We start from the raw sequence: 72089 nt of genomic DNA, 5'->3' as shown, positions 1-72089 counted from the left end.
CCTATAAGAAAATACTTGCAACCAAGCACTTCAGAATTCTTTAGATTAAGATCCATCAGTACAAGTTACAATTTAAAAATATAACACACACACACACACACAAATTCAACATGAACACAAATCAGCAAGAAAAAATAGTAAAGGACTTCAGATGTTTGAATATTCATATACTTAATATAAAGTGGTTATTTTAAAAATTTTTGGAGAAATAATCCCTCTTTAAGAGGAATTAAAAACAAGAATATATTTGGAAAAGGATTTAAAAAAACTAAAAATAATACTACCATTGAAGTGAAAAAAAAATTTTGTGGATGCTCAGAAAATTAGACAGAGCTGAAGGTAAGATAGGCACCTAGAAAGCAGCTGGGGAAGACATTGCCTAGAATGCAGCCAAGAGAGAAAGTTACAAGAAACCCAACAGAAGACATGAAAGTGACGTGAGTGTGTCTAACACATTTGATGAGACTTCTAGAAAATGACAGAACACAGGGCAGAATGGTATTGAGAAAAAGACAAAAAGTGTCACAGAGTTGATAAGTATTCACTCAGATTTATAGCAAAATCCAAGCAGGATCAATAAAACAGAATTCTACCCCCAGAGATGTGCTGGTAACACTGTAGAATCCTGAAGACAAATAATAGATGTTAAAAAAAATCCAAAGGCAAAAGAAAATGTTGAATCCAATGTTTGGCTTTCTAACAGATCAACTAAGTTCGTAAAAGTTTAGCTGGATGAAGCAAGAAAAGACAGAAATTACTGCAATCAGCAACAAAGAGGAGAAATTGCTACTGACATTTTAGAATCTTTTAAAAAAGATTTTATTTATTTATTCATGAGAGAGAGAGAGAGTGAGAGAGAGAGAGAGAGAGGCAGAGATATAGGCAGAGGGAGAAGCAGGCTCCATGCAAGGAGCCTGATGTGGGACTCGATCCCGGATCCTGGGATCAGGACTTGAGCCAAAGACAGACGCTCAACCCCTGAGCCATCTGGGCTGCCCAACCTTTTAGAATTTAATAGGGGACACCTGGGGTGGCTCAGCTGGTTAGGCATCTGACTCTTGATTTCAGCTCAAGTCAAGATCTCGGGGTCATGAGATCAAGTCCTGCATCGAGGTGTGTTCAGAGGGGAGTCTGCTTGTCCCTCTCCCTCTGCTCCTCTCCCAGCCCCCTTTTCTTTCTTTTCTTTCTTTCTTTCTTTCTTTCTTTCTTTCTTTCTTTCTTTCTTTCTTTCTTTCTTTCTTTCTTTCTTTCTTTCTTTCTTTCTTTCTTTCTTTCTTTCATAAATAAATAAATAAATAAATAAATAAATAAAATCTTTTAAAAATAATTTAAAAGTATATAGGAAAATATTATGAACATTTTATCTTAACATTTTAGACAGCTTAGGTAAAGGTGGAAAATTCTCAGAAAGATATTAAAGTTGACTCAAAAAAATAGACAATTTGAACAGATATAGAACAACCCGAGAAGTTAATTCCATCATTAAAATACAATACCTTGATTAAAAAAATAAAAGCTCAAGTGAATTTACACATCAGTTTTATAAAATAATGAAAGAAGAAATGAATTCTGTTCAAATGCTTTCAGAAAAAGGATAGAACACTCACCCTTTTGAGTCAGTATTTACCACACACTGAAGTCATACAAACACATGACAAAAAACCAAAACAAACTATAAACCAATATCCCAAATGTCTACAGATTCAAAAATTGTTAACGTGGTATTATCAAGTTAAATCCAACAACATAGTCCAAGTGGGGATTATCCCAGGAATGCTCAGTTGGTTTAAATCCAAACATCATCTTAAGCGTTCTCAACACACACAAAAAGGTAATTATGTGAGGTGAGGGATACATTAGTGAGCTTGATTGAGTTAATCATTATACAAGATATACTTATATCAAAACACTTCATTGTACACCTTAAATTCAGACAATTTTATTTTGTTAATGATATCACCTTAAAGCTGAATTTTTAAATAAAATAATCAAATAATGTAACATACATTAATGGAGTAGAGGGCAAAGAGACATGATGTCTAACAGATGCAGGAAAAGTATTTCACAAAATCCAGCACCACCCATGGCAAGAGCTCCCAGCAAACTAGGAGTAGAAGGGACTACTTGATGAGAGGCAGTCACGGAAAACGTACGGCTAACATCATCCATGGTTGTCAATCAAAAGGTTTCCCACCAAATCAGAAAAAAACCAAAGATGTCCAGTGCCACCACTTCCACTCAATGTTGTGTAAGTGATTCTGATCACTCACCTTTATTAGTGCCTTTATTCACAGATAATGTGATGCTGTATGAAGACAATTCTAAGATATACACAATATAAGTAAACAGTTAGAAAAATGATGGATTAGAGGTTGCTTTACACAAGGGTAATATGTAGAAATCTGTTGTATTTCTATATCCCAATGGCAAACACTCCAAAAATGAGATGAAGAAAACAGTTCCATTCACAACAGTGACAAAAGGGTAAAACACACGGCAATAAATTTTAAAACCACAGCAATATAAAGTCCTGGACCTGCGTATTAAAAACGACAGCATTCTGCATAGAAAAATCAAAGAAATTCACCTAAATGGAGAGATATCCAGTTTTCACAGTTTTCATGGACTGGAAAAGTCAGTATTGCTGAGACTGCAGTTCTCCGGGAGGTGCCCTGTAGCATAAACGCGATTCCTGTTGAAATCTCAGCAGGACGCTTTGGTTGAAATTAAGGAGCTGATTCTAAAGTGTATTTGGAGTACAAAGGACTTCGGATATCCAGAATGACTTTGAAAAAGAAGCAATGGGAGGCCTGGGTGGCTCAACAGTTGAGCATCTGCCTTAGGCCCAGGGTGTGATCCTGGGGTCCTGGGATTGAGTCCCACGTCAGGCTCTTTGCATGGGGCCTGCTTCTCCCTCTGCCTGTGTCTCTGCCTCTCTCTGTGTGTCTTTCATGAATAAATAAATAAAATCTTTAAAAAAAAAAAAAAGTAGCAGCAAAGGTCAGGCTTATACCCTGCCTGGCTTCAGGACTCACAGTAACAGTAGGGCAGTCGGGGCAGTGGGATTGACAGAAGCCCAAATGTCAGATCCTAAATTACTCTACAGGAGAGGTCCTGTGACCTTGCAACTGGCAAATACTTCTTTGATACCACCCCAAAGGCGTGATGCGTAAATGGGAATTGGTCTTCATAAAAATGGAATGCCCCTGCTCCTCAGAATGCACCGTTAGGTATACAGAAAGACAAACCACAGGGGGGGAGGAAAGGTTTGCAGATCACATATCCAATAAGGTGTCTGATCCCAGAGTATTAAAAGGACGCTTAGACTCCAACAGTGAGAGAAACAACCCAGATAAAAAGGAGCAAAAGTAGGCGTTTCATGGAATCGATGTGTGGGTAGCTAGGAAGCACTTCAGCTGTTTTCACCCCACAGCTACAAGCCAGCGTGGCCCTCCTCAACACTTCGCATCTACACAGTGTGCATTCAGCATACACCTACTACACATGCTTGATTTTAAGTCTCTATGTGGTGGTTAGTTTTATGTATCAATGGGGCCATGGGATGCCCAGGTATTTAAACATTATTCTGGGTGTTTCTGGGTGAGATTAGCATTTGAATCTGGAGACTGAGTAAGGCAGATGGTGCTTGCCAGTGTGGGTGGGCCGCACCTGATCTGGTGACAGATGAACTGAAACAAAAAGGCTGAGAACAAGAGAATTCTCTCTCTCTCCCTCCCTGACTGCCACAGAGCTGGGACAGGGGTCTTTCCCTGCCTCTGAACGTGGGCTCAGACTAGAAATTCCATTATTGGGCCTGCAGGCTCTCAGGCCTTCAGACTCAGAGGAGGACTGCCCCCACAGCTCTGCTGGGTCTCCAGCCTGATCCAGAGTGTGACACATTCCTTGCCACAGAGGAATCCCTCCCTCCTACCCATCCTCTGGAGAACTCCTGAAATGCCATCCACCCCTTGAGCAAACCTTGAGGAAGAGCACTGACATGTGGTCCTTGAGTGTAGATGCAGCAGCCCTCCCTGGGTGATACAACCCTGAGCACGTGGCTCATTCTGCTGAGTCCACAGCAAGAACATATCCACACACGTCTGTCCATCTATACCCTGTGTCAGCCAACACTCGCTGGTGTTCATCCAACAGTCTGTTTGCAGATCCCATCTCCTCTCCAGCTCTGCGCTTTGGCACAAACAGGAGGCAAAGATGACAAAGCGCCTCAGGGGTGGGCAGTTGGCTTGCTATCCCGGGGAGCAGCCCGCCCCCAGAATTACAAAGACCGAGTGACTTCCCCCGCCTCTGGCTGGGGGACTTCTGTGCACAAGACTAAGTGCTGGGCAAGGGTGGTGATGCTGTCCTAACACAGGAGTGTGACGACAACTCTTTAGAAGCAAAAAATACTTCTTTGAGATGTTCAAGTGTACTTTGGAGTTAATTTCGCTCTTAAGACTCCCAGCCAGAAATCTGCCCCAGAAACACAGCGCTGGGTGGCTTGCTCCCCACTGCTAGTACAGCTGTTAATTATTTTCTCTTCCATTATTTTGAGAAGCCAACAGGGCAGTTGGGGGATTAAAATCAGCACAAACTCTTAAAGCCAAGCGGAGAGAAAAAGAAGCAGACCTTCCATTTGCACCTCTGAGACTCAACAACTGGGCTTTGTCTTGACCATTAAGCTGCTTGGTCCTCGGGCCCGTCGACAGGTCAGGCTCCCCACCTCTCCAGCACCTTGCTTCTTGAAATAAAATAAACTCTAAAACAAGCTGGTGGACAGGCAATGACCCTCCGGCCCCGGCAGGTCTGCAGCGCCCCTGAAGGGCCCTGCGTGGCAGGCAAGACGGATGCCAGGATTTCCCAGCTGGGTCCCGCTCGGGCCCACAGTGGTGTTGGTCACCGGCACCTGCTCTGGGCCGGGAAGGTGATGGGACAGCCTATTCGCTATGGTGGCAGTGCGACTTCAGATGTCCTCGCCCCACATGGCTGTGAGGCTCCTGGAGTAGCCATGGGCCCTAGTGTGAATTGGACGTCCTCCAACCCCAGTCCTGACCCCGTGACCTCCGGCCCAGGCCCTTCCCCGCTGGGACTCGCCTCCGTGTCATTGTGCAAGGGGCCAGGTGGGGCCAGGCAGGATGGGCTTCCTTGAGCCTGGCTGACCTGAGCTGTACCCCACCCCTCTTGGCTGCATCTGGTCACCTTTCCCGAGTCAGTGTGGCCAGGCCCTGGCGGGGTGATGGGGAGCCTGGGACTGCAGCACACCTCCTCCGACAGGCCTTCCCAGCCTCTGCCTCCAGCCCTCAGCCTGCGGTGGTGCTGCCCGTGGGCTCTGCTGACCTCTCCTCTGATCAGGAAACGCTGCCTCGGTTCAAACGTTCCCTTTCCCCTGCATCTTCTCAGCGGACGGCCCACCTGAGCTCAGCGCTCTTGTCAGCAGAGAGATGATCATTTCAAAGGCAGTTGTTTATCTCATCAAGTGCCCCCCTCAGTGCCCGTCACCCAGCTGGGTGCTACGCTATATGTTGGCAAATTGAACTCCAAAAAAAAAAAAAAAGGTTGTTTATAAGAACCCCCTGTAGCACGTGGGGTGATCATGCTGTCCCTCCCTCCTCCCGTCTGGACTCTGCTGTGCCGTCTGAACTCATCTGGCCGCTTCCAGGCTCACCATTTCCAGTGCAGCTCTGAGGATGGAATATCCTCCTGGGGAAACCCGGACTGCCCCTCAGTCCCTCCAGGAGGAAGACCTCCCGCCAGAGCTCCTGGGTTCTTCTCTCGGCTCCAGCTGCCAGCAGAGCTGACCTCCCGGGAGCTGCTGGAGCACGGCCCTCGCCTGGGTGACCTCCCAGGAATCCCCTGGATCCGGACTGTGCAGCGGCTTCCCAAGCCCTGACCTGCCAGTACACTGCCAATCCCTTGGGGCTGAGCTTGGTGGGTTGGCGGGGGGGGGGGTTCCCCACTCCTCCAAGGCTGCCACGCTGTGTACGCAACTGGCCACACTGTGCGGTGCTCTTCTGGAGCACTTTCCCTCTCCCCCCAACTAGATTATAAATACTCAAGGTTGACGTCTCCAGTTTATTCATCTTTATAATCCCACAGTGTCTCTCAACGGACTCTCAATAAATAACTGCTAAATGCAACTGAAACCCGGCTGCTGCACAAAGGCAAACGTCTCTCCTCTGGGGCAATGCATCCACACGGTCATTTACCCCAATTTAGTGGCCACTGTCACAGGTCACTGGTTCATCAGGAAGAGTAAGGGGCTTCTGTGGGACATGGGGATGTGTGAACTGACTCAAGTTCATGAATTCCTGGTTCCGTTTGTGTTCAGGCACAAGCTCCTTGAAGTTGGGGCTGAGGTAATGGAAGGATTATTTTCGGAGGCCTCTGGAAGGAGAGGGTTGAAAAGCTCACTTGCTGACGGTCTGTGCTAAATTATATTCCTCTCATGGCTCCCCGTCCACGCGCCATAATTGTATATTCAAAGCAAATGCATTATTTAAACAATAATATACTCTCTATTAGTTCCTTGCTTTGGGTTAATGGTTGGCTAAAGCAATTATAGGGCCCCAGGGAGGGACTTGCAGAAGAGCAACCAAGATGTACCGCCGATAATATGTGCCTCTTCTTTATTGCAGTAATTAAAGATTTTTATATAGTGTACTAAGGGATTGCAAGAACGTTAAGGATGCTGTAATGATGCACACATTTCTCCTGTGCTAGTGTAGGAAACAGCACAAGATGGACAGGGCTGAGCTGTGGGTACCTGACACCGCTTGCCCCTTTTGTGAGCATCCCCTAAAAGGACATGCAAGCAGTGCTGTGATCATTCATGAGAATTAGCTTCCAGGTAGGGTGCAAAAAGCAGGACTAGCGGGCTGGCATAGGATCCACTCCTGTGGCACTTACCTAAAATGCTGGTCCATATGCACAATCAAAATAGGATCTAGTGACAGTGATGTTGGGTGGTTGTTAATACGAAAGTAAAATCACCAAGGCCATGATAGTAGCCATAGGGAGCTTATTTCTAATGAGTCTGGTGCAAAGCGACCATGCCAGTCCTTGGGCACGGGTGTCTCTTTTCCCTGCTCAAACCCAGACCCTGACCCCTCATCCTGTCTCACCAGTCCCCTACCTTCCTTCCTGACCCCACCTGCACCTTCCTCTCTTCCACCTCCAATCGTCCAGTGTTCTCCATGTGAGCACACCTGTTTGTCTCACCTTGGTCCTTTTTGGCGCCTGCCCAGACCACCCCTGACCTGGAACTTCCTCCCAGTTCTCAGCCTGACCCCAACTCATGGACCCCACTGTGCTTCAGTTTCCCCTGGTACTGGTCTCTCTGTGCTCCCCAGGGGTGTTGGTGGCTGAGCCAGTGAGACAGCCCAGGTGTCCTGCCAGACAATAGTCTTTCCCAGAACACATCCCTTGATTCTCAAGTAAAGAAGTTGATATTTAATGGAGCTTGAATCCATCCTCATGCCCTCAAGTCTGTGAGATTCTGGCATTGATTCTGACATCATTTCCTTAATAATAATGTGGAAGATGCACCTTTGGCGGCCCCCATTGAGTAACGCCTTTGCACAATCGCTTTCCTTGACTATGGGTGAAATCTTCAACTTGCTTTTAACCAACCGCATGGGAGAAGAGTGGAAGGATGTCACTCCCATGAGTAGGCTACACTGCAGAAGACTCCCCCTTAGAGACCGTAGGACAGAGACCCACGTGGCTTCGAAGACACAGGCTGCCTTACAGCAAGACACTTCTCGTTCCCGGCCGACAACCAGCAGGAGGATGGGCATGTCAGCCCCACAAGTGCAAGAAGATGATTCCCTAGTGACTGGACTTGGAAGCATGTCCTCCAGGTGGGTCTCCGTCTCCTGTGAGCCTGTGGACTGGCCACCATCTGGATTGCAGCTTGGTGAGATCAGGAATGAGAGATTTTGGATAAACCACCCTCAAACTTACGATCCACGGAAGTTGTGAGACGCTCAATGGGCATTGTTTTGAGCCTCCAAGTTTGCAGTAACTCTTACACAGCAGAGAAAGGGAACATGGATCCATGGAGAAGGTCAGGGAGCAAGGCCTAGCACCGGCACCCAGGTTCAAGTCCCACTCCTCCACATATAGCTGCAGCGCATGCTTGGTGCTTTGGAGGATGTCCCTGGTCCGTCTGGCATAAGCAGTAACAGTACCCGCCCTGACTGTGCCATGAGGAACAAATGAATTTTTAAAAGGCACACATGTTATAAGCACTGAAGAAATGCTAGCTGCCAATACCTGCATGGACAAGAGATATATCCTAATAACCATTTTCAATGTTGACTTGGAAAAATGCACATGCTTGAACTCTCACAGATGACTTGATGTGACCTTGTTCATCGCGTTGAGATTTAGGCTAAGTATTGTGCAAACACTATTTAAAAATTCTTCCTTGCCTTCTAGTTTATAATTTAAAAGAGATAACACTGAAGCAAATACACAGATGAAAACATAAAACAAATGTGTAAACTTTGTGCAAACATAGGACATAATTAAAGATAACGCTTTTTGCTGTGTGTCTTGGGTAGTATTTCTTGAACTTGGAAGACGAAGAGTAAGTAGGTTTTCGTATTTGTTCAGGGATGACTTAGTGGTTCTGGCTGTAGCAGGCTGATGGGGGAAGGTGGTCCCAAGGGGAGGAGAGACATCCTGTGAGACCTCGGTGCTTCGCTGGACTCAGGGACAGAGGATGGGGACAGCAAGCAGCTGTGGGAATGGCTGTCCCCAGTGGGATGGTAGTGATAGAGTCCATGGTGTGTCACTGACGTTGCAAGTGATAAGTACATGATGGTGCTACTGACCAAAGAGAAGAAAACAGACCAAAGTCAAATCCTGAGCAGGACGTCAGGGGCTTACTTTCTTCTAGGAGAACCAGTAGGCAGAGTGGCCATGGCATGTTGGGAAGACATCTTCAACGTCTAGTCTGAGAACCCTGCTCAGCGTGCCCTGGGCTACGAGCAGCATCAAGCCGGGTGGGAAAACCATCTTCTCCTTTTATTGTTTTTGGTACATTTTTTAAAAAATTTCATTGTTACAATAAGACACATCCTTCATCTATTGCTCTGGGATGGAATTCATATCTGTGAAGGCATCACACTTTGCTTGCTCACCTGCATCCTCCCACTTGGCTTGTGTTCTTGTGGGAATAAGCTGACCCAGGCCAGCACCTGACTGCAACGACCTTCCCAGGAGGAGTCGGGAAACCGCATTCTCTGGTACTTCCCAGGCATACATGATGTGGAGAGAAACGTAAAAGCACAACAGAGGATTCTGTGGTAGCCATGATTCCAGACTCTGGATCCCATTCCAGACTCATGATCCCAGCCTTGCTGCTAACCAGTGAGGTGGGGGACTTTGGGTGGGGACCTGGAATTGGCATTTTTAGGAATTCCCCAAGTATTCTATCGAGCAGCAAATGCTAAGAGCCAGATTCGAATATTCTTATCAAAAGGGTGTCATCAGGGGCACCTGGGGGCTCAGTCCATTAGGTGTCCCACTCTTGATTTCGGCTCAGGCCATGACATCAGGATCATGGGATGCACTCATGCATTGGGCTCCATGCTGGGCGCAGAGCCTGCTTGAGATTCTCTCCCTCTCCCTCTGCCCCTCTGCTGCTCACACTCTCTCTTTCTTTCAAATAAATAACTCAATCTTTTTTAAAGAGATCTCATCCAAATCCATACAGTTCTAGTTATACAACCTTACCCTGAAAATTCCAACTTTTATCCACAAGGTATGCATGACGGTGAAGCGCACATAGGGGGCAGCTTTAAAGGACTTTAAATCGAAACTGTACCAACTTTATAAAGGAGGAGCAACCACATATAGAGATAACTCTCACACCTGATGCAATGATACTTGACAGTCTGTGATAGTTTTGTGAATGGAGAAATAAAATAACAGAGTGATGGCTTATTTTATTTTGTAATTAAGTGTTGTTTTTTTTTAATAAAGACTTTGGTAAAATTAATCTGATTATGTATAAACAGTAGAAATAAAACACCATAGTCTATTTCTTTAACATTTTAATATCAAATAATATGTTTTAGGTTGTCGAAAATTAATTTTAATTTATATATACCCTTGAAAACAAAATAGAAATTCAGGTTTATGAAATAAGTAATATTTTCCCCAATACCAAGATGTTAGTATGTATCTAGCACCACCTGATGATGGAGTAAAAAAACTCAACAGCATTCACGAGAGCTGATAGTTACCACCAACTGTCTGTCTGTGGGGCGTGATGTCAGGTGAGCCACAGGCGTCAACCAAGTCAGACACAGCGGGAAGAACCCTGACCACTGGGTCAAGGCTGGGCCTCTAACCTCTTCGACCTCAGCTCTGGCCCAAGATCAACAGCGCCAACAGCACGAGCCTCTCCTGAGAGCTGGTGAGACACATCCCGCGTGCACACACCGAAGCCACATCACCATCTCAGCTCACCTCCGTCTCCTGTCTGCACATCCGGGTGTCTGTGGACATGTTTGCTCTAAACCACTCCAGGGCTTCTCTTCTGCTTTATAATAAAAATATACAATTAAATACACAAAGCACATTTATGACAAGGCATCCCTCGCATTTGTGTAGGGCTTTGGAGTTCAAGCAATGTGCCCTTTATTAGCATGTATTTCAAGGAGGTTTGGGGAAACTGAGGCTCATCCTTGTGCCAGAGTCCATTCATAAGGGCAAATCCTTTGTGAAAGGTCTCTGTTCCCCATCTGTGTACAAACAGGGGTGACCGAGCCAAGCCCAAGTCAGTGACAGTGGATTAGGAGTCCTATCATACAGTCAGGGTGGGCGTCACCCCATTGACTGTCACCCAGAAACATGCACATTGTCAGTGCGCCACTGGACGTGACCGTACTGAAAGGACGACAGCTTCTTTCCAAATGGCTACTTGCTGGGAATGTCCTGTAATTCAGCATTTATTACCTACGGAAACCCTTAGTCTTTGCACGCTTTCCTCAAGAACTTCGAAAGTCAGGCTATCCTCAAAAGAGACGCTTCTGGACTGACTGTGTTTCGGATCGTCCTCCTGCTAGTCCAGCCTCCGCAGCGCAGCCACGCTGTGCCCTGATGATTTCCCGCCAGTGAGCCATTACCTCGTCGATCGGAGACCTTAACCTTCTGGGCAATTTGCTGACCACCGCAGGTTAATCGTGGTTCTCAATTACTTCTGCTGTTTGAACAAGATTACTTGGCATTTAGAAGATATTTTGTTTCCCCATTTCTGCCTCCCTCCTTCCAGGCCTCGGGTTATTCTTGATTGTATCCTTCCAGCATCCCAGGCACTTGGACCCTGTACGACGGCCTCCGAGATGCACCTGCAATTGCGCGCTGAATCCATCCACTCTGTCACCAGGCATTTACTTCCATCCCTGAGAGAGGGACGTGGCACAGAAGCTCCATGGAGATGCAGGTGCGTGCTCCTCCTTCCCAGCCTGGTGCAGAGGGACAGAGATGGGGGTGGTGGGCAGACAGCGTGAGAAACACCAGGCGGGGCTCCTGGTCCCCCACTCTGAGCACTTGTCCAACGAGGAAAAAAGGAAACAGGCTTGTAGAAGTCCAAGTGTCTAAGTCTGTCAGGTGAAAAGGGCTGCTGGCATCCTCTTGACCAAGTTGAGGAAACAGGGACGCTGGCTGCCCTGTCCCCACAATGACCGTGGTGGCCACTCCAGCCTCACAGGAGTGTGATGGGATCATCAGAATGTCATGGCCTCCTGTGACGAGTGCAGGTGCACACACACACACACACACACACACACAGGTGCCCATGCACTCTAGCACACGTGTGAGTGAGCCTGCACATGTGCAGGAGTGCCCACGAGAGCTCACAAACCCCCATATGAGCCCACAAGCCCCCACACACGTGTACAAGTCCCCACAGAAGGGCCCACGAGCCCCCACATGAGTGCTCACGTGTCCTCACATTCTCTCATGAGCCCCACATGCACCCATGAGCCCCAACAGGCATCCATGAGCTCCCACATGCAACCATGAGCCCCCATATGTGCTCACAAACTCTCACACAAATGCACGAGTGCCCACATGTGTGCACTTGCACCTACAAGCTCCCACTTGCGCCCATGAGCCCCCACAGGTGCCCACAAGCCCCCACATGTGCCCACGAGCCCCCACATGTGCCCATGAGCCCCCACATGTGCCCATGAGCCCCCACATGTGCCCATGAGCCCCCAAATGTGCCCATAAGCCTCCACATGTGTGCATGAGCTCCCACACGCACCCATGGGCTCCCACATGCACCCACGAGCCCCCACATGTGTGCATGAGCCCCCCCCCCACACCCACGAGCCCCCACATGTGCCCACGAGCCCCCACACACACCCACGAGCTCACACCTATGCCCACGAGCCCCCACCTGCGTCCAAGAGCCCCCACATGTGCCCATGAGCCCCCACACATGTGCACAAGCACACAAAGGCCGTCCTTGCCCCTGGAACGCTGGCCGAGCCGGCAGCAGCAGTGGCAGGCCGCCTCTGTGACCCGCGGTACTGCACACCCTCACGGGCTCCAGACCCAACTGTCAGTGTCTCCCCGCCAAGCGGGCCTGCCAGACGACGTGGCTGTAAATGAGCTGGCAACTCCCAATGTCATTAGGGGGCTCGGAGGCTGTGGCGGGGGAGCGCCAGGTGCCCAGAACAGACCGCCTCTCCCCTGCGCCGCGCTCGGCCTGGGCAGGGCCGCTCTCCTTTCACTGGTTCTCCCCCAAAGTGGTATTAGAAGTAGGCGCTTAATGATAATGAATTGAATTGTTCTTCTCAAAAGTGGACTGATTGGCAAAATTCCGGAAACCGAGAGATCCCTGATGCTGGGTAAGAAAACAGAAGTAATTGGATCACACAAAGAAAATAAGATAAACATTCATTAAAATTACAGTAACAGGCTGTGATGAACGAGCCAGAGGAGCGCAGCGCGCCGGCCCTGCTGGCCTGCCTGCCGGGGCGTCTGCGCTGTCTGCCCGCCGTGCCCGGGGAGCTGCTGGGACAGGCATCCAGTGGCCCGGAAGCTCTCCTCTCTGCCTTCCCTTCTTATTATTGGGTTTCCCAAGTGGTTTATGGAGTTGAGACCTTCCAGGTGGAGCACACCTTCCTTACTATTATTGTTCAGAATCGGCGTTTCTGGACATTTAAGGACGAGCCGACACTTTGGGCAAAGGCAAACCCAGCGTGCTGTCCTGCCTTGACTCAGGTGTCCCGGGCGTTCTCGGGAGGGACTCAACTCTTGTGGCGACTTCCACAGACCAGGAGATCACTGGAGGGGCCATGTCAGGAGGTCCTGAGTAGAAGTGACCCGGGTGGGGGTCCCTCGTGTCACCGCCCTCGGAAGGCCTCTGCTGGCTGTGCCTGCTGCCCCTCTCCCGAGCAAGCACACGGCGGTGACAGTGAGCGGCACAGGGGTCCGGCGAAACGGTGGCTCGCCAGGCTGGCCCGAGGCGCCGGGACATAAACCGCCAGTGTGTGACCTCTGAGTGCCCGCCGTCCGGGGGGTCGGAACTGGCTTCCCTCAGAACGCACCGGGGCGGTGTCTGCAGCTCTGGCACGAGCCCACCCTCCCGCATCCGCTGAGCCCTGCACAGGCAGGTCGGGGGACGCCGAGTTTGTGGTGGCCATGCAGGTCCGTGTGGGGCAAATGGGCTCTGCATCCCTCCTGGGGCCTGGGACACCGTGTGTATAGAACAGGCTGAGCAGGGTGCTATGGAGGGTGAAAGTGAGACCCAGGGTGGAGCAGCCCAGGGCCCTGCGTCTTGTCCCCCAAGCGCCTGCTGGCCCTCCATGCCATCCCCCAAGCAGCCTCTGACCTCCGTCTCATCCCCCGAGAAGCTCCTGACCCTCCCTCCTGTCTCCTGAGCAGCCTCTGACCCTCTGTCCCATCCCCCAAGCAGCCCTCGGCCCTCCATCCCATTCCCCAAGCCACTCTCAGCCTTCTGTTCCATCCCCCGAGTGGTCCCTGGCCCTCCATCTCATCCCCTGAGGGGCCCCCGACCCTCCATCTCATCCCCTGATTGGCTCCTGACCTCCTGTCTTGTCCCCTGAGCAGCCCCTGACCCTTCATCCTGTACCCTGAGCAGCCCTTGGCCCTCCATCCCATCCCCCGAATGGCCCTTGACCCTCCGTCTCATCCCTGGTGCAGCCTCTGGTGCTGTCTTGTCTCTTGTCCCCTGACCTTGAGTAAACAACTGCTCCCAGATGCAGAGCTCAGGTTTGGATCTATTCTATGGTCCTAACCACAGGCCCCTCCTCCAGGCTGCCGGGTTGATGAAGTGACACACGTAGAGTGTCCGGGACCCGGCGGTGCCCCTGAGAAGAGGGGTCAGCTTCCCTGGGAGATATGCTACAGCCACGTGAGGATAACAGCGAGGACTCTGGTGGCACCAGGATAGGCCTCTCAGTGGAGCTGCCCCGAGCCAGTGTGCTGGGGTCCCCAGGGCCGGTGCTGCGCACAGAGACACCTGGGCTGTCGGGCAGGCAGTGGCTTCCTCTCTGTGGGTTCCAGGGTCTGGGCAGCGTCACTTGGCTTCTTGGCTTCTCCCGGGACACTGTGGGGTAATAGTGTGCCGAGGGTCTGCTCCATCCCAGCAGGGCCGGGGGCCTCGCTCACCCTGAACCTTGCAGGCCGGCAACCCTGGCCACTGCTTGGGCCCCAGAGTGCCACGTGGTGACCGGAAGCCTGGCCCGGGGACCTCCTGTGTCACTGCCTTCCCTCTGGCCCACCACCTGGCGGGGCTGATGGTTCTCCTGCCCACATTGTCCTCCTTCCCACTGGACTCTGGCAGAGGAGGCGTCTGGCCCTCAGGGAGGAGTGAGAGTGTGGCCGGCCACCCAGGCAAGACAGCTGTGAGCGAGGGGACAGGGATGGTGCAGGCAGCAGGTGAGAGGGGAACTGTCGCTCTGCGACCCTGTCACCCACCGGGGAGCTTCCCCATGCCCCCGCAGACTGTCTCATCCACAGGGGCGGTCTCAGGCTGAGCCCCAAACTGTACCTGGCCCTGCTTTCCCTGAGGTTGGAGGCTCTGAGGCCCATGACCTTATAATGTCCCCCTGACCATCCCCTGGGACCCACATTTCTGTCTTCCTTCCTCTCTAGGATGGGATCCAATCAAAACCAGGTCCCGAGGTGTCACCTGTGAGTCATTTCTCCCTCCTCACTGCCTGACCCACCTGTCCCAGGGGCAGCAGCTTGCTCACAGGCCCCTCCTCCAGGCCGCCCTCCTGGACTGACCTGCAGATGCCAGGGACAGCATTCCACAGCCTGCCTCTCTGCTCCCAGAGGACATAGTTCTAATTAGACTCCCTGGTCTCCATGAAGTGCCAGTCTTTGTGTCCCTGCAAAGTCCCTGGTCTGTCCCAGAGCCACTTTCGAGATTCACGGCAAGCCCCTGCACGCTTCACCCTGTAGGCGTTCGCGTGAGAACATTTGTCCCCATCATGGGAGCCGGTCCTCCACGTCATGACCCCGTCATGTCACGCCGTGATCATCTGTGTACATGCCACGATCTTGGCAGTTGGAGATAGCCGATTTATGTGCACCTTGGGCCTCGAGTGGCCAGATCAGGGCCCAGCATGGACAGGGCACTGTCCGAAAGCGCAGGCAGGAAAGTCGATGAGCATGACCTACATCGGGCGCGGGCTCATGACGCTGACCACTTTGCCTTGTGAGATCCTGCCTAGGTTTTAAGTAACATATGCTGGGTGAGTGAGGTTGCAGACATGGAGGGGAGGAGGGACAGAGGGAGCTGGGAGGATGAGTGGGGTGACACCCCGGGGAGGGCCCTGGATGCTGTCCAGGGATTCTGGGGTGAAAAGCTCCATCTCACTGGAGGTGTTCAGATGGCTCCTTCTAGCACAAAAGAGTTCAACCCCCGCCCCTGGCTAACACCGCACAGGAAAGAGAGCACTTCTTTCTGGGTGACAAGTTCCAACCATCCTGTCTAGCAGGTTCCCTTCCCCGATGTCGCTCCACAGAGATACCCACAGTCTGACTGTCTCTGGGGTCACTCTCCCTCTCAGGACACTCACACAGCAGTTTCACTCTCACTGTTTCACAGGAACATGGGTCTGTGCTCAACCCGGCCCCCCCACAGGTGGAACCCAGTGCCCTGGGGACGTCTCCCCACATGCCTTGTCACGGGAGGGTGATGGGAGCCCAAAACCTTGTGGGGACAAGCAGAGTCCCTGGCTCAGTGGCCCAGACGGTGCACAAAGGGATCCCTGCTACCATCAGGTTGCAGTTGGACTTGTGTTTTTGTGTCCCAAGGCACCTGTGTGTCCCCTTCGTGCTCCTCAGCCTCCGGGATTTGGAGAAGAGCTGGGGCTGTGGCAATGCAAACCCCGGTACTTAACTGCTTATGGATATTTTATTTCAAGCTGTAGGTAAGAGGAGAGCTTTCCATTGCTGAGCACGCAGAGGACACGGTGTCCAGTCCCAGCCGTCGCTGCTTGCCCATAGCCAGCGTCTTGCAGGCACTGGTCCCACCTGCTCCCCACGCTGGCCGGTGAACATGGAGAGTGGTGGGGCTTCCTTTTGGTCACCAGGACCTCACGGAAGGCACGGCTTTCAGAGCAGACCCTCCGCTAATCTCTGCTGAGTGGCCCAAGCTCTTGGCCAGGCAAGCCCCTTCTTCTGGTGGGTTTGTCTCCATGAACTTAGTCATTGGCGTCCACAGGAAGCGAAGCCAAGACAACACACACTGGGGAGGCTACAGGACCAAGCGATGTGCCCTACGAATGTCACATGATGTGCTGCTTGCTCACATTACAAAAATAGGTTTGTGTTCACTATGCCCCTTTTGAAATGCACGTTAAATCCACAGCATAGATTGTAAGAACACAGGGACCAGAACAACACCGGCCGGAGGGAATCTGCCACCCAGGAGTCTGGAGGTGTCTTTACCATCCCAGGAGGTAATAGACGGCACCTCCTCCTGACACAACTCCTTAACAGATCACAGGCGGTGTTTCCTGTGAGCGTGTGGTTCTCCAAGGGAGGGATGTTGTTGACGTTTTCACTTTTGTTTACTGTTATTGCCTGGTGTCCCAGATGCTGCCACTGTGAGGTTGGGTGGCACAGCTGTCCCCAAGCCAGTGTGCCATGTGACCCTCCTACGAGGGAACCAACAATGTGGGAGAAGATTCCAAAGTGCACAAACAAACATAAACACCACAATTTGGGCTGTTTCGTGGTATTCTGAAGGAGACTGCACTGCCCACCCCACCTGCGTTATTTCTGCAGCAAATTACATGGAAACTGGGCTCCAAATGGTAATGATCATATATCTAAGCCGTACCTTGTTTATGCATAATTTGCTTCCATTATATTCAGTCTTAGGCAGCAATTCATGAATCAGCCACCCAGCCTCATTTTTCACTGCCTGCCTGCCCTCCCAAGGTCGGACAGTGCTGTGTGCTCGCTCCAGGCTCGAGGGGCAGCCACCTGCACCCATCGTCAGCTACCAGCCTTCCTTCTCCGTGACCGTTGGGCTGTGCAATGTCAGCAGGCAGGGCCTTACACCTGGGAAGGCTATGATGGAACTGGGGGAGGGGTGGAGAACAGACCGTCCAACACACAAATGCAGCAGACCCTGGGAAGGACAGCTGGACAGAGGCCATGAGGCTAGAAACTGCACCAAGACTTAGGGACCACATCACGTCCTTAAGAGGTCAGAGACAGTGCCTGCACTAGAGCCATCAGCATAAAAGGGTCTTTGATCTTCAGGGACTTATTTATCTATCCCTTGCCGTGTGCCAGGGTCTCTGCTGGCTTCATTGCCAACTCAATGCTGTTAGATCCCCGGAGGACCCTTCGAAGTAGGTGTTTACCCTCACTGTTGTACCTATGGGCATGATGCAGTCCATGCCATTGGATGTGACTATTCCCTGTCAAAGAAATAGGATAGAGAAGAATTTTTTCTCAGAATTTATCTCTTAATAGAAGAAAAAAAAAAAAAGCAAGCTCTAACTCTTAAAATAAATGGTTTGTTCAGATTTGCCATCAGCAGCCTGCATTGGTGGCCTAGCACCCTGTGGGAGCTCCCGCCCACCAGCTGCATGTGGCTCTGGAACAACAGGTTTGCAGTTACTGAGGGCTGAGCTGATGCCGCATACCTTGTCAGAGTTGGAGATGCACGTCTTTCCTCACTAAGTCTTCCTTGCTCATCTCCTGTTTGGAGATGAGACCCCAGCATGGTTTGGCTAATTATTTTCAGTCAATGGGAAATAATGTCTACACCTCCAGGTCCAGGGTGGAGGACACCTCTGGACTGCAGCCTCAGCCTTGGTTCAGGGAGAGCCACGCTGGTCTGGGCTTTGTGGTGAGAAGAGCCCTTGGCAACGCTGCTGAGGATGCCTGGCTGGTGGAGCCTCCAGGATGCAGCTGCTGAAAGTGTGGCCTTCACCAACAAACAAACTTGTATTCAAGGACTTGTTAGTTAAGCTGTGTTTTTTTTGGCCTTTTCCCAAATATATTGGTCAAGTGTCTGTGGGGTTTGAGGTTGGAGAACAGAAGCCAAAGGTCCCCTTCTGCTGTTGCTCCTCATGCCGCCTTGAACTTTGCTCAGGTGCTGATCTGACTGCAGCAGGGAGGAGGCACAGGTGGCGCGTGCTCACGTGCCTCAGGAGGTGAGGACAGGGTAGGCAGGTGCAGAGAGGAGCCAGGAGACTGGGAGGAGACAGACTCCTCTTCAGCGTGATTGTCCTGCCAGCCCTCCACGCACCCCCTGAAGGGCCAGATTCCCAGGATGGAATAGCAGATGCCAATTTACTTTTCCTTCCCGGTTGAAAGGACTGTCAGCTAAAATCAACTAATCACAAGTTCACCCCAAAACGAAGAACCAGGATTCCATGAACTAATAGCCAGAGGCCTGAACTGTCGTCATTCTAGCCATTCCCTCAGCCCCAGGGTCACCCTCCTCTCCAAGTAAAGCTGCCGGTCAGACTGCACACACCATCCAGCACCGCCATCAAGGCCGTGCCCTCTGACCCAGCCAGCACTAGACCTGGTAGGCCATGCCTGAAATGGGGTCGGGGTGGAGGGGGGAGCAGGAGCTCTTGCCTGGCTTTGTTCTCAGAAGCACTGGGGGTGGGAAGGACGGAAGTGGGCCTGTCTGCAGAGACGGAGGCCTCAAGGGCTCTGGGGCACAAACGAGCACCAGCCCTCCAGGAGTGTCCCGCACACCTCCAGAGAAGGACTCCACCACTGAGCGTGAGGCCAGGGAAAGAGAGGCTCCTTAGCTGCCGGGGAGCTAGATGCTGGATTTCTGTCCCTTTGGGGCAGATGGGGTGACAGGGATACCCGAGTGATGGAGCCTCATTTCTCTATCCCCAGGTGTTGTTGGAGAAGCTTCAGGACCCTGGAGCAGAAAGAGCTGAATGGACCAGAAGGTGTGACCCAGAGGGTCCTGGATGGCCCCAGGGCCTTGGCAGACCATCATGTGGGCACAGAAGTGACAAGGCCCCTGCCTCAGCTATGGGGTTTCTGGGTCCAGGGCTGTACTGCCTGGCCGGCCGCTCTGGCCCACATGCTTGTAGCACGTTTCTGTGTCGTGTGTCATTGCTGTGACCTCATGGGGGACCACAGCACCCCCACCATCCCTACCCCAGCAACACAGGCAGACTCACCCTAAGGCTAAGGAAGTTTAATTTTCAGGTCCCTTCTCTTGCAATGACCCTTTCATAAGATTTATTTTGGTGGTTGTAATCTTGTATTTTCTTTGTAGAGAGGTGTCCCAAATTATATAAGTTTAGAGCTTAAAAAACCCTGGCCTAATGAACTCAAATTGAATTATAGATTTAAATACTAGTAATCACAAATAATTATAGGCTTAGACATAAGGCGAAAATGTGGGTGACCTTGGATTTGATGTGACTCACGACACCAAACACGTGATCTGTAATGGAAAAAATTGGTTAAGTTAAACTTCGTTAAAATTAAAAACTTCTGCAAACCTACCTATAGTACATCATTAGTTTCAGATGTAGTATATGTTGGCCAATTGAATTTAAATTTAAAAAGTAAAATAAATAAATAAATAAATAAATAAATAAATAAATAAATAAATAAATAAAAGCTTCTTCAAAGACACTGTTCAGAGATGAAATAACTTTCAAAACATAGACCTGATAAAACCTTAGTATTCAAAGTAGAGCAGTTACAGCTCAGTAACAGTAGCCCGATCACCACCTAGGGTCACAGTGGGAGTTAGGGCTTCCACATATGGACTTGGGGGATGTGGTTCTGTCCACAGCAGCCCCCTGGGCTGAGACCCCAGCCACCCAGCTTCCCTGGAGGAGGCCGCAGTCGTGTGGGTGAGGTGTCAGAGATGGCAGAGCTGCAGAAACCCCCCTGCCCATGGTGTCCTAGACTTGGGACACCACAGAATGTCTGCTGTTTTAAGCCTCTGTTTTCCGGCTCTGCACTGTGTGGCCGGGAGCTAGGGATCCAGGAATCGCGGCTCTGACGTCCATGGGCGGTAGTGGCTGCCGGTGCCTCTCAGGAGTGAAGCTCGCTGCAGCCGGTCTCTGCCCAGGGAGGACCAGGTGGGGGGACCCGCAGGCAGGAGCATTGCTGACACGGGGCCCAGGCGAGGGCCCAGCCGTGGCAGCCCTTCTGTGCTCGTCCTCTGCGGCCGGGGCCCGGTGTGCAACCTGGAACCGCTCCTCACCCTGCTCTTGCCTCACGCTGGCACCCTCGTGTTCTGCTGCAGACCAGGCTGGTCACATTGGACCCCAGGGCCCTGTCAGCTGGTCTCCCAGAGACTCTGGGAGCAGGGGAGGCATGTGGACCTGACTGCCTGAAGGGCCTGCCTCACTTGGCATTGATGTCTCTCCCCCTGGGAGGGTTGCTTTGTGGTTGGGCCCGATTCCATCTCCCCTCTGCCTGCCCACCAACCGTGTCCATGGGACCAGTAATGTTCCCATATAGCGAGTACCAGGACAGCACACCTGTCTGGACGGGCTCAGACCCAACCCGACCTTGAATTGCGCACGTGTGTACGCTGACAGTTATCAGCCACTGGTTTCAACCCAGAACCTGTCGAGTCTGCTCATCGGACTTCACGAACTCAGGGAGGTTACCCCAGTGTGGATCCCTCTCTCCACCTCTTGCAGCTCTGAGGGGCTCCCGACGGTGCAGGCACCCATGTCCGGGATGGGAGAGGATGTGCTGGCCGCTCTGTCTCCTGCTCATCCTCAGGGCCCATGGGGTGTAGGCAGCCAGCTGCACACTGGCCGAGAATGGACGATCCCCTGCCAGAGTCTCGGGGCAGGAGCTCCCCGTGGCAAATGGGGTGAGTGCAAAGTCCCCGTCCTGCAGATTTAGGGAAGGCAGGAGCCCCTCAACTGAGAATGGGGTTGGGGTGCACAGCCCAGGCTCCACCCACAGCACTGTGGAAGCCTATGAACACATAGCGGGCCATGTTCCTGCAATAAGATAATGACAACAACTGCTCATTATTTTACAGACAAGCCTTCTGAGTCTGTTAACAGCCCATGGGGGTCACCTCACAGAAGGGCTTCCCTGAAAACACAGGACGATTCCCAGCCAACCTCAACACCAGAATCCACCCCTTGGGTACATCTCCAGAGGGTTTGCGGAGTCATGAGTGCCGCCTAGAATGGTAGCGCAGGACGCTCAAGGATAGAAATGGACCAGCCTTAGCTTCAGCGCTGTATTATTATCATGTGACCTTCCTGACCTGGTGTCAAAATTGGATGTCACTCCGGAGTCAGGATCGGTGATCACAGGTCCTTAGCGCTGTCCCATGGCGACACAGGCTAGAAAGCAGGGCGTCGGCATCAGACAGTCCGCACGCTGTGTGCTGTTGGGCGAATCCGTCGCCCTCCCTTAGCCTTACACAGGCGAGGGGATCCCCGCCCCCAGGTCCCCCTGAGCATCATCATGGCCTCTGCTATTTGTAACCCATCCCTGGTGCTCACAATGGGACGCTGATGGTCGCAGGCCCCCAGGTGAAGGCGGCAGAGGGTCAGGGTGGAGATTGGCGTCCCGCGTCCGGCACGAGGCAGGAGCCCCTGGGGCGCCCCCGACAGATGGCTCGGAGCCCAGCGGCAGCCAGCAAGGGCGGCGGCGACTCCTCCACAGGCAGGTGTCGCGGTCGGAGGAGCAGCTCCACGGCCGCGGCGGCGGACGGATGCCTACGGCTCCGTGGCCAGGTGTCCCAGCCCCGCGTGAAGGTCACCTGCTCTCCGCCCCGCCGCTCTTCCAGGTGTTGCTGCGGCCGTAACATCTGGCCACGGGCACACGTGGGCCCGGGTCATCCATTGTTCCGCAGGCTGCCAGTGGGGCCGTGATGAGAGGACGTTTGCCGGGGGCTGCGGGAACCGGAGGGCGGTGCTGAGCGATCGCCGATGGCCTCGCAACTGACAGCGCGCTCGGCGGGCACGAGCGACAGGTGCCAAGGACGGCGCCCTGCTTTTCTTTTCGTTGCTCTTCTCCCTGCAGCCTCGACTCCGGAGCCCGGCGCCGGGGCCTGCCCTCCCCCCACGGCAGGTGCCCAGAGAGCGCAGCCGGCCGAGTGCAACGGGAGCCAGCAGCATCTGCCAGGCCTCAGCGGGCCGCGGCCTCCATCACTCTCCCGCCCCCCCGCCCCCCCCCCCCCCCCCCCAGCGCCCTGTCACCCTGTCACGTGCGTGCCGACCCGGCGGCGGCGGTGCAGCCAGGGGCCTCGGCTGCTCCCCGCGCACAGCCCGCGGGGCCGTCAGGCCTGTCACCTACTTCCGTCCATCTGTCCGTCGCTTCCCGCGGCCGACCCCGCCGCATCCCGCCGAGTCCCGTATCCGCGGTAACATCTGCGTTGTCTGCTCATCCATCACCGAGTCCGTTTGGCTGATAAAGTCACCGTTCCTGTCGCTCTACAGCCATCCCAACGCTCACAATTAAAAACCTTCCCCTCCACGTGGGCTTTTTCTTTGGGGTATTTTTTCTTTTTCTTTTTTTTGAAAACTGGATGCTCAGCCTACCCTGTTGGACACGACACTCCATCAACCCTTAATTGCTTATCATGTCCTCGGCTCTCGGCACCTTGTATTTTCTGGGTCTTTCTGCTCCTAAGTCTGAGGGTCAATCTGATTTTAATTAGCCTGGGCCACAGCGAGCGCCTGGCGCTTCCCTCCCCGCGGGGCCGGCGTGTGGGGAGAAGGAACAGGGGACCCAGGGACCAAATCCTGTCCTCCGCACGTTCACGACCCTGTCTGCAGCCTCCGCGAAGAGAGCTGAGGGCCTCTGGGATGGGACCAGGTCCTGGAGCTCCCCGTCCCGAGCTGAGAGTCACAGGCTGGGTGCTCTTCTGGAGGAGAATGGCCGCGTCACGCTGAACCAGATGTTTCCTTCCCAACTCCTCCACGTGACATGACTTTAGGAACACTTTCCTTTAGGAAACTCTTCTAAGAACAAATGACCAGATCAACACCCGCACGGGGGCCACTCCTTACTCCTCCCAGAAGCCATGTCCCGGGGGTACTGCCAATGCCCCGACTGTGGGCCCCGGGCTCCTCGGCCCCTTGTGAAGCCTCAGAGGAGCCCAAGGGGGAGGCCACCACTGCTGGAACCCGCGAACGCCAGGAAGGGTCAGAAGGGCCTCACCACTCCCCTCCTCATGCTCCAGCTTGGTCAGCACATCCCACTTCAGCAGCCAACAATAAGTGTCATCCTCTGCACCCCCAGGTGCCACTAGGACCCCAGGGGCCTTTCGTTCGGGAGCCAGGAACTCCCGGCTCAGCATGTAGCCCCTATGGAGACACACCCCTGGCTACTGGAGAAGGGCGCCAGGCCTACAGCTTTGGAGAAGGTGGAAACCCCTCCTGTGATGCTCTGTGGCTGGACCCAAGCATCTCCAGTACAGCATCATCCTTGGGCTCCGGATGTATGGTTAAGGTCCCAACAACTGTGCTTAATTGTTTCACCCCAACAGTGAACTTGAGGTTTCTGGATCAGAAGACTGAGTATTTACTTTCGGGGCACCTGTGAAGCCAAGTTCCTCTGCCCCAAGCCCTGAGAGACACAGTGAGGGCAGACATCGCCTTCAGGGGCAGGACCTCCAGTGAGCGCTCAGAGGTCTTGTGGGAACCGTGAGGCTGCAGAGGGGGAGGGACACCTTCACTCTCCAGGGCTCCCTGGGTGTTCAGAGTGTGGGCCGATGTCCCGGGAGAGAGGAGCCTCTAACTGGCCTGGTGTCTCACTAACTTTAACTTCCAAAGCGAGCTCACCACTCCTCATCTTTTGTTTGTTTGTATTTTATATTTATTTATTTATTTGAGAGGGTGATGGAGAGCCAGTGGCCGGGAGAACAGAGGGAAAGGGACAAGTGGACTCGCACCAAAGGCAGAACCTCGATCTCATGACCCAGAGATCATGACCTGAGCCAGAACCAAGAGTCGGGCACTCAACCGACTGAGCCACGCAGGCACTCCCTCCTCCGGCCCCCGCCCTCCCCCCTCGTCTGTCTTTTAACACATGTCAGGAATCTTTATCGGAAAACTCTGACCATTAGAAACATGAAAATACTCAAATTTTCCCCCAACAGTGTTTCCATGTTGCAGAGTCCATGTGTGCCTGGAGAAGAGGGTATACACTGGCTCTCTGCCTACGTACACCCAGGGCCAGGTGGTGCCCTGCCGAGGTCTGCGGAGCTGGCACTGGTCGGGCACAGCTCAGACTTCCTCTCTAATCACCCGCAGGCCCGTCAGAGACCAATCCGGCCTCACAAGCAGAGCCTATGTCGCGTGGGCCCAGGTGTGGCCTACATCACTGACCTGTACTCACGCCCTCTGGACTGCAGCTTCAGCTCAAAGACATATGTAAAAACTGCAGTCAGCCCTCTCTGAAGTAGGTGAGTGTCGCCTCTGGACCTTCAGGTTAGTCCATGTTCCCTGCACGGAGGACGGCTCGCTGCTGTGGCCTAAAGCCCCTCAGAGCAGCACTTGTCTGGGTTAGGAAAGGTTTCCATAAAGGTTCCTAACGCCCCTCATCCAAGCACACTCCCACCCCATGCCCCCTAAGCATGCACTCGGCCCCTGTAACCTCACAGCCGACAGAAGACAGGTGGGGGACTGCGGGAGCCCCTGACCCAGGATGGCCAAGTCGCTGGGACACAAAGGCCTGACTTCTCAGCTCTTGTGAGTACACTTGTCCCAGAAGCGCTTTGTCAGGAGACTCCTAGCGTGGTCGTTACTGTGGCCTAATCAGGTCACAGCTCGTTTATGTCAACTACATCGTGACTTTCTGGGTAATGTTGTATCTGAAGAGGAGCCTGGGGACTGTGGTAAATAACCCCAAGCAAAGAAAACTTCCTGAAAACTGAAGCACTTTGCGTATGGGTTTTCGAGTCGTACACAACAGGTGAAAGACGTTTTAGCTCAACTACTGCAGTCCTCGTGTTCTTACACACACCAGTACCAGCGTTTCTTGGGAGATGAGGACTCGCCAGTTGGGGAGCCAACGAACCCATCTCTCCTGTGTCTCACTGGTTCGGGGGGGGGCGTCATTCTCGGAGCAGCAGGTGGACAGGACGTGCAGTCCTGACTCAGCTGCGTGCTTCACCTGCTCGCGCCCCGAGTCGCAGCAGGTCACAAAGTCTCTGACTCCTTTTCTCCATCCACATAAAGCAAACAGTGCTCACTTGAGAGATGACATTCTATGCAGATGCTCGTAAAGCTCTGAACGTACATTAGCCCCATAATTTAAGAAGGTTCTTCTCCATCATTTTCCTGATATCCCGTGAGGAGACATGGAGCATTGTCGCTCTTCCCTTCTTCAGCCTCCAGGGCTGAAAGACGTTCTGGCCCATTGGATGAAGCTGAATCACCCGAATCTGGAGCTGAGCTGCTGCTGGTGCTGGAGGTCCTGCTGACTGTGGCTCCACCATCTGGACTCCGGTCGGTCATCCTCAGCCACTGTGGCAGTGGACACACAGGGATCCGTGACCACAACAGACCCGGGCGGCTGTGTGACGGGCCCCTGTGGAGAGACGCCATGAGAGGCAGTGTGACCCAGTTCCCAACACTCCGAGGCAGGATCCACATGTGCCATCCCTCGGGTGGCTCCCCGGAGGCCCAGGAGCTGCCCGGCCAGCGGCTCCCCTGCACATGTCCGCCTGCACCCTGTATGCCCTGGTCTGACTGCTGCTGCGACTGCATCAGGAACAGACAGTGTGACCGGCCCGCATATAGCGAGTTGTGGAGCACTGACATGGGCTGCACCCATGGGGGTGAGTCCTCATCCTCTCCAGGGTGAGGAGAGAGGTCCCAAAATTGTAACCCCTGTGGATGCATCTCAGGGCTTGCGGTAGCTTTGCAAAGTGAGGGTTTAACGGCCATTAGTAGTAAGATTCACAACAAGGTCCAAAGGTGAATGTGTCTATTAGCAGCAATTACCATCCTAATTGTTTAGGACAGTAAGGGGGAAGTTTAAAGCAAGTGAAAGAGTCACATGGTGGAGGCAGAAATGGCTTCAGAACTCTATCCTCCGGGCTTTGTCATCCCGTCCTAGGAAGCCAGGTGGAATTCCAGAACTGGGCGGCCAGAGGCCTCATTCTCCCAACAATACCCCAGAAAGCAGTCTGGAAACATTCCCTGTTCAGTCCAGGCTCTGCCCAGCACCATAGCTTTGTCTCTCTAGGATGCAGTTATCCCGGGTGATGTTGACCTGAAACTCTTCTCCACATGCAGCCCGTCAATCTCTCAGGCATTGGTTCCATCCACCAGCGCCTCCTGGAGCACCTGCTCCATGCCAGGCACCTGCGCCAGGAGCACAGAGGAAAAGCCGCGAGGCAAGGCCTTCAGGGATGGGCAGGAGCTTTCCTCAGGCTGCCTTCCGTGAAAGGAGCCCTGGTCATGGCAGCTCCTGTCTCACAGAGGTCCACTGGGACCGTCCATGGCCAGGATCCCACTCTTCATGCGCTCCTGCGCTTGGACACACGTACCACAAACACATACTCCATAAGTGCTCCCACCCTCCACAGGCGGCCTCCTCTCTCAGCTCCACCCCGGGTCCTTGGGTTGTGCCAGCACAGGTACTTCTGGGTGTTTCTTCCTGCTTCAAATGCAAAGGCTCCTTTAACTGGATCTCCTCTTGGTAATTTCCCAACCTTCTGTGGAGAGGCACCGCAGAGTCGGAGCTAACTGCAGGTGTGCACACTGGGTTCGTTCTCTGCCAGCACCGTCCTCATCCTCCTCGTGGTCCTCTAGGTCCGTGGCCTCACCCCTGCTTCTCACCTGCAAAGACAGGGCTCGGGGGTCCCCCACGCTTCCCAGTGGCTTCTGATGCACCCTCCCCGGGCTCTGCTGCTCCTGCCTCTGCACCCCTGGACCCCGCGGACCCCGGGGATGCATTTGCTGCCTCCTCCACTGACGTCTCATGATGCCGTGTTACACCCACTTACCTAGATTGGGGGTTTGCATCTATTCTCCGGTAAAAATAAGACTCGACTTGTACCACTTTCTAAAGCTTTGTGTTTTCTCTGGGAGGGCAGTTGCTGGATGCCCTGAGGCGAGGTGGAATTGCAGCTCACCACGGGGCGCACCTGTCTTCGGATACCTGTTCTATGGTGAGTGCCGTCCATTGCAGGTGGTCAGGAGCACATCCTTAGCATCCTCCTTGGAGCACACCCATGTGGTGCTGGAAAAATAAAGATTTGTCCAGTGCTTTAAAATACTGAATACAACCAGCTTTTAGAAGAACCATGAAGTTGTCCCCCGGACCCTTTCTATAAACCTCTCCCCAGGGCACCTGGGTGGCTCAGTGGCTGAGTGTTTGCCTTCCACTCAGGGTGTGATCCCAGGGTCCTGGAATCAAGTTCCACATCGGGCTCCCCAAAGGGAGCCTGCTTTTCCCTCTGCTCATGTCTCTGCCTCTCTCTGTGTGTCTCTCATGAATAAATAAATAAAATCTTTAAAATTAAAAAAATAAAGTCAAAAAAATATAAAGCTCTCCCCAAGTCACAGCCCTCAAGCACTCCCTTCTCCCACAGAGGCAATGAGGCAGTCATGACGTGTCAACATGATTCCATGAATCCCTTAAACCCTCCCCAAATAGATGGAGGGAGGTCCATTGATGGACCTAGAGGGTATCATGCAGAGTGAAAGAAGTCAGGCAGAGGAAGACAATTACTACATGACCTTGTTCACATGTGGACTGTGGCTGCCAGACGGGGAGGCGTCCGTGGATGAGCCAAATCACTGAGTTCACCAGTGAAGGGGATGAAGAGGGACAGACCTCCAGCTGTGGAGTAACCAAGTCGAGGATGGAAGGAGCAGCAAAGAGAGTAGAGTCACCAAAACCACGACTTTGTACGGTGACAGTGACGGGCTCACCACGGTGACCATTCCGCAATGCACATGAATGTCGAATCACTAAGTTTTGCACTTGAAACCAATGTAAAATTGGTTGTGAACTAAACTCCAATTAAAGCAAACTCTCCAAATATATATGGCAAAGCTCCAGCATGCTGGTCTGTGCTCGGCTCAGGCACCTCCCGCCCTGATGGCGCCGCCACTGTTGGCAACATCAATGGATGAGGGAAACACATGTGGATTTGCAAGAAGGCTGCAACCTTCCACCCTGGAGGATTTTCCACCAGACGTGACGCTTTTAGTCTAAAAACATCAGAGTCAGGCAGTCCGTGTGGCTCAGCGGTTTAGGGGCTGCCTTCAGCTCAGGGCCTGATCCTAGAGCCTCAGATCAAGTCCCACATTAGGCTCCCTGCATAGTGCCAGCTTCTCCCTCTGCTTGTGTCTCTGCCTCTCTCTCTCTCTCTCTCTCTCTCTCTGTGTGTCTCATGAATAAATAAATAAAATCTTAAAAAAAATCTGTGTCTGTACAAAGCTGGGCTTCCCAATGTTTGTGGTTGACTTTTCATGTAAGCACCATGTTGCAAGAGTATATTTACCCACAGAGATTCTTTTCACGTAGATCTCGACTCGGCATCAGGGGACATATGGATAATTAAGAACATGTGTCCAAAATTTAGGGAAGATACGAGTCTGTGGTTCTGACCAAACCATGTTTATTGGGATACACGTTCATAGCAACAGGTGCCGACTCTGGCCTGTAGCAACCAGGAGAATCTCGTAATCACTGTGCCCTAAGTGTATATTTTAGGATGTAAGTTATTTATTTGAAACATGGTTCATTATAAAATCTGCCGGATTCATCTGTTTAAATAGTGGTTAGATTTTTGTCTTGTATCATGTTAAAATCTTCACTAGATTGTGCTCCATGCAAGTTGTCTTTATTATCAGGTAAGAGCTCCTCCAGCTTGTCTTGCAGATATGAGATTTGACATCGCTGAGTATTAATCCATGTTTTTGGAGTCACTGCTCTCTGACATGTTATATTAATGGACATTCTATTTTACCAAGTTCCTTCAGACCAGGGATCACATCTTTATTGCACATCCACAGGAGTACTAAGAATAGTTCCTGGCACTCAGATAAGGGGGAAAAATGTATTGAAAGACACACAAAATCCAATATATGTTAAGACTTGATTGGAGTAGTTAGAATTATTGGCTTTTAAAATGAATATAAATACAACAGGGCAGTAGTATTCATTCTACTGAACTGTTAGACTTAACAAGGAATTAGATAATGAAGTATGGCATGAACATATTTTGAGTGTCAACTATCTGTCTATAAATTTTAATGCATATGTACGGATGTGTGTATATGAATATAGATGCTAATAGTCGATAGGAAACTAGTCTAGAATATTGACTCTAATTCAATCTGCAAAAGACTTATTTTTATGCTCTTTTTGGGTTTCTTGAATCTTATTTCTGCAAGTAGCTTGAGTGTGAGGGCATACTTGATGATGGTAATGGTGATGGCTGACCATGGCCTCCCTCGTGGTCATAGGACAGCGCATTGTGATGATGGTGATGGTGATGGCATTGGTGATGGTGACAGCTGACCATGGCCTCCCTCGTGGTCACAGGACAGCCCATTGGGATGACGGTGATGAATGATGGTGAGAGCTGGCCATGGCCTCCCTTACATGGTGTATTGTGCAGATGGCTTCCAGATGGGATGAGAGGATATACTGCATAGCCTGTCTCGAAGCCTGTTTTTGATTCACAGGCTGCTAACTCAGAGCACACAAACTGCTCTGGGAAACGAAAGGCCACAGGAGGTCTTGCCCAGAAGCATCCTAAGCTGAACCGCGCACTAACGGTTCATGGCAGGTCACTGGTGGCCTTTGCTTTTCTGGGGCCTGCTTGCATGATTTGGCAGTGTCCTCTGCTGCATCCTGCCCTAAAGATGCAGCTGGAGAGGTGATCTCTCCACAGCAGGGTTTCTGCCCACAGAGGCTGCGGAGTGTAGGAAAGCCCAAGAGGCTGTTGGTCCCACTATCTGGGGCTCAGTCTCCAGACATGGCTGCAATGGGCAGCACCAGCAGCTGCCTGTTGACATAGGGACCCCCACGGAGATGGGGCCCCTACCCTCCCGGAGTCTAGGTGACAGCAGATGCTGCTTGGATGGTTTGCTTCTTGATTTATTTCCTGATATTGCTAATATTCACGGATTGGCGGTGCAGGGGTGGAGGTGAAGTAATGAACCTGAGAACCTTGACTCATCCAGCTGTGATGAAACATTTCAGTTGGTGCAGGGACGTTTCCCCACAGAGCCCATCCTGGGTGACGCGCTGGCCTAATTATCCAAGCCTGGGCCATGTTCACAGCAGCGTGTATGGTACCAAGTGCACGGGCTCCGGAGCCCACACAGACCGTCCCAGCTGCTGGCGCACAGCCCATTGGGTCACGCCGACAAAACTTCATTTCCGGTCTGACATGTCACAGCTAGTCACTTAAGAATGTAAGAAACGAGTGAGCAGGCATCCAGCCATCTGTTCCAAGTGGCAGTCTGTGTTCTCACCGTGGGCGCTGATTTCGGCTCCCCTCGCCAGATGAGAACCAGGACTGCCCCCAGATCAGCTGACCGTTCCCCGGTGGCACAAGTTGGGATGTCAACAGCTTGCTTTGCCTGCCAAGGCCCCAGGGCTGCGGGCTTGGCGGGAGGGGTGGCGGCGGCAGCTGGTGCGGCCCGGACCTGCTCGTATCCTCACCCCTCCCTTGGCTGCAGATGTGAGTGGCAGGGGGCAGGGGGGGTGGGTCCCTTTGCCCACCCTGCCCACGTAGGGGCCCCCCGGCCACACCAGCTGTGGCAGGTCTTTGGAGGACAGTAAGACAGTCCAGTCTTCACTTCACCTGTGCTACTGCTGGAGAAAGTTTTCCTGTCAACTGATCCATCCCAGGAGCACATTCTGAGCCCCTGGATTTACGTTCCTACGCTGTGCGGAATCACCCCCAAAATCTGGCAAGGGAGACCCACATCCCCGCCACCCACAGCCACCGATGGAATCAGGGAAAAATCTCCAAAGAATCAAACCAATCTCAAAGACTAGTTAATATGATTGTGTCAGTAAATTAAGAAACTGGGCCACGGGGCCCGCAGAGAATGTGCCTCTGTGTGGAATAATTTGGTTTTCAGCTTCTAGCAAATTCCATCAACTGATTTGGATTCTGGAGTTAAGCACCCCAGGGGGTTATAACAGCGTGGGGGGACTGCACACCCAGAAATGGCATGGGGCCCCTCTGCTTCTCCCGAGTTAGAGCCGCAGCATCTCAGCAAACTCAAGGATAAAGTTATCATGAGGGGGAACGTCCTTTCTGGATACAGGACCAAGAACTCCGCACGTCCGGCTCAGCTCCCGGGGGAGGCCTGGCCTGCCACTCTGCCCCCACCTCCCTGCGCAGCAGCCTCCTGGCTGGCCCCTGCCTCTCCTCTGCAGGCCCTCAACCAGAAGCCCTGCTTTAAAGCAGAGGGCAAATGAAGAAAGACTGTCTTAGCTCCCGTGGCCCCCAGTGCACAGGGAAGAAGCCTGGGTCCTCACAGTAGCCTTCAAGTCCTGCCTGGGCCACCCTGGAACCACCACGCTCCCGTCCCCCTGTGGCTCACCCTCGCTCTCCCTGCTGAGCCACAGAAGCCTCTCCCCTGCTCCTGGCACACAGAGGCACACTCCTGCCCCGGGGCTTTTGCACTGGCTGTTTGTTACCTCTACCAGGGAGCTCTGTCCCGGGTTATCTTCTGATCTGCTCCTTCGCTTCCTGCAGAGCTGTCCTCAAACATCTCCTGGCCTTGTCCTTCCCTGGCATCTGACTCTGTCCCTACACACCATCCTGCTGGATCCTCCCTCTCTGCCTTCTCTGTCTCCAAGATTGAGCTGCTGCTTCTGTCTGCTGCTCCTATCAGAACGTGGGTTATGTAAGAACAGGGCTCATTGTGGTTCACTGTGTAACCAGAGTGCCGAAGGCACCCCAGGAGACCCCTACCCAAATTCTGGAGTCCCACCAGCTGACTGCAGCCTGTCTTCATAGGGAAGAAGTTGCTCAACCACCACCGCCAGCGCGCGGTCTTAGGGACCATGCTTCACAACGGCCGCCTCCTCAGGAGGTGGGGGCCCCGGGGCCTGGCCCTTACATCTCCCATCTCGGCGGTCCCATCTCGGCAGCCTCATCAGTTGGAAAGTTCACGTGCAAACCAAGGAGAAACAGCCAGCAAACTGTGCAAACTCTTCCTCCAGAGCATTTCGCGGAGGCTTTTGTATAGTGACACTTTATTAGATAATATGCTGTAGTAGGTGCGGATTCAATTATAGTTTGTGTGATTTAATTGTGTTACGTAGAGTTCACTGTTGGGACGTTCACGTGACTTTCCACTTGTGGATTTTCTCTGCTTAGTAATCGTTTATTAATAATTATTCTTGCACTCGCATTGTGCATTGTGTCTTTTATTATTTCTTGGATTTTACAGATACTGTTGGATTTCATCTTCCCCAGCACCTTGTGGAGTTTCAGAACAGACCTAAGAGTCCGGGTTGCAGGGGAAGCGATGACACACTTGTGGAAGGCACCACTCCAGCAGCCAGAGCAGTGCTGTCCCCGGCGCGCCAGGCCCACCCCCTGGGGACGCTGGATCAGGGCTGGGGCCTTAGAGTGCACTGTCCCCACAGTGGAGCCTCAGACAGAGATGGCCAGGCCCCTCCGAGTCTGTCATTTTAGCAAGAACTGATTTGGACGGTTGGGCTGGTAGAGGCATATCCAGGAGTCGCCAGGAGCCTGTGATGGGAGCAGGGGCTTCCCGGGGGCTCCTGGGCAGTCAGAGAGGAGGCATTTCCCAAACCATCAGCCTGTATGTCACCTCTGTGATGAAGCTGGCATCTCACACTCCTTCTCTGTCCAGGGGGCACTGTCCAAGAGCAAGAGAGACACGGAGACACAGGTGCCACCAAGGGGTGATGCTTGCACTGGCTTCATGAGTGGTGTGGATCCGGCTGGGTCTGGGGTACAGAGCCCCACGGTGGGGTGCCTGACAAGACATGAGGGAGGGTAGCACCGTGGAGGGGGTGGCAGATAGGGCCCTGGGCCTGGGTGGGGAGAGCCCGCTGTGGAGGCGGCACCCCTGCGGATGGGCACGCCTGGCGGGGAGCAGGCCCGGGAGGAGGATGCGCTCACCATGAAATACCAGAGGTCAGCTGCGCCCGGGCCGCGGGGAAGGGCAGTTTCAGCTTGAAGCACCTGTTCTGCTGGGAAGCGAACTGTTACATACCAGGTCCCTGGGATACTGGAGGTGGCATTTCACAGCTTGGACTTCCCAAAAATCATGCTTGAAAAGCCTAATTTTTGTTTTCTCAGAAGGATGCATGTTTACATATGAAGTTAAACGGATGACCAAGCCAAAATTGTGGAAGAGGACCCCATCCGCCCCTTTGATGTACCAAATTACCAGCCCCCAGGCGGGACATCACCCCTTCTACCCTGGATGCCCCCCACCCCCTGGCAGAAGTCACTCGAGCAGCAGACTCAGAAGGTCTGGTGGGTCTGGTCTCAGGTGCCTCCGTGCTGCTCCTGGGACCTGGTGGGAACAAGCTGTACCCAGGAGGCCAGCCTCACCCACCATGGTGAAGGTCCCTTGTTTTTGTTTTCAAGTTTCTTTATTTTCAGCATTTTCTATTGAGTCCCTTGCCCTTTTATGCTCCCTCCCACCAGACACCCAAACGTCCCTTCCCACGTTGTGCCACGCGACCACGGCGCAGGGTGGAAAACCAACATTCAGGATTTAGTGACTGACGCTTTCTGCCCCCTGCACATGAGGGTGCACACAGGCACATACACAGGCACACATGTGTGTGCACACACATACATGCATACACATGCATGCAGCAGAGGCACATGTAACTTTCAGAGAAGGGCTAATAACTGTTTTTTATTTGCTTCACCTTTCTGAACATTTCCCTACGTCAGTAGAAACTATAAAATTCTCAGTAGGGTCAACGCATCTCACAAACTGTGAATTCCTCTTCTCGCGTCCCCTCCCTCCTTTCTCTGCAGGCCTCACTGGAGTGCTCCCCACGCCCGCTCCCAGAGGACAGCTGGCGCGGGGCCCTGAGCACAGCTGCCCTCTCTGCTCGCCGGCTGGGGCCTCTTTGGGCCCGTCCTGGGTTCTAGCCCCTGACTCATAGACCTGACCCCTTACTTTTCTGAGTCATTTTTCATGTTCTGTGGGACCCCACAAAGGAGGGTTTCAGAGCCACGACACCGGAGCTGCCTTTGTCCCTGCCCCACAGCCTGTGGTCTGACGACAGGAAGGATTCTCAACCATCCCCAGTGTGGCGTGACTGGCTGCCCAGTTGACTTTTCTCTCTCTGGAAGTTGTAAGATCCCTTCTATCCCCGATCATGTGAACTTTCAGGACCATGTGATAGGTACAGATACATGCATGCAGGGCATACCTTCCCCCTACAGGTGACCTGTCTTAGCTCAGGCTGCTACAGCAAACGCCACAGGCCAGACCCAGGAGCTTCTTGATTGCAAAAGACATGTCAGATAAAGGGCTACTGTCCAAGATACATAAAGAACTTATCAAACTCAACATCCAAGAAACAAAAAATCCATTCATGAAATGGGCAAAAGACATGAACAGAAATTTCACCAAAGAAGACATACACATGGCCAACAACCACATGAGAAAATGCTCTGCATCACTTGCCATCAGGGAAATACACATCAAAACCACAATGAGATACCACCTCACACCAGTGAGAATGGGGAAAATTAACAAGGCAGGAAACCACAAATGTTGGAGAGGATGCGGAGAAAGGGAACCCTCCTGCACTGTTGGTGGGAATGTGAACTGGTGCAGCCACTCTGGAAAACTGTGTGGAGGTTCCTCAAAGAGTTAAAAATAGACCTGCCCTACGACCCAGCAATTGTACTACCGGATATTTACCCCAAAGATATGATGTAGTGAAAGACCAAGACACCTGCACCCCGATGTTTCTAGCAGCAATGTCCACAATAGCCAAACTGTGGAAGGAGCCTCAGCGTCCGTTGAAAGATGAATGGATAAAGAAGATGTGGGCTATGTATACAATGGAATATTACTCAGCCATCAGGGCAGACGGATACCCACCATTTGCTTCGACGTGGATGGAACTGGAGGGTATTATGCTGAATGAAGTAAGTCAATCAGAGAAGGACACTCATCATATGGTTTCACTCATACAGGGAATATAAGAAATAATAAAAGGGATTATAGGGGAAAGGAGGGGAAGTGAGTGGGAAAAATCAGAGAGGGAGACAAACCATGAGAGACTCCTAACTCTGGGAAATGAACTGAGGGTCGCTGGAGGGCAGGTGGGCGGGGATGGGGTCCCTGGATGACAGGCACTGAGGAGGGCACATGGAGGGATGTGCACTATATATGTTGGCAGATTGAACTTAAATTTTTTTTAAAGAAATTTATTTCTGGTGGACCTGGCACAGGAGGGCCGGGCTCTGGGAGGGCTGATGGGGGCTCCACCACCATGACCCAATCCCCTCCCCAACCCCTGCCCTCTAACATGGTCACCTCAGGCACTGGATTCTAACACGTGCGTTTTGGGGACAGGAAGGCTCAGACCACAGCATCCGGTCAGGGAGGGTAGGGAGTGTCCATCTGATGACACTGGGACCTATAGACGCAGGTGGCTGGGACATGGGGTGAGAGCCCCCCTGCCCCGTGTTGGGTGCGGCTGGATGCAGCCTTTGGGCTCCCTCGAGCCACCCGAGCAGAGCAGGAATCAAGCTGAGTGGCACCCCTGGGTGGGGGGAGCAGAAGCCCTGGGGTAGAACAGGGCTGGGGGAACAAGAAAGCTGCATCCTGCCTGCACTCCCTGGCTTATGCCATAGCTCTGTTCCCTCATGGGGACCCCACTGCCCCCTTGGCCACACCTGGTGACCTGGAACTGGAGCCTTTCATGGGGCCCTGAGTGGCTGGGAAGGGGCCGTCGGTGGACACCACCCCACCCGGCACCCGCAGACTGCACCAACCCTCCAACGCTGGGTCTTGTCGGGGGTGCTATGGTGTAGACAGTCCCACTGTGTGTCACCCCCTCAGGGCAGCAATCCTCTGCTCCAAAATGGGGCCAGCAGCTTTCATCTGCCATAATCCACTCTCTCAGCTCCCTTCCTTTTCCTGCTATCTTCACCTTCCACGGCCCCACCTGGAGTCTCAGGATGTAGTTGAGACAAACACAGGTGTCCATCCCACGCTGGTTCTCTAGAATCTCCTGGTGCTTTTTCAATTAGAAAAAATGATTGAAAAGATAAAAGGAAACCTACGCCCCTCTGTATGGGCATGAGAGTCATCTGTATGGTCGTGTTGAATAAAGCAGCTTCTAGTTTATAAACTACAGGTGCAGCGTGCTCTCAGCCAAGGTCTCCCAGCAGGAGGAGGGAGCATAAGAACTCGTAGGTGTCAGAAGAAAGCTCGGGGCATTCCCAGGCAGACTGAAGAAAAGCAGAGAGGCCAGTGGCAGCGGTCGGGGGAGACGACGCGCACCCCAACAATGTAGCTGCGTTGTGGGAGGCAGACGCCGTGTGGCAGACTCAGTGGGTCCTGCACAAAGTCTGAGAAAGACCTGTGCACACGCATGACCCTCCGCGGGCAGGAGGCTGTGTTGTCGGCACCTCTTGGAGCCTCTAGAGCCTGCAGCCCCCAGTGAGCACACTTACTTAGCATTTTCTGCCGCAACACAGATTTCTGGGTGCTCCCGAGCGGCTGGAGGCTGCCCGCCCGCCGTGGCGCGCCGATTCCACAGCAGGAATGAGCCAGAGGGAACGCACCTGTCCGGTAGCCCCCGCCCCGTGATGGGATGATGTCGGAAAACAAACGGAGAGTTTCTCAGAGAGACGTGAGTTTTGACACCATGTAGGTAGAGACCTCAGGACAATACATTAGGAATCTGGTGAAATATGACCTTCCTCTCAAGACCCAAAGGAGAGGCAGTTTGACATTTTTCCCTTTTGAAAGTTTTGTTTCTGATTTGTTCTCATGGGTGCAAAGCTCACAGTTTGACTATAAAATGAACAATAGGTCCTTTACAGTCCATCTGACGCGTGAGCAGCTCACCCTCGGGCTCTGGGGGACCACCAGGACCGAGTCAGAGGGCACCCTGCTGCCAGTCGGGACAAACCACTCTGTGTCTAGCCCTTCGTTTCATTTTGTGGTTAGTTGCCGCTCACATCGACTCTTCATAAATTTTACAGGACAATGAAAAAAACACATGCACTTTACTGAGCTTGCATTTTGCAAAGACAAATTCATGTCCTTGAGGCCAGAATGGAAACACTCACTGGGGCGGGGGGGGGGGGGGCGTGCCAGGAGGGACCTCGGCATCTCTCCCTGGACCTGTCCTCTCCTGCTCCTGAACTGGACATGGCATCCACACCACAGGCTCAGCGTTCATCACTCCTGGGAAGGGTCCTGCCCACCAGCTGCAACCAGAGGTCTGACCCTGGGTGTTCCCACCCAGAGCTCAGGGTGGCTCCACACTCAGGGCTTGCATGAGGTCACTCCCTGAGCCAAGATGACGACTGGGCTCCCAAGCGTGGTTCCCTAAGGCCTGCATCCTCTGGGGTCTGTGGTTTGTGAAGAACTGCGGTTAATGAACTATCATCAGAAATTATCCTGGGAGGGCACCTGGGTGGCCCAGTGGTGGAGTGTCTGCCTTCGGCTCAGATCGTGATCCCGGGGTCTTGGGATCAAGTGCCCCATCGAGCTCCCCGCTGAGAGCCTGCTTCTCCCTCTGCCTGTGTCTCTCATGAATAAATAAATAAATAAAATCTTAAAAAGAAAAGAAAAGAAAAGAAATTATCCTGGGAGAAAAGTCCTTGGAACAATCCTGCCTGAGTGTGAAGCTGTGCATCCATGTTGCGCACCAGGTAAGGCAGCTAGCTACGAGCCTCCCACCAGGAGAGCAATGGCAACGTTATGTTCTCCTTAAATACTTTCTGCATTAGACACAGAGTTGCCTCCTACTCAGGGCACTGCTCCTACAACCTACTCTCCCACTGGTCTATCAAGTTGCCCTCTTGAATCTGTTAAAATCCACATGATAAACCTGCCTTTTAGCACATTAATTGAATACCTCTTTGACCAGGAGGAAGTTACCCTCCTCCCTCACACCTTCATTTCTCTGTCTGCGGAGTGAGGATGTAGGCCAGCACCCCTTCTGCAGGATTTCCGTAGGAACCAAATGGGGATAAGATAGGTAAGAGCCTGTGTGATTTTACTCCGCATACAGGCACAGAGCCGAGTGCGACTCTTACCATCTTTGTGCAGAAATGTCTCCAGTAAATGAACGTCACATGGTTGGGGTTGCCCTGTATCCGGGGCCTGCACTGTGAGCCACAGGGCACCACAGATGTGGCGCCGCTGGTCTGGCTGAGCGGATGGCTGTGCCAGGCCCGCAGGTGCAATCACCAAATGTTTAAATACAGCTGGTTGCAAAACCAGGAGCGCCATCCCTGGTGAAAGGAGGCCACGTGTGCGCTGTGCTCGGAAGAGATGCTTGCACCTTCGTTTTAAGTTTCTCTATGTGGTCCCTTTACTTCTTTTTAAAATTATTTCTTATTTCTTATTTTATTTTATTTTATTTTATTTTATTTTATTTTATTTTATTTTATTTTATTTTATTTTTATTGGAGTTCAATTTGCCAACATATAGCATAACACCCAGTGCTCATCCCATCAAGTGCCCCCCTCAGTGCCCGCCACCCATTCACCCCCACCCCCTGCCCTCCTCCCCTTCCAGCACCCCTAGTTCATTTCTCAGAGTTAGGAGTCTTTAGGTTCTGTCTCCCTTTCTGATATTTCCCACACATTTCTTCTCCCTTCCCTTATATTCCCTTTCACTATTATTTATATTCCCCAAGTGAATGAGAACATACAATGTTTGTCCTTGTCCGATTGACTTACTTCACTCAGCATAATACCCTCCAGTTCCATCCACTTTGAAGCAAATGGTGGGTATTTGTTGTTTCTAATGGCTGAGGAATATTCCATTGTATACATAGACCACATCTTCTTTATCCATTCATCTTTCGATGGACACCGAGGCTCCTTCTACTTCTGACATTTTCCAAGACCATCACTTCCAATGAATGAAAGACGCATTGCATACTGTTTCATTTCCATTTTAGTATTTTAATTTACTTTTATCATCTGTGATATTAATACATAGCTTGATAATTTTTTAAAAATAAGAATATTATTGCGTAAGTTCAGGGGAAGAGGAGGACAGTCAACATTGGGCGTTACCAATACCGTCTATTCTAGCAAACAGCAGAGGAGACCAACTCCAAACATTTCTTCAGGGTGATTTAGCATGACATCTAACACCTGTAAGTGATGTAGTTAGCACAGTGTCAATGAACATGCAGATCTCTCTTCTTTCCTGAAAATTCTTTCCTCTGGGAATGATGGTTTCCTTTTGCGAGCTTGTGTAGCCAGCATCAGGCTGGGTGCCCCTGATACCATCAACCACTCCTTCAGTGAGCACTTGTGCAGATCTAGACCCAAACTGGGCACCGTGAGGATCAGCTTCTGCCTGGCCAGTGTTCAACAGCCCAATGGACGCGTTGTCCATTCCAAATAGAATAGACTAGAGTGAGCAGAGCAATTGCAGTCTTCTAGAACATCAGGGTGTTTCAAACTGGAGCGCATGCACAAATCATGAGATCTGGTTAAGACGCAGACTCTGATTCTGTGTTTTGAGGGAGGAGGGCTCTCCTTTTCCGACAGGCTCCCAGGTGCTGCCCACAGTCTACATCCATGAACCACACTCTGAGCAGCCAAGGTGTGGATCCCAAAGAGTCTAGGACCCCAGCCACTATATTCCCAGTGTTCATTTTTGACAGCTTATTGCACCAGGGTCTCAAAATTCAGGATCCACATTCAAGTGCCCAGCAAGGACAGTAGCTTGACTTTGCAGACCACTCATTGCTCTGGGTGGTGGCCCCTAGTCTCAGAAATGCCCCAGTCTCCTCCCACTGGGTTCTGTCTGAATTGTGAGGACAACACCTATGCACCGAGGGCAATGCCATCAGACGCTGTGTGGTACGTGCTGGAAGCTGGTTAGCACAAGCATACCCTGAATACCCATGTCGATCACTGTCTCGAGAACGTAGGGATCCTGTCCTCACTCTATTCCCATCAAACAGAATGATTGGAAGACCATGCAGATTCCAGTGTTCAAGGCCAGGGGCTTCGGGCTGGCCAACTTGGGGCATCTCCTCCTTCATAGTGAAGCATGTCGGGTGGCAGGCCTTGACCCCCTCTGAATCCTGGCTGTGCAGGGAGGGGACAGGCCACTGACGACTGCCAGGCACAGCAGGTGGATCCCAGCAGTGCGTGCTTTGTCCCATCCACCTCTCCTGGGCTCCCTGTGTGGCAGCTCCCCCCATAAACCTGTTTCCTGTCTCCATCAGCATCTTGGGTTTTTCTACTGCCTTGCCAGACCATCACTCACACTTAGCTTAGAGTCTGCGGGTGTCTGCCCAGGCCTCCCTCAATCTCTCCCCTCTGGCTACACACATCCCTAGATGTTTCCAAGAGCTGTTAGGTTATGGGTCCTCATGACACTGCTTGGGTCCCATCTGACTGGTTCCTGCAACTGCGAATAGAAGGTAGAGCGAGAAGTAAGTCTAATATCTCCAAAATATCATTCCTCCGCTTCTGTGTGTCCTTTAGGATGCTAGACAGAATGTGATGCAGTCTTGGGTATGGACTGAGGGAGCAGGCTTGCCATGGCTCAGCCCTAAGAAAGGCACAGGGGCCTCGCCTCACCTCAGCTCCCTCTGGGCCAACTGCACCCCCTGGATACCCCCACCCACTAGCTGCCCATGAGCCTGAAGGGGCCTGGGAAACACAGCTCATCACAGTATCACACTGACCTGCCCAGCCTTGGATCTGTTGATGTTATCCTTCTTGTCCTGTCTGTGACCAGGGAGTGTAGTTGTGATGCTTCAGCAGCACCAGAGCAAAGAGCTTCTCTATAAAATGCTCATCATTTCGACAGTGATCACATCTCTGTGAAAAAGGGGGTAGCTGGGGGTTCGAGCATGAGTATGATGTGTAAGCTTTTACCCACAGCTCCTGCTGTAGCCCCCACAGGATTCTTAAGCCAGTTGGACACAGCTACTCCTGGTTTACCAGAAACATACAGACAGTGGGGTGGGAAGAGGTGGTGCTGCCCCTTTTCACATGGGACACACAAGCCGGGAGTGAAGCATCCGGACAAAAATGCTGTTGTGCCAACTCATGTTATTATACCCCAGGGAAAAAGCCTGGGTGTACTAGACCAGATCCCTCTGGATTTGGCTCTTCCATCACAGCCCACAGATAGCGATTCACACTCGTCACTGATTCAGGAGAACTTTGACCTCCCAAAGGCAGTCAGAGAACACCTGATTCCATCTGCTTCTCCACAGCGTTGTGTACCAGGGGATTGCCCCCGCCCCCCACAGGGTGGGGTGACCTGGCTGGCTGCAGAGGTACCTGAGCTGCCCCCAGGCCAGTGGCATTGAGCCTGTAGATGAGGCCTGACAGAGGCACAGAACGTCCTGGACACAACCTTCCTCCCTCCCTGTCGTCTTCACTCCTCTGGTTCCTGTTTGTGTGAGAACACCCCTGCCCCACCAAGGACCCATCCGATGACAGATTACTTAGCAAAGACTCCTAAATCTTGCTCAGCTTGAATGGACTTTCTCAATGCTTCCAAGGAGACCTCTGATTATTTGAGACTCTTAATGTAACAGTTATGACTTACATTAACCTTTACTTCTTTAGGCAAAGAAAAAAGAATCCCACTTCCCTAGGGTTTTGCCCTAAAATTCTCAACAGCAAATATCCAATGGGCTTTTATAATTTCAAGATGCTTTAACAAATGTGAGAAAAATGACTGTTCTTTTACTTTATCATCACAACCATCCTGCAAGGTGGGGAAGGACAAGTGTTCCCTGCTCCCATTTTACAGATAAGAAGAAGCCTCTAGTCCCCAGGGTCAGAGGCTTTGCATCTGAGAAGCCCTCCAAAGATTGGGAAGCCTCGGTGCCTCTCCACAAAGCCAAATATGAGGTGTTTAGGCTCAGATGCCTGGCTGCTGGCTCGAACATACCATGTGTGAGACATTGCAAGGGAAATGAAGCTGTTGTCAAGGGACTTATAGGTTTGCCCCACTTTGGTGCTCACATTGAGAGGATGTACATGACTCTGAGTCATGCACAGAGGCCGAGGCTTCCAGGTCCTGACACTCCTGGTGTGGCTTGGCCCAGGGCATCAGGAGCGGGAGCAGAAGGAGCACGTTTCCACCTGGGCCTCCCTGAGAGCATACGCAGGAATCCCAGGCAGCCCCCAGGCCTAAGGGCGGCGGGTGGTTGCGGGCCACACCTGCTGGCCCTGCTCAGGCCAGTTCTAGCGCTGCGGAACCATAATCCAGATCACGTCATTGTGTCTGTGACCTGTCCCACGGAATGATTTCTACCTGCCACATCGAGCTCCCAGAGCTGGGGTGACAAGCAGCACAATAAACAGGCACCTCAGAAATAAGCCATGCCATCCAAACAGAGGTGGTCGGGGCGTCCACAGGGCGACGGGATGGGCTGTGGACCGAAGGAATGGCTGTGATGACACACATGCCGATGCGCACATGCAGCCGGGAGCCAGAAGGCGTGTGAGTGTCTGATTCCCTGTTTCCGTGGAAGGAGAAAGGACAGCTGTGGTAGAGGAATATTAGCTGCTAGAATAATTATGTTAAATGTGACACAAGTGGGCTCCAACTCCATCTCACGTGAATTCTCAGAGGGGGGCCTGCTTACACATAATTGTGCCTTCGAGCGACACACAGGAAGGCTCTGTGTGATCGACTTGCCAGAGGATTTGAAAGGTAACCCCTCCTCTCCCCAACTGCTTTTCTAAATATAACATCCTCAGGGGCAACCATCCGTCCAGAGGCAAAATATTGAAGGAAAAGAAGAAATGGCCGGGAAGTAAACAGAGCCTCCTCCCTGCTGGCCGTGCTCCCCACCTTGACTCCTCGGTGTTATTGGAAAATCTCTCTCTCTCCCACCACTCTGTCCCTCTTTGTATTTACGCGTCCCTAGTATCTGTAAACCAGACTGTTGGTCCCCAAACATATATCCGAAAGATGTTTTCCGGGGCAAGTTAACGTTTCTGTTGGACGTGCATCCTGCTCAAAGACGCGTGGGGACCAGGCAGCTCTCCCCGAAGTGAGGACACGGCCTCCTGGGGTGTGAAAATCTCAAAGAAGTGTAGAAAAAATGTCCTGGCAGGAATAAGCAGACATAGCAAGGTCATGGGACATGAGTAAAATTCATCTACAAAAAGTCTATTAATTTCCTATATATCAGCAAAGAACAAGTAAAATGTCAGACACACACACCACCTAACTGTATCTTGTCTAGCTGTCCATAGATAGATGCCTATCTACTGTCTACAATTCACCCATTAAACTAACTAAAAGAGCTACATAGAAATCTAACAGAATAGGTATGCCTTCTACATATTGAAAACCACAGAATTCTGGCTAAAAAGTCAAAGAATTCTAAATAAATGTAGAAATATCCCACATTCATGGTTTGGAAGATTCAGTATTGTTCACATGTTGCTTCTTTTCCACTTGATCTATAGATTCAATACAATATGCCAGAAACCTGTTTTATAGATAAGGACCAACTTCAGCTAAATTTTTTTAAACTTTATTTATTCATTCATGAGAGACAGAGAGAGAGAGAGGGAGAGGCAGAGACACAGGCGGAGGGAGAAGTAGGGTCCCTCCGGGGGGGTTGATGTGGGACTCGAACCCAGGATCCTGGGATCACACCCTGAGCTGAAGGCAGACGCTCAACCACTGAGCTACCCAGGCTCCCTCTCAGCTAAAATTTATATAGAAAAGCAATAGCCCTCTCTCTCTCTCTCTCTCTCTCTCTCTCTCTCTCTATATATATATATATATATATATATATATATATATGTTTATCATGAATAAATAAATAAATCTTAAAAAAAAGAAAAAAAAAAGAAAAGCAACAGCCTTGGAACGGCCACCATCATATTCTGAGGAAGAATGGTAAGTTTGGAAGACATGCATGCCCGATTTCAGGTATTGCTATAGAGAAGCTGCCGCCAATTCTCATGGCTTTCGTGAGAAAACAGGCATCAGGTCATCGGGGCGGAGGGCACACAGGCAGAGCCACACAGATGTCTTCAGCTGGCCCTGGAGAACCAAGGGAAAACAAGTCAACAGAAATGATGCCTTTTCAACAGCAATGGTCACACACCTACGGTCAGCCAGTCAGGAAGGAAATGAACCGAGACACACACTCCTCAAAGTGGAGCACACGCCTAAACGTCAGGTGCTTACCTGTATGGACCACACGCCTAAACGTTAGGTGCTAAACTGCATGGACCACACGCTGAAACGTCAGGTGCTAAATTGTAAAATTCCTTAAAGGAGAAAATCTAGATGTCCTGGGTTTGGTGAGTACTAATAAAAACTGGTTTTCCAGAGTGGCTGCACCAGTTCACATTCCCACCAACAGTGCAAAAGATTTTTTTAAATAAAAACTGGTGCCCTATGTGGGATCCTGGAAAAAGAGGGAAAAACTAAGGATATCCGAATAAAGTAAGGGTCTGGGTTAATAATAAGTACAAGTTTTGGCTCCCTCATTGTCATGGATGGATCGTATTGAATTAAGACTGAATAATAGGTAAAACTTGGTACCTGGAATCTCTTGTACTATCTCTGCAATTCTCTATCTTTCTAAAACTGTTCTAAACATAAAGCTTTCCTAAAAGTAAAACAAATACTAATCTGCAGATTTTTACACAATATGCGAATTTCTGTTACAATATCAGGAAGAAGCGCTGACAGGGTGGTATCCACAGGGTACCATGAGTGTCAGGGGGCAGAGAAGGAGCTGCCCTCGCCTGGCCTCGAGGCCCTGCAGCTCCCCTCTGTACCCCCTCACCCCCACCACCGGCCTGCCTGTAGTGCAGGTTGGCCCCACCCAGGAGAAGGGGCCACTGAACTGGCCATGCCAGCTGGGAATGCTTCCCCTACACGAGGGTCCCAGCCCATCTGAAGCCTTGGCTCTTGACAGCAAAGCCAGGCCTGGATGGCATCTGCCCCTGAACGAGGGCAAAATCTGGGTTCTCCACATCCCCACTTGTGCACAGAGACAATAAAGGGGCCGCTCAGGCCAGAGCCACTGCTGTTCTCAATATGTGATGTTGCTCAACTGTCCCCTGCAGACAGATGGCGGTCAGGACCCCAGGCCCATGCTCCCTGCAGTGATGGAGCCTGCCTGGTTCTGATTAGGTTTACACACCTTCCCCCCCACAGCCTGGTACAATATCCTGGCCACACGTCCTTTGGAAAACTGTGGCTTTGGGGCCTGGTCTCCCACTCGGGTCAGTGGCTCCCATGATGACCGGCTTTCCGTAGCTGTGGTGGCTGAATGATGCCTCAGAGCTGACCACGTCCCAATCCCAGAACTACCTGATATGGCAAAAGGAATTCTGGAAGACATCTCAGTTCCATGTCTTTGAGTGGGAAGACCATCCTGAATTTTCTGGGTATGCCCAGTGCAATCACAGGGGTCCTTACAAGGGGGCAGGAGGGTGGACATAAGCCAGTGGAGACAGGAGGCTGAAGGGGAGCCCGAGACAGAAGACGCTGTGCCACCGGCCATGCAGACGGGCCAACAGTGCAGTTGGCTTCCAACAGCCGCAGAGGGTGGGGGGCAGATTCCCTCTGAAGTCACAGGAAGAAAGCAGCCACCACACCCCGACTTTACACTTTGGACCTCCCCAACCCTAAAGAATGGGTTCGTGTTGTAGCCATGAAAGTTGTGGCTTTGTGACCTCAGGGACTAGAAACTTCTACATCAGTATGACGGCCTGGCCCCATTGAACGTGGGCACTGAGGTGGCAGCTGGGCTGGGAGAGGCAGCCACAAACCTCCTCCCAGCTGCCCGTTCAGGCCACTCCAACACTGTTTCCGTCCGACAGGAAAATCTTGCCTTTCCCTTGTCTGTGGTGTGGGTCTAACCCATGGCCCTTTGTGTCCTCAGCCAAGAAGCACCTGTAAAACCAGGAAAACCATGTGAGGCGGTCCCCAAGCTGCCTGTCTCGAAGAAAAGTAGGCTGGGGGAGGCCTGAGGCCCATCGGACAGTGAGCCTGAGCTCCACGTTAGAGGAAACAGCCAGAGATTTAGTGTGGCTTCAAAAATCTGGATCTCTGGGTGTAAGCACCTGGTCGGTGACCACACTGCCACATATAGTATGTGATAGGTACTATATGCGATATAATACCTCATATACTATATAAAGTGCAGTACATCACACAGCCTGTGATAAAAGATGTGTTGCCATGTAATATGTGCCACATGTGGCATCATCTATGACATCACATTACATAATCACACTGAATGCAGTATCATAAATGTCTATATTGTCAACACTTTTTCAGGATTTTTTTAAAAAGTGCTCTCTAGACCCAGTGAGGAGCTCAAATTCAGAACCTGGAGACCTCTCGGTCACAGGCTCCATCGACCGAGCCAGCCAGATGCCCCAATTTCAGTGAATTTTAGTCCATTCTTATTGCCTCATTTTAGTGTGGAGCTCTTCCCTTTATTTTGGTTGTTATTCATGAATTACTCCTATAGTTCATTATTTCTCAAAAACTGGTTATATTAAATCACCTGATGTGTCTGTGCACATTTTCCAGGATGTGTGTACCTTGACAGGAGACAACGCTGCGTTCGGCCAGCGTCTCTGAACCCAAGTGCACTTCCTGCTGGAACCGAGGCCCTGAGCAGAGATTACGGCGCTCCTGCAATTTCGTCCTCTCTCGCGCTCCGATCAGATATGTCGAGCATTGACAGCAAATTTGAACACATGTTTCTCCTGTAGATTTTGACAGAGTGCTGTTATTTCCTGTATAGGAACAGTCCAATTTCCTGCTCACCGTTCGGGTTTTTTGTGCCTGGGCCGCAGGATAAAATCTCCTGGCCACCCTGAGTGTGGTTTGAACCCTGGAGATGTCTGATGAAGGATGTGATTGGATCCATTCTTTCCACCCCAAACTTAATGTCGAAATGATTACTCATCTCTGTTCATAAAGCTGATACTGCATGCCGAGGCTGGAAATACAGAAATCTAATTAAAACCTCCGCCGCCAAGCAGGGTCGGCTAACAAAGCGTCAACGCTCCAAGCCTCTTTGTCCATCGACGACCACGTCGTGCTGCACGGTGCTTGGTATTCTGGCCAGAGCCCAGGAGCACGAGCCTCATCCCACAGCCGAGGAGAGGAAGCCTTTGCAGGTGTGAGTCCGTGTGGCCTCCACAGTCCACTCTGCCACGTTGCTGCCTCCCGCCCTGCAGGCTGTACCCGGGAGTCCACGCTGGTGGAGACCGGGGGCCTCGGGGCACGTTGGCATCTCCCTGAGGGTGGTCACTGTCTGTGGAGGGTTGGGGGAGGCCCCCAAACATCCCTCAGACCTCACCCGAAATGCCTTTCCAGTGATGTAAGACCAAGACAGCACAGTGCGGCCACCACCCGTGTGGTGCCCCTGCACGCAGGGACCTCCAGTCCTCCGAAGACCGACCCACTGTTCTCGGGGCACCTGCTGCAGGAAAGGGCAAGGACTGCAGGTGTTTGGTTATTAATGTGGATTTCCGCTTGTGTCTGTGAAAGGAAGCTCTTCTGTGTGTCTTGCGTTCCTAGAAAAATGAAAACCATTACCATCGTGGAGTTCACAAGGAGCTCACAATCGTCTGGTAGGGAGTCTGATAGTTTTGGTTGTGAAATAAATCTCACCTGCATTATAGCCCAGCAGAATTGATCTCATGCCCGCTTCCTGGGAAGGGAACCCACAAACTGAAACAGGCCTCTGCAGCAGAGCTGTGAATGCAGGGTGGGAACAGGGGTTTTAGAAGCGTCATGCTAAGAGGCATCATGTCAAACGTCCCCTCTGCAGACTGAGCCCCGAGGAATGTTTCCAGGTGCCAAAGACTTGGAGCAGACGCCCGGTGACTGAGCCAGGACAGACCACGTGCCGGGACACTGAGGACCTGGAGGAGGACTCACGAGGGGCGAGGGAGAAGGATGGGTTCACTGAGGAGCAGCCTGCGGGCTTCCGAGGTAGTGGGTTCTGTGCCATTTTGATGACAAAAAAAAGCACTTGTTGTTTTTTTTTTTTAATATTGTTATTTGAAAATCTCAGTAGAAAATAAAGGCAGTGGAAAGCAGGCTCTAGTTGTTCACAGGACCTGTTCAAATAAAGTTTGCAAAAGCCGTTTATTATAAATATTCGGGGCCCCTGGGCCAAACAGTGAAAGACACTGGTGGTGCCTGACACTCACAGAGGACGTCAGGTGGCCTGTCCAAGCACCTGCAGAGGGTGCCCGTGGCCCCGTGCATAGACATGCATGCTGGTGCCTCCTCCTGTTTACGGGCTGCTCCTTGCTCCCATCCTGGGTGGAGACGTGGCTCCCTGGGGTTGGTGCAACTGGAGAGACACAGACAGTAACTTGCTGGTTCTGTTCCCAGGGGGCCGCCAGTCTTGAGAGCTGGGCTGGGGGCAGGGGTGCACTGGGCACGAGCACTACTGCCATCGTGTGTCACCTGCTGCAGAGCTTCCAAAGGCAGATGGTGTGTGACCATGAGTCCCCAGACCCTGCTGTCTGTCGGTTGCCCCACCTCAGCCTCCCCTCTGAGCCTGGTGGATCTGCCCAGTGGCCTTGCAGACGGCCACACAGACCTCAGGTGGGCAGCCCCACCCTGGCGCTCGGGATGCAGGATGGCGGGCACTGTTCCTCAGGGCACCAAGGCTGCCCTGGAAGCAGAAGGACCCGTTTCTGGCACATTGACCGTCCCCTTACAGATGAAAATGTGCAAACACGACAAGGAGGCAAGATTTCTAAATCTTTGCAGAAGGCAGTTGGATCAAATTCCCAACTTTTTTCCTGGTGGACAGGTGTTCATTTTTCTAGATTTGCAAGACTCTTTCCTTTTTAACTTGCTGTCATTCCCACTCTGTTCAGTACAAGGAGGGCCCTCTATGAACCAGACGAGCAGTTCCATGTATTGGTGCACAGATGCATAATCCATGGGATGGCTTGGCGCCCAGCCCGCAGGTGACGCACCTCTGGTGGTGCCTGACACTCACAGAGGTGGGTCTTGCTGACCAGAGGTGATGTGAAGTGAGTGGGGCTGGTGAAGGACTTCGGGTCTGGCTGCCTGGGAGGAAAGGAAGACATGTCCATGAACGTGACTTCCAGAGGACACCAGTGGCCAAGCCTCGAAGGCACGCAGCTTCGGGGAAACGCTCTCAGCAGCCCTGGGGGTTGATATTTTTCACTCTGTCATAGACTAGTGACCTTTTTTTGGTCAACTAATGGCTCATGAACTTTGGAATTTCCTGGACACATACAATTCAGTCTTCTTGGAGTCCAAAATAGCTTTGTTTAAAATTATTCTCTGGCTCAGTGATGATCCTAAGTGTATATAAACAAGTGGGTATTCTAACAAAAATGCAGGAAAAGTGTGAGGTGGGCATAAAGGACAGTCCCTTGCGGGAGGTGGCATTCTCCTTTGTGGGGAGCAGGCCCGCTGCTCCTCCTGACACCCCTCTAGCAGGACGTGGTGGCTGGAGCTGGCCCTCAAGGAGCATCTGAGGATTTCCATGGAAACCCAAGGATTAAGAAACGAGTCCTCATTCACCCGGGACGGCCTCCTCCTCTGTTTACCTGGCAGCGCAGGGTGCAGGTGTGGGGCCAGAGCGTAGAGGTTTCTGTCCCGAATGCACCGGGAGCCGGTGCCCCCCAGCAGGTACGGGGGGCCTGGATCTCACTCTGCCCGCCCACTGCAGGTGAGCACCGCCACCAGGACCCGCCTCTCCGAGGGGGCCCTTCTCACTGACAGGGCACAGAGAATTCTCAGTCCTCAGCACCCCCACCCCCCACCTCAGGAGCGGCCCTGAGCTGCACTGCCTGGGCGTCAGGTCAGAGCAGTGTCTACACCGTGTCTACAACGCACAAATGCTCACCTTTGTCCTGGCTCATCTCCCAGCTTGCGGCCACGTTGACGATTCCTTTCCCCTTCTCCTTCTCCTCCTCCTCCTTCTTCAAGGGATTTTTCATACCTTACAAAGCAGGTGAACCATTTTGCAATGACGTCTATCATTAATTTCTAGATACTCTTCCCTCCTCTTCTGTTAATGTGGAAATACTTGTATTTTCTCCAGGACTTGATTTTCTTGATGGCCTGGTTTCCTAGTTCCTTTTATGGCTTTTACGATGGAATCCTATTCAGCTTGGTATTTAAACAAATTTTTTAAAAATATTTTATTTATTTATTTATTCATGATAGACATAGAAAGAGAGAGAGGCAGAGTCACAGGCAGAGGGAGAAGCAGGCTCCATGCCCGGGTCTCCAGGATCACTCTCTGGGCCACAGGCAGGCGCTAAACCGCTGCGCCACCCAGGGATCCCCTCAGCTCGGGATTTAAACAGAGACTGGCATAGGCCCCCAGAATACTGTTTACTGTTTTATAGAACGAAAAGAACCACCTGACGGCTTCAGTGGGAATTGCTGGGACTTAACTAATAATCAGAGATTTAACTTTGAGTTCAGCTGCTTCCGTTGAAGGCCATGGACCTGCACACATAGCTTCAGAGCCATGGCTTCTCCAGCTACCAGAGCCCAGACTGCTCCCGGACTGAGGGATTTCAAACACTCCAGGGATACAACAATGTGCTTTGTAGGGGATTCGTGGAGGCTAAAGACACAAATCACATTTCTAAATCAGGGATAGTGCCTGTTTGTATCAGTCTCCTTTTTTTTTTTTTTTTTAACTCATTTTTTAAAGTCGTCCAAAAGGAATTTTGCAATGCCGGTAGGTATACTCACGGCACCCTCGGCTCTGGCATAAAAGCTTCACCTCCTGAGGGCTACAGAGGAGGCTCTCGCATCGTCCCTGGGTTCTGTCGTTGCAGGGCCACTACCCACCCTGCGTCTGTGAGCCTGCTGCCCTCGGTCTCATGGCACAGCCCTTGGGCTGCTGTCTACAGCCTGCGCGTGACCACGAGGTGATGTTGCACACGCCCAGGCCCCAGCTCCCAGGCTCCCCGTGGGGCCACCAGTCAAGCCACAGAAGTTCACTTCTCAAAGCCGTCTGTGTTCTGTCTCGGCGCAGCCACTTTGGTGGCTGTTGTTCTGTCTCATGGCTTTGGGTTTCCTGCAGCTCCTCTAGGGTTCCACTGCCCAGTAGGGGCTCCCTGGCTCCAGCAGAGGGTGGATGCGGGCGTGGATTCGAAGCCAGGTCTCAGGGAGACAAATGAGCTGGAAGATGTGGTGTTCCGTGAGCAGAAGCACACTCGTAGGGAAAGGGTTGGGACTGCGGGCCTGGGGGAGGAGATGGTTGGCTCTCTCCCAAGGCAGAGCCCGCGCCCGCTCCCCACAGCACCTGCACAGCCGGGATTCGGCAGAGCCGTCCCCCAGCTTTGAGACGCCGTGGCCATCCTGGTGGGCTGGCCACACATGGAGGAAGGGGAACCGTGAGGAGTGGATGCTTGGCTCGGGGCGGGGCATCGGGACTTGGCTTGTGCAACTAAAATCCAGATGCACTCCCCCCAATAGTTTCTGAGCCATAAAGACCCCGTCTCATGGTAGTAGTGCAAAGGAGAGAAGCTTCATTATGTGGCTGGCATGGATTCTCTCACCAAGAGTTGTTTTTTTTCCAGGTAAATAAAGCAAAGTGGGCCTTCTTGCATCTATGTGTCATGAGACAGATGGGGCACAGGAGGAAGGACAGAGTGGTGCCTAGGCGGCCACCGGCACCCCCCCAGGGCCTCTGGGTCTCCAGCCCATGGGGGACAGAGTGGGAGTGCCAGCCCCACCAGGACCCACCTGTTTGCCTGGGGCTGGGCAGGGAGCCTTCTGGGCATTCCGTCCTGGGGGTTTCCACATGCTCTACCTACCAAGTTACAGCCTCTGTCCTTGCAAGCTGAGGACAGGTCCTTTTAAGATGTAATCACAAACCCGAAACACACTGAAAAATCTGTCCTGAGTGTCTTGATACAATTGCTGCCTTTTCTGGAAAGGTCAGGAACCCAAAAGATGTTTTCAAAAGCTCCTTGTGAGCAGGAAAAGCTATTGCATGTTAGTAAGCACTGACGTTGGCGAGGGACGATTTATGAATCGAGATCGTGGGCAGACCCTTATTTTGACCCAGAACCACCTCATTGTCAATGGTCGCTAAGACACATATAAACCTTCCATAATTTACAACTCAAGTATTTCTCATATGTGAATTTGAATGAAGCAAATGTATGTAGAAGGGGGAGAAGTGGGTGGGTGTGCAGGCGAATGAGCTCACACACACCCACACACAGGCACACACACAGCGCTGGTCCCTGGTGGTTCTGGGGCTCCGAGCATTTCAGATGTGTGTGTCTACAGTGTGTTCAATACTTGGTTGGTTTCTAGGGTTCTCCATGCAAGGCTTTCCCCTAAACCTTGTATGTGATTTGTAAGACTTCTCATCCCACAGCGTGCACTTTGAAAGTACGCTAGACAACCTTCCTCATTTGATAGACCAGAGGGGTACCGTATGAAAGAAACCAGAATACCTAATAGAACAATCTATACAAAGGTTTAGGACCAGAACAGCACTCGACAATGATACTGCAATCTTTTTTTTTTTTTTTTTGGATTTTTTTTACGTTTATTTTCTGAGGGCATTCCCATCTAAGTCCTGGCCCCACACAAGCACAGCCTCCCTTGCTACATGCACCTCGACCAGAGTGGTACATTGGTTGCAATCAATGGACCTGCGTGGATGCATCATCACCACCCAGATTCCATAGTCCACTTTAGGGTCACTCTTGGAGTTGTACCCTTTATAGGTTTACAGAAATGTATAGGGCATGCCTCCACCATTACTGCATCTTTCAGGGGAAGCTACTCTGCATGAAATCCCCGGTGCCTCCGCCACCCCCCCGCCCCGATCACTGGCAATTACTCATCTTTCTACTGTCTCCATAGTTTTGCCTTTTCCAGAATGTCATAGAATTGGATTCACACAGAAGGTAGCTTTTTCAGATTGGCTTCTTTCACTTGGTCATATGCATTGAAAGCTCCTTCATGTCTTTCCATGGCTTGACAGCTCTTTTTTTTTTAATAGCTCATAATAATGCTATATTGTCCAGATGCATCATACTGTATTTAACCATTTTTGTACGGAAGGGCATCTTGGTTTCTTCCAAGTTTTGATAGTGATGGATAAAGCCACTGTAGACATCCACGCACAGAATTTGGTGCAGACACATTTTCAACTCCTTTGGGAATACACTCGCTGGATCTTATAGCAAGAGTTCATCTTTGTAAGGCAGTGTCAAACTCTTCTCCACAGCGGCTTCCCCCTTTGGAAGAAGGAGTGAGATCTCCTGTAGCTCCACACACACCCTCACTGGTGCTTAGTCTCAGTTTTGGACTTTGACCATCCAAACCGGTATGCAGTGGCATCTTACTGTTTTAATTCTCATTTCCTGACTGTGTACAATGTGGAGCGCCCTTCCATATGTTTTGTTGCCATCTGCATGTCTTCATTGGTGAAATGTCTGTTAAGATCTTTGGCTCATTTTCTGATCAAGTTGTTTGTGTTCCTACTGTTGAATTGTGAGACATCTTTGTATGTTTTGAGTGACAGTCCTTTGTCAGATGTGTTTTTGCAAATATTTTCTCCTACTCTGTGCCTTGTATCTTCATTTTCTTGACATGGTCGTTCTCAGAGCACAAACTCCTGATGGTAATAGGGTGCAACTCATCTATCACTTCTTTCACAGATCATGACCTCGATGCTGTGGTTAGAAAGCCATCCCCACACCCAGATGTGGCCGCATTCCAGCCCATCGTAAGGTTTACCTTGCTTCAAGTCCACACACTCCTGGCTTGCTGACCCAAAGCCCCTGATCTGTAAGAGAACTAATTTACTTTCTTTGATATCTACAGACCATCAGCCTTGAGGGCAGACCAGAAGGTTCCCAGGCCACAGGGGTCAGCGAGTCTGTTCGAAGATGCCTTGGCTTTCTGATTTGCCTCACTTTTTATTTATTTATTTATTTTTTTTTTAGGGGAAGAAATGTTTTTCTTTTTTCAGGTCTCACAAATGATTTTACTCACCTCCCTTTGTGGATCTGTAGACCTTGTACTTGTCCTCCTTTGCAGAAAGAACAGAGCACTCCTACACCTCACAAAACAAAAGACAATCCCTTCACTCCACCCCCCGAGTACTGAGATAAGGTCCATAGCTGGCGTCATCGAGTGGGCATGGGATCAAGGCATGTTGCAGGTCGCTGCACCCCCTTTGCTGATTAAACACCCTCAACCCCTTTGAGAACCCAGGGGCCAGGTAGAAACTGCAGGGCTGGCTTTTGGACAGGAGTCGGTCTTCTACCCATGGGGAAATAAAATTCCTTCCCAGTCAAACTGTGTCTCTTGAGTGAGACACACTTTCAAGCAGAGGAACAAGCTTGGTTCAGTCACACAAACAGAATGATGGCCTCTACAGAACGATCCAATAAGCCTGCCTCTACCCTACAAATTCAGTTCACAAGTTCAGTCACGTCTCTGCTTAATGTATAGCCTTCAGGAAGTTTCACAGATGCACATTTCACACTTAGTTCTATTATCTGTTTTGAGTTAATTCTTGTGGAAGTTATGTGGTCTTGGTCTAGACTTTTTCCTGAAGGTGGAGATCCAGCACGGTTTGTTGATTCTTGTATATTAACCTTGTATAGACATGGCCTTGTTGCCTTCACATCCGTACTCTTTTCCAAACCTCTGGGATGAGATTCTGAGATAGGTGAGAGGACTTGCTCCCAAGAAATCAGGCAAATCTCGTTAAATATTCAAGATACGACTAACCAATAAAGACTAGTCTAATGATGATCAAGAAAATGCATCATTGATCAAATACTGGCCAAATACTCAAAGTTTCATGATGATATTTGTAACAACAAACCTCATTCCAGATAAAAAATCAAACTTCTTAAAACAAATGACCACAGAAGAAAACTGAATCAAATCATTAAAAAATTTTTTTTACTTTTATACAGAAAATAATTTACCCTAATGAAAATTATTTCAAGAAAATAAAATGTTAAAATTGAGTTTAATGACAGTTAGATCAAGGAATTACCTTGGCTTGCTGACCAGGCTCTGTAAAGTATGCTCTCCAAGAATATTGCATCCAAACATTCTGCATGTGGGGGTCAGGAGACCAGGTTCAGGATTCAGACCCCGTGATTCAACCCCCACTCTGCTGTGTGCCTCCTCGGTCTTCTGGAAGTTACTAGAACTTTCGGGACCTCATTTCTTCATTGAGAAAATGGGAATAATGGCATAGAAACTGTGAACTCTGCAAGAGTTAAAATATATAACACTCCTAGAAAATTGCTTGGCTCAGAGTGAGTCCTCCATCGGTTATTATTTACAAGAGGGTGAAAAATGTTTCTGTGTTCAAAAGCCAGGACAGAAATGCCAGATATCCATTTAGGGCAAGATGTAGCATCTCTCTACTTCCGACCACTTCTTTATCATCAAACGGAATGATGGCCTCTACAGAACGATCCAATAAGCCTGCCTCTACCCTACAAATGTAGTCAGTCCGCACTCTGACAGCTGCGCTGTGTCTGAAAGACCACAATGGCCAGTTCCTTAATGTTAACCATGAAAGCATCTGTTAAAAACATTAACAGGTTAGAAGGCAAGAAGGCGGTCATGATGGTGATGGTCAAGTCACAATCCTCTGTGCAGCCAACAACCTTCAGACCCAACCCTGCACCCAGGAGCGGCATGTCCCTCCTCCCTAGGCCGCACCAGCCGGGAAAAACAACGCCCCAGCGTCTGTCTGGCCTGCTTCCTCCTCTCCACTGTCTCCTCCCCAGCCTACCCACACCTCACACCCAGGGCAAACTTCCACAAGGCAGGGTGGTGGGTGTTACCCACGGAGGGAGGACCATGGCTCGTGGAATCGCCTGCTTCTATGCAGAGATGCAAGTGGAGGATTCCATGTCTGCTAAATCACGTCATGGTAGCAACATTGTGTCAAAAGCCTTGCTTTTTAAAAATTAGAAATAAATTCAAATCTTTAGCATGAGGGACATATCCTGAAGGGCAAGAGAATCGGGACCATATGCTGCTCACCCCCTACCGCCCCTCCCTGTGCATCTGGCCCTACCCCACCCATGGCCTTGAGCCTAAGGAAGATGGTTCAAAGCCCCGCAGTGTCCATGTAGGCACAGCCTTGCCAGATATGGCTCCTCTTCCTCTCTACCCCCTCTTGTGTAGGAACTGCAGACCTAACTCCCAGTGATCACGGGGGATCCAAGAACATGTCAGGAGGTCTCTGTGCTCTGCAGGCCTCCCTGAAGGGGTCTTCTCCCCTGCCTGATGACAAACCTCAACCCAGTCTCCAACCTCCATCTCAGCTACCCCTCCTCCCCAAAGCCGGAGCCTCTCTCCCGGCCCACAGGATCTTTTGTTCTCTTTCATCTGGGAATAGAGTGAATTTATTCCTTCATTTCAAAGTTTCTCTTTGGAACCTTTTGAACTTCCTAGGATCTCCAGTACAATGTTGAATAGGAGTCAAAGACCATGGACATTCTTGCCTTGTTCCCAGCCTGGGAGAGAAAGCTTCTGGTTTTTCACCAGGAAGTAGGATATTAGCTATAGGCTTTTTATAGATGCTGCTAATAAGATATAGTACAGGGTAAGAAATTTATAAGGTTAAGAAATTTGCTGCGAGATTTTAACAGGAAGAGATACTGAATTTTGTCAAATGCTTTCTGTATTCAATAAAATGATTTTTTTCTTCTTAAATTTGCTAATACAGTGAATTACCTGAATTGCATTCTGAATGTTGTATTCCTGAGATAAACCCCACTTGAGTGTTTCATTCTTCTCTTTCTGTATGGCCAGATTGGCTTTTCTGAAACCTCGTGGAGGATTTTTGTGTCTTTGAGCAATGCTGACCTACAGTTTTCTTGTAACGCCTTTCTCTGGTTTTGGTATCAGGGGAGGGAGCACCAATCACATGGGATGACATGGGAAGTGATCCTTCCGGGTCGATTTTCTAGAAGAGTTATTTTTCCCTCCTCAGATGTTTGGTTTGATGGGGGCCTGGAGTTTCCTTTGTGGGAGGGTTTTTAACTAGAAGACAGTTTCTTCAGCAGAATGTGACTATTCTTCTCAACCTATTTCTTGATGGGTTTTTATAGTTTATGTCTTTCAAGGAATGGATCTCTTTCATTTATCTAAACTGTCTACATTTAAGGGCACATTGTCATATTTCCTTTTTGTACTTGAATTTGGGTAGGATCTGAAGTAATTTTTCCCTTTTTTATATGCTGGTAACTTGTGTTTTCTCTTGACACCAGAGGCACATATCAATTTCATGGACTTTCTTAAAGAACCATTGTCCTTCTATTATTTTTTATGTTTTAAATTCCATCGATATCTGGTCTTCTAGTTATTATCTTCCCTCTGTTTGCTTTGGTTTTAATTTATCCTATTCTTTCTATTTCTTATAAAAGTAGCTTTGGTCATGCACTTGAAATCTTTATTCATTTTGATGACAAGCATCTTAATGCCATAAACTTTATTTTAAGGACATGGTTAGCTGCATCATATGTGATTTTTTTTTTCATTTCGTTGCATTAAAAATATTTTTCCAATCTTGTGATTTTCTTTGACTCATGATTTTTATTTAGAAGCCCTTTGTTTACCAAATATTTAGGGTATTTTCCTAGTAACTTTGTTATTTATTGCTAATTTAATTCCATTATGACCCAAGACATGTATGTATAATTTAGAGATGTTTTTATATTTGTTAAGGTTTGTTGCTTAGCCCAGAATATAGTCTATATTGGATTCCATGCACACTTGGCAAGAACACGTATCCAGCTGTTTGGGGGTGAAGGATTCTACAAATGTCAGTTAGGTCAAGCTGTTGACAATGTTATTCAACTCATCTGCATATTTCCTGATTTACATCTCTCTTTTACGGATTAGTTCTGTCTATTTGCTGAGAGGGGAGTGTTGAAGTCTCCAATCGTAACTGTGGATTTGTCTATTGCTTTCTGCAATTCTATCAGACTTTATAAGTTTTGAAACTCCATCGTTGGTGCAAACACATATAGAATTGTTAAGTCTTCTCAGTGGATTGGCCTTTGAACCATCATTTGGTATCTTTTTGTCCTTGGTAAAATTCCTTGTTACCAGTGTACATTGGTATTGATACAGCTTCTCAAGATTTCTTTTTTTGCTGTTTAAATAGATTTAAAAAAAAAACTATTTTTACTTTAAGCCTGTATGTGTTTTATGACTAAAGCAGATTTCTTCTATATTCAATCCATATAGCTGAGGGTTTTTTCAATTAAATGCAATTTAATCATTTCCGCCTTTGAGACCACTTATATGAATGTAAATATTAATGTAAATATTAGAATAGTTGCATGTACATCTACCATTCTATTACTTTTGTTTGCTCCCTCGGGTTTTTATCCTTTTTTTATCCTATATTTTTCCTATTTTTTATCCTATTTTTTTATCCTATTCTTACTTTCATCTAGACTTCTTGAACAAAAATAAATAGATATTTTAGTAGATACAGACTTATTTGTATATAAGTATCTTAATGTATTTATTACTATTCCACTTGAATGCACTGGACTTTTTGCCATATTTTTATATGACTTTTTCAATGGTAGAATTTTTTTAAGTGCTACTTTTATAGCATTTGTTGCACTGTATTATTTACTCTGCAGCAGCACCGTATTCCCTGATTTCTGACTTGCAGAAGGTGAAATGGTGGAAGACATTGATTGCCTATGTCTACTATTTAAAATAATAAAGTCCATGTCTCCCTTCAAACCTGCTGTTGTGTGGGCGATGGTGGAGAGAGAGCCAGCACGCGAGTCTCCCTGTGTCACCATTTCAAGATCCTGTGGCATTTCATGATCTACAGAGACACTTCTCTGCCACTTTTTATCATTGTAATCATCACAAAAGGATCCTCTTTCTAAAACCATGATCTTTTTCATTCTGAATGTGATGTATATTTGCGAATTGTCCCTAAAGCAGTGGAAGGATCTGAATTTACCTGAGTCCATTAATGAAGCATGAGTAGTCCTGAGCACTGCCTTTTCTTGTTTGCCTTTCACACCTGCCACTTACACTTCTCTCAACATACAAAGTCTGCTCTAGACAAGCAGGTGCCTACACGAGTCCCAAAACTCCCAGGTACATTATACCTTCGACTCATCTCTACTTTCCTGACCTAAGTCATCCTCCAGAGCTCAATTCAAGCTCAACTCTCACCAAGAAATGTTCCTCAATCAAAAAAAAAATAATTTACAATTTGAAATAAAAAACTAACAAAAAGACCAGCATTTACATAATATCTTATGTCAAAATATAAGCTGCCAAAACACATTTATGCACATTATTTTGTTCAGCCCTCAAAATAGTACAACACAATTATTATTCCATTTTAAAGTGATGTAGTTGAGATGAGAGCAGATAAAGGGCCTGCCTGAGGTCAGTCAGGGTGCAAGCAGCCACAGCAAAGCTGCTGTGTGTCCAGATTGCTAACCCCCAGTGCACCACTGGCAAACAAGCCATACACCTACACTGCATCTGCAAGCCAACATTTGCATTTACTAACATTTAGTTTGATATTTTTCCTGAACTGGAGAAAAGACACTTTGAAAACAAAGATTATGTCTTATATTTTTGTTTCTTTTTCTCACTGTTCTTGGCCTCGAGCACATTCATGGATTTTTAAAAGCATTTGGTACACATTCAAAGCTGAAACCCAGCACTTTTCTCTTACTAGCATGTTTTTGGCTCCTGTTTGCTCTGATAACCCAGGAACCCAGGCATCACCTAGTCACAGAAACCCTGTGGTTGTGGGACATTGAACCCAGGGGGTCTCGTCCTTGTGCTACAGCAGTAAGCCAAGCCATGTCTCTATGTGCTGGGAAGATGCGGTCAGGACCACCCAGTCCCACCAGCCTGAGTCGCAGGGGAGAAGGCCACGGCCCATGCCAGTGAACCAGCTCTTCACATTCATGCACCTGGTTGGTGACAGAGCCCACAACTTCCCCAGACGCCAGAGTCGTTTTCCATGTGGTGGCCTGTGTTGCTTCTTCTTCAGGGATGAGGAAGTCTCTAAACTGACTTGAAAGCCTGATAAAGCAGATCCAGCTGTGAACCTGGCTGCCAAGAACTTGTGCAAAGTAGTTTGTGTGCAGACCAGGTATCTTACAAATCCATCTAAAGCTGTTTTTAGGATCTGCTGATGACCAGCGTTTTCAAGAGATGTAGAAATATATTTTCTTAGAATGCTTTATTGCCATTATATTTATTCACGTGCCGTTTAATTCTTTAAAATTAGTTTTTTGTCCAAAAACTAATATGCTTTTGGGTAGTCCATTGGCTGGCGGAGGACCCACCTTGGGCCTGATAGTTCTGTTGAGCGATGGTTTTGCCAGAGTAGCATGTTCATCAGTCACGCTGGCCCTGCAGAGTGGGTGTCTTTGCCCCGTTCAAAGGACAAGGCAACAGGGACTCGGTTGAACTAACCATCTGCCCGAGGCTGCGCAGTGCAGACATGGCCATGCGAGCCACAGGCGCCAATTATAGAACCCCGCGCCGCCCGTGCCTTTACGACTAATCCTGGCATTGCACGCCTGGGAAGGCAGTGGCTGGCCTCCCCTCTGTAACAGAGGAGGACCTACCCCTGTTCTTCGGGACGCACTCGCAGCCACCAGGCTGTCTTGCAGATGGAGCCCAGGGTGCGATGCCCCCAATGGCACTTGGTTTCCTTAGCTTTGTTAAATCTTTTAATTAAGGCATGTTAACAAAGCCAAAGAAAAATAAATGACACTGCTTGCAAGGAAATTAAATTGAGGAACTAAGCCCATTTATAATTATTGTATTTCAATTAGGCTGTAACAGGGCTGGGCGAACAAAAAGATAAAAGGAAGAGCACTGATGTGGGAGTTTCATAAATATTTGCAAAGTCCTGTTAGAAAGAGAGCAACATAAATAATGCTTTAAAATAGTCCGTGTCCCGAGCCATGCCCTTTATGCTAATGACTACGTGAAATAATACATCTGCAGGGTTCTCACCAAAACTTGGCCCGGGATGCTAACAAAGCCTTTTCCCCCTCTTCAACGAACACATGGAATTCCTTTGAAGAAAGATGTTATATCAATGTGTGGTAACATTTTAATTTATTATTTTAAAATTAAAATACAATTAAATTTTTCAAAGAGCTAGAATTAAATTTAAATTTTCTCTCTATTTTAATGCCCAAATATCTAATTTTCCCTGGAATAGGGATAGTTATAAATCTCTCTTCTGCATTCAATCCATATTTACTTTGCTGTTTAAAAAAATAAAAACAGTCATATCCATAAATCTAACTTTATTTTTCTGAAAAATAAAAAAAAAGAAAATATCAGAAGAACTTTCGTTTATTAAAACCAAGGTAAACCTGTTCACCCCACCACAGGGGTAGGAGAGAGGCGATGAGGAGCTTTCTCTGGGCAGGTGACAACCCCTAGGGCCTGGTATCCAGGATGGGGCCTCCTGTGACCCCTGCTCCCCGTGAGAGCGGCCCGGCCGGGGCTCAAGACGCCTCTGCCACTCACCGTGGACTCGCCCGGGACGGGCACTCCTCTGTGTCTTCGTTTTGGTGTCTGCCATTCTGCAATAATTATAAAACCTTCTCCCCTAGTCTACACAGATTAAAGAGGACCTCTGGCTGAGCACAGACATATGACAGCCTTGGTGAATTGCAGGATTTATGATTATATTGTTTTCTGCCAGGATCTTGGTTTTTGTTTGTCTTTTCTAGATGAATAGATGGGGACGCCACTCTTACTTATGTATATTCACGTCAACAAGGGAGGGACAAACTATTTGGTGAGCTCTTACCGGCTCCTAAGAAGCTGAGCAGAGACATCCAGGGCAGCACTTGGAAAGTGGTTCTTAACAACTGGACAGAGTGATTTAACATCTGTTGGATCTAATTCCAATATAAACGTGAGCATGGGATGTCATGGCTTTAACATGTCCTTTTACCAGGAATTAACTTTTCTCATATTTTATAAAAGTGTGTGTGCACAACAGTTGGGCATTAAACATACACACACACGCCCTGACCCTTCCTCACAGCTGAGAAGCACTCACATGGGACACTCTGCTCTGATGCGGTGAGAGCCCGGAGGTCACCCCGCAGGGAGGGAGAAGGAGGGTGCCGACTTTTGCAGGCCATTCCTTGGGGTCTCGGACGTGTCAGAGGGTGATAAGCAGGGTTCACACAGGCATCTGAGTCTTTGTCCTTCCTGGAGGCCTGACGTTCCTCCAGAATCCTCCTGTGTCTCAGTGCTTTGAAGATGGGCCTCCATGCAGGTGCAGTGGGTGGCAGCCGGGCCTGGAGCACAGGACTCGGAGCGCAGAACAGGCTGTGGCTCCCGTGCCCTCTCTCTGCTGCCCAGGGAAGCAGGGAGGCTCCGCTGCTATTTATAGTCTGTCATTGTGACAGCAAGTGGCCTGCCACTGCCTGGCTCTAAATTATGAATACGTAAATAATTGGATCCCTGCACCTAAAATTAGGCGGTAATAAGATTTCTCTGTCACCCAGGGAACTGGACCAAAAAAAAAAAAAGAAAAGAAAAGAAAGAAAGAAAAAAAAAGAGCAAAAAGCAAAAATGAAACCCATGTCCATACGGGGTCTGTCTCAGCCTCCAGACCCAGCGCATCTGCTTCTTCTGCCTGGTGAGCTGAAACCCCTGCTCCCCATGGTCCCCTGGCCCCTCCTGCCTCGCTAACCATGGGATCCTGACACCCACTGGGCTTCGGGCTGAGACCACCACACAGTGAAAGTGGGTCTCCTTATTCAGGAAGGGTAAGAGCTGGTCCTGGAGCAGGAACAAGCAATGATGCTGCAGAGACACCCAGGCTCGGGGACGTGTGACCAGTTCATTCTGCCTCTTTGCCCCACACGTCAAAGGGTATCTCCTGTTTCTCCCTTGCCTCTTGTCATTAGCTGGCTGCCAGGCCTCAAAAGCCGTTTTCTGATGCCATTTGTTTTGTGTCTTGCTGTTTAGAGGGCTATACAATATACATTTTCATAGGAAATATAAAGCCTTTAACTTGAAAAACAGTGTCCCTTTTAGTCTATAGGAAGTACTCAGTTTGTTGCATTAAACCTCTATAGGAGAAAGAAAGCATCTGTGTGTGTGCATGTGTGTAGGGCATGCGTGCATGTGCGTGCATGTGTGTGGGTGTGTATAGGGTATATGCATGTGTGCACATATGCGTGCATGTGCGTGCATGTGTGTGCTGCATGTAGGGGGGATACTCACACTGCCTTTGTTGTAAAGTCTGTCATCCTGTTCAAGAGGCTGTGTGACATTCAGAGGAGAGTGTTCACCCAGCAGAGCTGTTTACTGCCCATGGGCAGAGGCCCGGCTCAGGGTGGGAGGAAGACACAGCAGGCCGGCTAGCTGGGTGCTGAGGGCTGCCGCTCGCTGGGGGCTGGGTGCCCGGAGGCCCGCGGGCTGGGAACCCGAGGTCCAGGAGGGAAGCACGGAGAAGCAGGTGCTCAGAGTCTGCAGGCAGCCCCTTCCCGCTCCACTGCAGCTTCATTCGCCCTCCCCAGTCGCCCGAGCCCGGAGCAGTTGACATTTACCCCAGTCAGATAATCGAGGAGTAACATTTGCGTTACAGTTTAACCGACCTCTGCCTCCACAGCTCCTTTTAGATTAGCTTCCGCACCACGGAGGGGAGAGAGAGAGGCCGGCGGTGGGCCGGAGCGGAGCCTATTACCGCGAGGAGGGGCGCTCTGCCCTTTCCCGGGCACAGCTATTACCGGGAAGGTATTAAAAGCATGCAGGTCGCCGTGAGCAAAGGTTAATGGATTGACTATTACCTGTGTGTGTGCGGCACAGCGCCGGCCCTACTCAGGAGGCTCCAGGGAGCTGTGTGCTTTCTTTCCTGGGAAACTAAATGAGGGGTCTTTGCTGATTTCCAGGAGAGAGGATCCCTCTCGAAACCCCCTGTCGCGGAGGCTTGGAAGGCCCGTGGTAGGAAGAGGAGGCAGGTGCTCTTCCCTGACACAGGGCCAGGCTCCTTCCCAGCATCTGGCTTATGTGCGTCAGATCAACGGTGGTCAGGGCTCTCTGGACAGAATCAATAGTGGTGGGGATCCGGCTGTAGCAACGAAAAACATTAATTGGTAGTTTGGGAGATATTTTGAGTGACAAACAGTCAGGAGTGGATTTTAAAAAGAGTGCCTCTAATAGCAGCAGTGGCAAGCAGTTGTCTTTCCCACAGGAGCTTGTTTGTTGTTCCTTAAAATCCGTTATTTGTGTCACTAAGAGTCCTACTCTTCCGGGGACGTGTTGGGAGGCTTTCCCCAGCGTGGGCCCGGCTGACAAGGGACAATGTCATTATGGTGACATTGAGTTGTGGTGCCAACCCTGGACCTTCCTCCCTGTTCTCAGCCACAACGGACAGGCCTGAAAGTTCACCAGGTCATCGAATGACCTCCAACCAGATCAACTGGCCCTCTCCCAGAAAACAGCTGCACCCCTCGGTGAAATAAGTATGAAGGTACAAACAGCATTGGAGGTGGCGTGTCCCCAGGGTCATGACAGGGGACCCCACCCACCAGCGGAAAGCTGCTTTGAAACCCCACCTGCTCTGAAGTTTGCATGTGGCCCGCCTTAGCTGTGTTCCCTTTTGTTTATTTCTTCTGGGTCTCCTTCTGCTCCATTTCCCTGTGGCTAAGGTACAGTTGTGCCAAGGGACAGGAGCCACCATGACGCCCTCACCCCTGGAGCACCTGTAGTGAGCCGCACACTGTTGCAAGTGCTCACCCCATGCAGTAATTTCCAAACACACGTCAGTATTTCTCATGAGTTAAAGCCTTAAAACATAAAGCTCTGACCGAATCCAGAGAGGGTATGTCCCCCTCTGGGACCAGGCTGGCCCAGCAGAAGGAGAAACCCCATGGGCCTGGGGGACATGGGAACTGGTGTCTCTGAAGAGTTAAACTGATTTCCAGGCGCCCCTTTACGACATGTCAATTCAAGGAAAAGTCACACTTTGGTGAGGCTTGAAAATTGCATCATGGCTCAAGTGCTACAAATTGCAAACATTCCACTCCTAAGCCTTTCTGATGTTGCAAACTCTTTGGTTATGGTCTCTGCGTGCCCTACAAAAGTCGATTTGGCCAAGGCTTCTGCCAGCGTGGTTATGTGTAACTAAAGGCCACGGCGGGGGGAAGGCCGCGAGCCCTGCCCCGATCTCCCCAAGCACAAAGGAAATCACTGAGCAAGGGATCCCCATTCTGAACCTGCCCAAGCGCTTTGAAAGGATGACCTGCTGACACCGGGGAGGTTTTACTCCTCATTTAATTAAGAGAGAAAGGATTTCAGTGGAGAGCGGGCTTTGAGCTTCCTTTGTGATTTTCGCTGACCAATCCAATTATGTGGGTAATTGTAAGTATCTTTCGCAAAGCATGGACAATCAGTCACAAAATGAATCAGGATCCAACAAAGTGGGCCGCTGCTCTGAAAAATATGTCAGAGGGGGAAATTAAAAGCAACGACAACAGAGTTTCAATGTTAAAAATGCAGCGAGCGCTGTTGCGCATTACTCATCCCGGGGGAAGGCTCTGCGGATCGATCTGCGCACCCAGCACCTAGCCGGGCGGCGGGGAAGGGTGGCGGCGCCTTCCTTTAAAAGCTCCGACACGTATTTGCATCCCTACCACACAGGGCTGCCAACAGGAACAAGAATTCTCCTCCCTGCAAAGGTGAATATGAAAATAGTTTGTTTAGTTTTTCGTTCAACAACCCGCAGGGCCTGTATCTTTCTGGATACATTTATTTCGAGGTACTTAAAAACTGACTTTTATGAGATTATTTAGGCAGTGATTATTTTTGTTGAGAAATGTGTCCTTTATCCCTCTCATTCATCCTCTGCTAAGATATTTCTGTTTGTCAGAATGCCACCGTTTCTGATAAATGGCTGAAGACAGACTGCTACACTTTATTAAAAAGTAATAACAATTTTTGTACGCACCCTTCACATTGTAGGGGGGGGCCATGAATCAAAGGACACTGCCTGTCTGGGCCTGATAAATGCGCCGTTTACCAGCTGAGGAGTTATTTAGGACTGGCTATTAATTTAAATCACATTTATCTTCCCCGGATGGGGGAGGTGGCCGTGATAGCACTGGGGATGACCAATGGTGCGGGTAAGTGCACATTATTTATTACTGCTGCCTCTGCAGGGATGCACAATATGTGAGGGGAAAAAAAAAAAAACAGTGCCAATTACCGCGGTTAATCTCGTCAGGGCAATAACAAATTTCTTCCCAACACAAGGCAATTTTTATGCTTGCACTTTTTCTCCTCCAGACACAGACTTGCTTATAATTCTCCATCATTAAACTCAATTTTCTCATTCTTTTTTGAGTGCTCATGGGAAATTTTTAGTTCTCTCCCGCCTCACCTTTGTTCGGAGAATAGAGCATTTTTTATGCATTATCCAAAGGAAAGTATGTTCTTTCGAGCCCTTAATGAATATTTGTTGGTAATATGGGGAGGCGATATGTATTGCAGATCAGATTAGCCATATTTTACTATTAAATGGTTTTCCATTAATAATAATGCCTCTTGCCTAGCTTTTCAATTCACCAAGTTCTTAATATGCAAAATAACAATTGGGAATAACCAATCATTAGCATTTTTTGGCCAATTAACTTCAGTTTGATTGATCTATCATGGAAGATTAAAATATTTCTAATAAAATGCATTTGAAGCATGAATTACATCCAAACAGGCACAGTTCAGCTCGCTGCGAGAAGCCCAAGGCACAGTGGGTGCCACTACCTGGGAGCGGGTGTCCCTGCTGCCTGTGCCATCGAGGCACGCATCCGTGCAGGCCCTCCCGGGGCTCTCAGCCCTGCTGCGCAGCTTCAGTGTTCCAGCCAGCTTCCCCACGTCATGCCCTCGCCCTACAGGGCTGTGCGGCAGCGTCTTGCCTTATTACTTTGATTTACTTTCCCAAATTAGAATAAATTCATCCTGAACAGAGTCAAAATTCAAACACAAATAATGAAAACGCATACATGTGTACAGTATGCTGTGTGTGCATGTGTTCGTACTGGCTTCTGTGTCACTGGAACGATAATTATAAAGTCATGAAAGCATTTCATTTTCTGGCTGCTTTCGTTCAAGTAACTATACTTGAGTGGGTTCCAGGGGAAAGGGAAAGGGCACATCCAGGGACGGCCAGAGCGTGAGATTGGAAGAATCTGACCCTGCCACCCAACGTGACCAGGACAAGTCCAGGATTTTTTTTTTTTCCATGTGGTAGGTAGCTGGTCAGGGGCTGGTTCCTGGGGGTCCCACAGACAAAGCAGTTTGGAAGGACTCTCAGCTGGCCCAGACCTCGGACTCAGAAAATGAGTCCCAGTGCAAGCTTCCTGGAAGAGCTGGGGAATCACCCATTACAATTCCCGAGTACCCAGGCTCACAGGCCAGGAATGACACCTCCTACAACACGGTGCCCATGCTCCCTGAAATATCTTGCGGGTTTGCAAAATCAAGCCCTTGTGCAGTAAGCAGTGTGTGAACGGGGATATGATTTGCATATATCATGCACACATATATGTATGTATTCATATACATACATATACCCACAGTTTCATACATGAATATATGCATTTATACAGTTCATTTATACATGCATACACATGCATCACATACATTTACAGATTTATACATATATGTGTATGCCTACAATTCTGTACATGTATTTATGTGTCCATATACATAAATACATGTTTAAATAAAATAGTTAATCACATAAGTTAAATAAATAAATAAATTAATAAATTAATAAATTAATAAATAAATCTTAGAGAGAGAGAGAGAGAATGCAAGCCCCGGGCTCAAGTGCAAATCCCAGCGTCTGCTAGATCTGTTGGCTTGAGAAACCTCCCCAACCTCTCTGAGCCCTGTTCCCTCTTTCATGGAGTAGAATCATGATAACTACGGCCCTACACGGGGACTCAGTGATAGGTAATGCCATCAGTATGCTCTCCAGCACTAGCTGGTGTTATGACTATTGTTACTGGGACTACAGAGCCCACACTTAATTAACTCTGTGGCCCAAAACACAGTGAGCGCATGATAACATTAGTTGGGGATCAATTGGCGAGGTTAAGTCATGCTGCAATAACAAAGAGGCCCAGAATCATAATGGCCCCCAGCAGCAGAGCTTCCCCCTGCAGGCAAGCAGGGGCAATCTGCAGCAGTCACTGGGGGTCCAGGGTGAAAGAGAAGGCTCCATAGCAAATGCTGCCTGTTGCTAAGCTTGAGAGAAAGAGAACTCTGGAAGGTGTTGACCTGATACCTGCAAGCTGGAGCCTGAAATCCATGTAATAATTCTCCTGGGGGAACAGTTAAGCCATATCTGACTCCTGCTGATGGAGAGACTCGGAGCGTGTGGATAGAGCTCCCCCTCACCACCCCTGCTGAGAAGGTGGAGAGGATCTTCAGAAGGGAGAGCAAGGGCTTATGGGGTTTCCCCACTTACATGGGATAAAAGGTGCATACTTGCTGCAGAAGGTCAGGGTCTGGGCCACCATCTTGGGCTCAGAAAGATGGGCCTTTCCAGTTCGTCCACAGACAGCCAGCCCTTCAACCAGGGCCCCTGGCAGAAGCCACAGCCTCCCTGGTCCATATCTGGCCTATAGCCCCAGCCACCCACAGGGCTGCCAGCCCTATGCCTTCTCCCCGTGGATGTGCTGGAGGTCCACAGCCTTACTGGAGGTGACTAGGAAGAATGCCCGACTTCTAATCACTTGCAGTGTGGACTGCTGCAACAGGCACTGTGCAGAGGAAAACAAAACAAATGAACCAAAAAAATCACAGGTTGGGCTTGGAACATCCTGTGGTCCAGAGAGCTTGTCCCAGATCCCTTTCCCAAGACACTGGTGATTTTTAAATACTGGTCAGATTCAGAGAACTTTACGTTTATCCAGCTTTCCCTCTGGAGGGTTGTCCACAAGCAGACCATTCGCCCCTCCACTGTTTCTAACTCCGTCTGCCTTGATCCTATGGCCTCTGGACAGCCAAGCCTCTCCTTTCCACTCTGGGTTAAATGAACCTCCAGTCCTCTCTGGTGTGAACACCTAGAGTGGTCTTCTCCACCTTTGGTCCTGGTCTCTCCCTCTGACACAATTAGAGACCCATCCTTAGAAATATGCCCTGACATCCCTCTCTAAGTCCACACCTGAGATGGAACCTGGTCTGCTCAGACTGGCCCTCGCCCAGGTGAGAATGATTCACCTGCTGACCCCTGGATGCCTTGCTGCCATTTCTTCTGGTGTCTGTGGGGAAGCACTACCATCTCCATCCTGGCTCCAGGGGGCTGATGGTGTAATGTCATGTTCACCTGAAAGGGTGGCCACGTGAAGCCGCTCTCTTCTGTCACATGTGACACTGGTCTATTCACTTCCTCTCCCACTGCAGTTGGCCATCTAGCTTGACTGTATTTACGGGCTGTGGAAACCAATATCTTTGAGTGACAACTGTCTGCAGAGGCCTGTTCAAGTCTTACCCATGGATATGGACACTACCTTTAGAGCCCACACACTTTATTTGCTCTCATGATTGCTGAGACCAAATCTGCATCCTCTGAGCCTACAGGCACATTATAAAATAGAAAACAAAATCATATAGAGCTGTGTTCGGTAAATGAGGTAGGAGCAAGATGAGTTTACTGCCCTCACCCAGTAAATAGTTTTCTCCTATGCCACTTATCTCATATTATCCCCCTGGCCCCCTAACACACTCTGTTTTATTTTGTGGAAGAATTATCCATCCACCCAAATCAGAAGCCCAACGTCATTCTTAACTAGTTGCTTTCCTTTAACAAAATCATGTTCTGTTGATTCAATTTCAGAAGGGTTTCTCAAATAGTGTCTGCATCTTGGCTCCCACCTGCGATGGGCCAGTTTCTGCCTTTACGGTTCTCACGAAAGTCATGGCAGTGACCAGCTGGTCTCCATGCACCTGCTATTGGCTCTGCCCAATCTAAGCTTAGCTACTACTCCAAAATAGCCCAGAGATCACACCTCTCTGGAGGCCTTCCATCTCAGAGTCTGAGGTCCTTCCCAGCCATCCTGGTCATCACAATCTCACTCTAAGTTCATTTCTAAACATTTATTTCCCGTCATATTTCCTCTTCCCTCTTCTTCTGGGATCTAGTTACCTGCTTTTCTCTCTTATTTATATTGGGTGATCATTACTGATTTGGTCTCAAGATCAGTGAGTTTTTCATCAGTTCTCTCCCTTTGCAATGAAGCCTAGCCAATGACTTTTTTTCAAATTGTTTCACTTCTAAAATTTCTATTTTTTAATGTGTATTAATTCAATTTTGTTTTTAATGTGTATATATTCAATTTTGCTGATACAATGTCCTGTCTTTTCATTCATTACAAACATATCTTCCTTTCTCTTACTGAGCGTACTTGTCATAGTTGCTTTGAAGTTATTGTTCAATAAACTCAGCATCTGAGTCATCTTGGATTTGGCAACTGTTGCCTTTCCCCTTGAGACTTTCCCTTGAGATATGTCCCTCCAGTGGTAGAAAGGGAGGTGGGCGGGGGCTGGGGATGAATGGGTGATGGGCACTGAGTGGGGCACTTGATGGGATGAGCACTGGGTGTTATTCTATATGTTGGCAAATTGAACACCAATAAAAAATAAATTTATAAAAAAAAGGGATATGTCTCTCCATCTTTTTATGTCGAGTAATTTTGGATTATATCCCAGACACTATTCAGTGTCCCCAGGGCCAGCTAAGAGTTTCCATATTTTATCCAGAGTCTACAGTCGTTACTTATTGGAAGACTTATTTGGTAAGCAGCCACTCCAAGTGCTGTAAGTGGTACTTCCTCTAACATAATTTTTAGCTTCACCTATCAGTACTGTCTTTACAAAAATTTATCTCTATATTACAGGCAAAGCATTCTCTCCACTATTTCATGGAGCTGACTACTGCTTCTGATCAGTATCATTGGCTTTGAAGTGTCCATTCAAAACCAACTAAGTTAACTATTTGAGAGAATTAGATTGTCCTGGAGCAAGTGAGAAAATATAAGATGCTTTACCATAATATTACCATGTGTTTGATGGTCTGTGTTAAATTTGCCATTTTAAATCAGTTACCTCATAGTCAAAAATATTTTTTTCTTTTTTTTAATATTTTTTTTCTAATAGAAACTCAGGAACTTCTAATATACAAATTAAATTTTTTTTCTTGCCAAATTCCGGAACAACTGTAAAGATTTTTCTTTTTTTAAAAGGTTTGATTTATTTATTCATGAGAAACACACAGAGAGGCAGAGACATAGACAAAGGGAGAAGCAGGCTCTCTGCAGGAGCCCGGTGTGGGACTCGATCCCAGAACCCCAGGATCACGTACTGAGTCAAAGGCAGATGCCCAACCGGTGAGCCACCCAGGCATC

The 72089-nt window shown here is 50.0% G+C and overlaps 1 long non-coding RNA gene across 1 annotated transcript; it reads right to left on the bottom strand.

The window, feature by feature from the left end:
- Positions 1–21701: 21701 nt before the first annotated feature.
- LOC111093956 lies at positions 21702–22142 on the bottom strand. Its single transcript, XR_005383521.1, has 2 exons — positions 21984–22142; positions 21702–21865 (listed from the first exon to the last, which is right to left on the bottom strand). It is a non-coding gene; the product is annotated as an uncharacterized LOC111093956 (long non-coding RNA).
- Positions 22143–72089: the final 49947 nt, after the last annotated feature.

This window comes from Canis lupus, chromosome 34, assembly GCF_011100685.1.
Source record: "Canis lupus familiaris isolate Mischka breed German Shepherd chromosome 34, alternate assembly UU_Cfam_GSD_1.0, whole genome shotgun sequence".
Taxonomy (NCBI): Eukaryota; Metazoa; Chordata; class Mammalia; order Carnivora; family Canidae; genus Canis; species Canis lupus.
This window is presented reverse-complemented; position numbering and strand designations above follow the sequence as displayed.